The sequence below is a fragment of the Beta vulgaris genome, chromosome 7, assembly GCF_026745355.1.
Source record: "Beta vulgaris subsp. vulgaris cultivar EL10 chromosome 7, EL10.2, whole genome shotgun sequence".
NCBI classification, from domain to species: domain Eukaryota; kingdom Viridiplantae; phylum Streptophyta; class Magnoliopsida; order Caryophyllales; family Amaranthaceae; genus Beta; species Beta vulgaris.
In genome coordinates, this window is record NC_079208.1 from 4,654,195 (window position 1) to 4,719,023 (window position 64,829).

Here is a 64,829-nt window from a genome sequence, read left to right on the forward strand (position 1 = left end):
GTAGGTTCACTTCAAAAGGTTGCAACTTTTATTTATTTTAATTAGACTGGTTCCAACTTTGTAGAGTTTCAAAACGGTCATCCAACCTAATTAATCTGCTAAATTGTTAATTATAATAAATTAGACTCTTCCATTGTTCATTTATTTTAAAAAATGGTTATTAGATGAGTGTCATTTATCTCAATAAAGTTACTTAATAACTTACTTAAGCCAGACGATCATCGAAAAAAGAACACTAAAATAAAGTTAGGATAACTCTAAGATAAAGCTACTTATTTAGTACTCTAGTTTGCTGATTATGTGCTTTGTGTGTATTTGCTGATCATGGTTATGCCTTATTGATCCAGTGATGACCACTTGGTGAGCAGTCTCTAGGGATCAATAGTGCATCGTCCATTACAGGTTTGAAGGTGATGCATCATGGGTTTTGGATCGGAGAACTTGTATTGACTATATATTTAATTTGACTTTATAATTTTCATCTTTGACTTTAACTATTGTCGTTGACTTCGAATTTTGAGGTTGACTTTGACGTTTGTTGGTTTGACTGTTAGAGATGACTTTTTGGTTGACTAAGTTTTATTTATAAAGTTTATTTATTATGTTTTCTGCTGCAAAATTCTGAATAAGCCGATATGTTATTACATGGGCAATAACACTTTAATAATTCTATAAATTTTATATTAAACAGGTTTTTTGAAAAATAGGAAATTGTCACGATGTTACATTTTCACCCTTAATCTTTCATCTTTTCCTTGTTATTTAGTATCATTAAGTTCTTGTTGAGGGTTGCTAGGAGGTGAGTTTGTGGAGCACGATATTGCTCGAGGAAAAAGCTAGACCACCATCTACACTAGTCCAGTTGGCCAAGGTAACTAAAACTAGACCACCGTCTACACTACTCCTGTTGGCCAAGATAACTAATGACGTTCCTAGATCGATTAAGATTAATATATGAATTATAATGGTTTCGGTTATTTGGTTTTAAGTATCATATTTGTTGTTGTTGTTTGCGTGTAATGTGGCTATGGTTGTGGCTATGGTTGTGATGCTTTTTTGGTCTCGTTGTTGCATCGGCTTGTATGTAGTTCTTGTGGGTGGGTCGCCTTGATATTGTTCTTGCATTGTCTACTTGTTGCCGATGTTGTAGAATGAGATAGAGCCACAAGTTGTTGGCCCTAGATGTGCATTGGTCACAATATACTCAACTCCAGATAGGTTGGGCGTTACATAAATACCTTATAAGATGGTTTTAGAAGAGAGTAGCACACAATCTCAAAGATCAAACTTGATAATTCATCTTTCTTAGGCTTTTAGGAGAGAGGTTGAGTTTGTGGGAGATTTATATGTTTACCATTGTTCTCCATTGATTGAATAGTGCAAGTTTGTGGGTTTTTTTTTTCCAGATCTCGGGTTTTCCACATTAATCTTGGTGTAGTGTTCTTTACTTGTTTTCTTTCCTCTTTGCATTACTTGGTTGTTGTTTCATTTTCATGTTTATTCTTGATTGTTGTTGATTGCACAAAATAGTTAGCACTTGTTCAAAAACAACAACAATCACATGTACTAGCATTGAGTCCACATTAAATTTATTGTGAACTAAGTCCATATAAGTTTTTATACTATTTTTAGTATTAATTGACCCGAATGTAAGAATGACCTAGCTCCATTTGATTCAATAATTATTTGACATAAGCTCAGTTCAAACACCTAAATAACATGCTATAGAGAATAAATCCTATACACAAACCTGTATGATCGAACTTCACATCCAATCTTGACCCCTAATTTATCGAACGAAAACCTATAAGAATAATCGCTCAATCTGACTCAACCTACGCCAGAGTTGACCCTATCCAATTCCACCCCAAACTAAACATGAAGGCTAAGTTAACCGTATATAGGCCAACTTCAAAATAACCCGACCGAAACACATCCGAGTATTCGAATTGACACCTTATGTAGACGATAGACCGCATCAGATTTTTCAAAGTCCAACATGGTACTAGAACAAATAATACTATTACAGCTTGTTTGGTAGAAAAAATTTGGAAGGGAAAGAAAGGAAGTGAAAGGAAATTTGTTACTTTCCAATGTTTGGTTCACTAAAAAAATTAAGTGAAAGAAAACGGGAAGAATTGAAAGAAAAGATTCTTTAATAAAATTTCACTTTCCTTTCTTCCCAAAAATGAAGAAATTTGAAAGAAAAGAGAAATTTTATACCAAACATAGGAAGTTAAATTTTTTTTCATTTTCTTCCATTCTTTTCTTTTCTTTTCTTTTCTTTTCTCTTCTCTTCCCTTCATTCCTCTTCTCTTCTCTTCCTTTCCTTTACTAAAAATAAACCAATTACACTGTTACTGTCATTTTTTCCCATTCAAACTAAAGCAACCATGAACCACCCTCAAATGGAAGGCAGAAGTTGCTGTGATTGGTTGAAGAATCATGAATCATTATCTTGAACACTCTTCATTTTATTTCTGGGTCAAGTTATTTCCTTTATCATGGCAATTACAAGCTTTTCCTCTTCTTATTTATCTTGAACACTCGTCTAATCCTTTTTTTCTAATATCCCTTTTCTGCAATTAGCTGTTTAAGCAAGATTAATTTCAATTTGGGTGTTTTATTTTTGTTGGGTTAATTTGTTGCAGGTGTTAATGCCCCAATTACACAGTCATTCTTCACTTATTTTGGTTTAACTTCGATTTATGGAAGTATCATGCTCTTTAGGCGTAAGAAATTGCTGGTATCTTTGATCTTCTGAAATTTTTGATTTATATGATATTTTTTATGTTAAAGTAGCAAATTTTATATATTACTAATTTACTATTCTTAATTTTGTAACACTAATATGTTGGAACTTTTGCTGAGCTTGTTTTAAATTTGCAGGTTCCATGGTATTATTATGTCATCTTAGGAATTGTTGAAGGGAACTACTTGGTGAGTTTTAAAAATCTATGCTTGAATTTAGTAAATTTTTGCTTATAGTTTAGAATTTTCTTTTCCTCATTGTATTTTTTGCTTCTTGATTTATTCATTGCACTTAACATTTTAATCAACTAACAATTCTCTTCCCTGATGGAACAAAGAACAATGGCAATCTATTTATATGGGTGAATTGCCAATATTACATGCTGGTTCCTATTTGCTTAGCAATTTTGAGCAATTTGTTTGGTTTTTATGGTCATGGGGGGATGTTAATTGTTAAGATTGTGTGTGGATCATTTAACCCTTTGATGTACTACTATGCTTTGCAGCTTTGGATATTGCTTTTGAGTTATTCACGAAATTTCGAGTCTAAAGTGATATACCCTGCATGTTTCAATATTTTGCTCATGTATACACATTCTTGCCTGTATACTATGTTAATTGGATATTCATTTTCCCTTAAAAACGCGTGTCAGTTCCTCGAGCATCAGACATGGGTATAGATACTTTGAGTCTTTGACACTTCATGTATGTTGGTAAAGTATGTATTGTTAACAATTAAAAGTGATAAGTTGAATACAGAAAATTCTATTTTTATACTATGTAACAATTAAAAGTGATAACTTGATTTGACCTGGAGTTGCAAAATGCGGATGAAGTGGCTGTGGATGAGACCTATATATCTTGCATTTCACTGCTGATGTGATAATTAAGAAAACAACATTCTGCATGCAGGTTTACTGGCTATACTACGTTTCTTTTGCTATTGTGGCTGTGGGACTTGTCATCTATTCTAGAAGGTATATCCTGATCTCATAATCTTGAGTTTTTCAAGTGAACTTCTTTACCTATTGTCCACCTGTGATCTCAGCTATGACACCTCTTTGGTAGAGTGATATTTCGTAATCGGGTGTGTTTTATTTGTCTATTGATAGAAATTGATCATGGGAGTTGCTCTATTTCATAGCTCTTCTCTAGGTGATGATGAAGTGTTAATACGAGGTTGATGTTACGTGAAATTGAGTCTGTATATGTTGATGGACCCGTTTTCTTTGGATCTCAGTGTTCCTTTGTTAGTATAAGTGCTATATTGTCCATTTCCTTTTGATAGCATTGTTAAGGAGGAAGAGTTGTTGCATACCTCTGGAAGCAGGTGCATATTTATAAATTGCTTTCTTCTTCTCCCTAGAGAACCTCCTGATCTCAATGACATTATCTTCTGTTTCTGATGAACTGAATATAAACTCCAAATTAGTATTGGCTATGACTTTAAGATTATGGTCAATGTGTTAGGATATACTGCTTCTATAAACGTGAATCTGCTAAGACCCAAGAGTAATCTATGCAACTTAGAGCAAATAAACAGAGGTAATAGGAACAAGATAGTAAGTTGTATTGATCAATCCAGGGTAAATCAATCAAATACGACTCCTCACTCTTTCGAGAGAGATGAGGAACTCTCCCAATAAAACTTCTTTTCTCTTCTTATTAGACCTAATTTGAACTTATCTAAATTTATCACACCTAGGGAGTGTTTGGTGATTAGGCGGAAAACATTTTTCCAGAAAAGTGGTTCTTCCCATTTTCTTTTCTTTGGATTCTGAAGGATGGGAAGCTGTTCTCACTTCTTCCAAGGGTGGAAAAATATTCCTTCTTAGAGGAAGGTTTGCCACATTTTCCTCCCTGTTTTCTACTTTTCTGTTTCTTTCCTCCCATCCATCCTTCCCCTTTCACTTCCATTCGCTCTTTTCTCTATTACTTATCATGCAATCAATCGAAGGAAAATTAGACCACAATTTTGCAATTCCTTAAAAATCATTTTCCATTAAAAATGTTTTCGTCCAACTAAACGGAGCCCTAATATGAACTTATTGACCCTCATCTCTAAGTTATCAAAACTTATCTAATTGTGTACCTAATTTGGATAGCCCTTAGGGTAGCTAATTGGCCTGTAAATGTATATCTTGGCTACTTAACCTTTATTCGTACTTATTTTTCTTGAGCTTATTTTTAGAGGTGAAATCGAACAAATATTTAAATATAAGCCTCATGTTATGTGTGCTAAAGGAGATTAGGTTTGCAATTTTGCATTAGTATTCAATTCAAAGGTATATCTTCTGCTTATTACTTATAAGTTGAAGATATTTCCTTCAAGCATTATAATTCGAATATAGTACTAATGTTTTCTTACAGTGACACGAACCCCGCACCAGTAGCAACTAATGTGGACGGGCATCCGGATGTACAATATGAAGTTCTTGGTGAAGAATGCTTAGAGTCAAGAGATGTTGCAGTAACAGCGTAAATTGTGGAAGCAGCAAGGTGGGGAAAAAATTGTACATAACTTGTTCATATTTAATTACATCTGTCATGCTGATCACCGAAGTAAAAAAAATTTAGCAGTCATAGGCTGTACTTGGTGAAGAAGAAACTTTGTTCAAACGGGTAGCTGAAGGATCTCTAGTAGCTTAGTTTAGCTCTTTCATTTTCGTTCACTATAACTAGCACTTCACTCAAGTCAGCCAATCTAGCTACACACATCAACGTTTGAGAGTAGGGGTATAGAAAATCCCTACTCCCAAGCATAAGTAGGTAATGGGATTCGAACTTGTGACCTCCAAGTCACAAGGTGAATTTCCCACCACCTCCATCAAGCAAGCTTGGTTGATTCCTTATTGTTATGTTGTTGTTAGCTTATGGAACATATTTTTCCGTACCTAGTTTTTTTCGTCTATGTAATATATAGAATGTTTTTTGTATTGTCTCTGGCTCTCTGGGGTTTGCATTTCGTGAGGCTTATGCTATGAGATAATGCTCGTGGATTTCGTCATCTGGGTTGTTAATGTTCTTATTCAAGGTAATGGCTCTATTCAGGAGCGGATCTAGGATTTTGAATTTAGGGGGTTCTAAGTAAACCAAACAAATAGACAAATGATTACAATGTAAGATTTTACATAGTAAAATTGTTTTTAAGTATTTGTTTTAAAAATCTTGATTATACTTAATATGACAATAGGTATAAAGTGAAAAAAAGAAGAAGATTGGTTTAAGTTAGAGCTACAAAGATCCAAAGGAGAAAAGAAAATTGGTAAGAGAGGAAGAAGAAAAAGAAAAAAAGGAAAAAGAAAGAGAAAAAGAAAAGTTGAAATTGGCAGCTAGGGCCTAGGGATGTCGAACACGTGATATAAAAGAACCGCATTTCGTAAGTTGGTAGAGCTTTTACCACTAGAGAAAGTTATTCTATTATAAAATCTGGCTGATGTTAATAAAAATAAATAATTTATTTTTTTGGTAAAGCTTGTGTCACTCAGGACTTTTAATAGATCCGTCCCGGCTTTATTGATTTACAGCTTAGCCTCTCCTAAAACAGGGTTTGGGTGTATGCTCATAGTTGTAGATCGTTGTGAAGAATACATTTCTTCACGCAAAAACATACATTGTTTTTCTAGAAGTAAATCAAAGATTTGAGTCTTTGATTCTTTTCAGCTTCCATTGGACATTTCATCTTTGACACCATAAGGGATCATATAAGTTTTGGTCTCTATCTGATGGCGAATGGTTTAATCTTTAGTAAGCACAATAACACCCAAAAAGAAAATGTTGGATCTATATAAATCTTAAATCTTTGGAATATTAGATGGTCTTATTAAATTTTTTCATGGTACCATATACCCATTAATTGTATTCCAAAATTGTCAAAATGTTATTATCATGTCTACAAATGAAATTTTCTATAGTAAAGGGAGTTTAATACCCCATATATCGTCACACGTAGAGCGTATCATTTTCTTTTGCTCAATACATATTTTTTATTATTAGTATATTAATTGATATAAATATATGATATTTTAAAAGCATTAAATGTGACAAATCCAATAATACTACTATACTCTCTCTGTTTCAAAATATAAGTCGTTTAAGGTTTTTGCACACAGATTAAGAATTTAGTTAATTTTAGTTAGATTTGCATGGGTAACAAAAATTGACACTAAATATTGTATTGATAATACAAAATAACCTATAAGATCATCTTGATAATATAAAGTTGCATTTAATCTTACATAGGTATTGTAGAATGCCTTATATTTTGAAACAAATTCTTTTAGCTAAAATGCCTTATAATTTGAAACAGAGGGAGTATAATGTAATAAAATTTGTTTTTATACATTGGTTAAAAAAAACTACCGTTGAAGTAAAAATATGTAAATATAAAAATATTAAGGTGGTATAATCATTTTAAAATGGATGACATGTATCACATCATACTACTTTCTCGGACTTCTATTAATTTACCCACTTATTTGATCATAGAGTTTAAAGAAATACGTATGTGGGTTATTGAAAGAAATATAAAGTATTTATCATCTTATTGTATTGAAGTTAATATTATGGGCCAAGAAAAGTAGAGTGAGGTAAAAATAATAATAAATAATTTGTGAGATCATTCTAAAGATAGAAAAAATATTTTAAAAAAGTAAACTAATAAAAAACAACCCAAAAAAAAAAGTGAGTAAACTAATAAAAACATGATAGTACTTATAAAAGCGAATAAGCCCTCACTTTTTTTTTTTAAACAAAGAAAGAAAACTTAAGAAGACATTTTAACTAAGATGCCAACCTAAAACATTTTTTTTTTTTTTTTGAGGGGAAAGAGAAGTGCATTAATTAAAGGGACAAAGTGTCCATAAGTACATAAGGTGTTACAGAACTAGGACAATGATGCTCCCAACATTGTTCAACACCAAAAGGCACAACTCTAGCAAGGTTATGGGCAACAATATTCCCATCCCTTTTAACATGAGAGAAAGAAACAGAAGAAAATGCATTGCACATAGAAAGAATGTCCCCAAGTATTGCATCCAAATCTGAGAGAAAAATTGCAGCTTTCGTTAACCTCTTCGTTGCTACCAGAGAGTCGGATTCAAAAATCACATCCCCATACCCATGAGCTTTGGCCAAACGGGTTGCCATATAAATGGCCTTGCATTCAGCTACCTCGGGAGGCCAGTAGGCGCGCACACGTTTGGTTGCAGCAAAACACACCTTACCTTCTGAGTCGCGGGCTATCACTCCAAGTCCCACCCATCCTTCCTCGGCCAAACTTGCATCTGTGTTCAATTTAATAGCGCCAACTGGGGGGGCACACCATCGGCTTGGGCTCAGAGCCGCGGGGGAACGCATTCCTCCATAAATCCTCACAGCATAGTTGTTAAAGTCTTCAACTTGTCTCATAATTCTCTGGCCCACAACAGTGATAGGCTGACTTGTATGCTCAAAGACTCTCCTGTTTCTTTCAACCCAAACGTTCCATAGGATATAACAACCCTTTTGCACCACCTTTGCATCCATCTGACTCCATCTGACGAGGGTATCGCACATAGCTTCATCTTCAACCCCTGACAATAATATAGTACTACCCAGCTCTTCCCACAACTTGAGCGACATCGGGCAGCGGTAAAATAAATGCAATTGGGACTCCTCCTCTCTAGCACAACAGGGGCACTCTGCTTCGTCAATGAGGTGGCGTCTCTGAAGCACTGTCCTTACTGGGAGTGAACTGGTGCACGCACGCCACAGGAAATGACGTACTTTTGGCGACACATTTAAGCTCCATAAAATATTCCACACTCTATGAAAATCATCCAGGTTCCCCCCTTTTCCCAGCATATAAGCAGTTTTCACCGAATAAGTGCCGTCCTTAGAATATGCCCAAGTTAATTCATCCTGTAGACTTCTAGTGCTTAAGGGAATGGCCATTATACATTGTTGATCTCGTTCATTAAAATGGCGCTCAATAAGCTCCACATTCCACTCCTTCCTTTCAACATCCATTAAGTCTCCCACCACTTCTAGTCCCTCCACTCGAGCACTCTTGATAAATCTACCTTCTTCATCCCCTACCCATGGTGCACTCCATATATCAATTTCCCTACCATCTCCAACCCTCCAAATCAATCCCTCCAAAACCAAACTCTTCGCACCCCAAATACTCCGCCACGAGTAGCTATGCGAGTATCCTAGCCGTGCTTGACACACATCACCATGTGGATAATACTTTGCACTCATTACCCTACTCAAGAGGGACTCTTTATTATGTAACAATTGCCAAACTTGTTTACCCAGTAAAGCATCATTGAAAACAGCAAGATCCTTAAATCCCATGCCCCCCATACACTTGGGTTTACACATTTTCTCCCAACTTAGCCAATGCATTTTCCGTTCATCCCCTTTCCCTCCCCACCAGAATCTAGCCATAGCAGAGTGAATTTCTTGTATGACAGAAATAGGAAGCTTGTAAACTCCCATCAGGTATGTAGGCAAAGCTTGGACAACAGCCTTGATGAGAACCTCTTTCCCAGCGCGCGACAATAACTTCTCTTTCCACCCCCTTAACTTCTTCCACATTCTATCTAAGAGTTCCCAAAAAAGCACTTTCTTAGACCTCCCACAAAGAGCTGGAATACCAAGATACTTCTGGTGGCGATCAACTTGCCTCATATGGAGAAGAGTAATCAATTCTTCTTTTTTCTCACAGCTTACACCTCTACTAAAGGAAACTTCCGACTTTTCATAATTAATTTTCTGCCCGGATGCTGCTTCATATTTGTTGAGGATATCAACTATTGTCAAGCACTCCTGTCGGGTAGCCCTGGTAAAGAGAAGACTGTCATCAGCAAAAAGAAGGTGAGAGATTTCTGGACCATTCCGGCTCGCTTTCGCACCATGAATTTCTTTCGAAACCACCTTTTGTTTTACCATCTGAGAAAAAGCATCAGCAACCAAGATAAACAGGAACGGAGATAAAGGATCACCCTGGCGTAATCCTCTGGAAGGAGTCACAGAACCACATACTCGTCCATTAATAATGAAGGAGTACGAAACAGTAGCAACACAACTCATAACCAAATTAACCCATCGTCCATCAAACCCCATAGTCAATAGTAGCCCTGAGAAAACCCCACTCCACTCTATCATAGGCTTTACTCATGTCAAGTTTCATCGCCATCAATCCCTTCCTGCTATTATTCCTCTTCTTCATAGTATGAAAGATCTCCAGAGCAATAAGAGAATTATCAGAAATCAGTCTTCCAGGGACAAAAGCACTTTGATTCTCCGTTGCAATACAGGGAAGGAATTGTTTAAGCCGCAAAACAATAGCTTTAGAAGCTATTTTGTACAATACATTGCATAAACTTATAGGCCTAAACTCAGAGACAACAGTAGGGGACTTTACTTTGGGAATAAGAGCAATATTAGTACAATTGACATTCCCTGGGCACGAATAGGTATGTAAAATGCTGCTAACAAAATTAAAAACCTCATCACCAATTATATGCCAGAATCTCTGATAAAAGATAGCATGCATACCATCAGGCCCTGGGGCTTTGCAAGGGTGCATATCACTCAAAGCTGCAAAAATCTCCTCTTTTGAGTAAGGCTTCAAAAGAATGTCGTTATACTCCTGTGTCACAGACCTCTTCACATGCTGCAATACCTCCTGAAAATCATTAGAAGAAGGCTCGGAAGACGTAAATATTTCCTGAAAATAGCGTTCCACCACACACTCGATCTCCTCCCCTTCCGTTTGCCACCTCCCACCACCATCAAAAATACCATGAATAAGGTTCCGTTTCTTCCTTTGAGAAGCTTTATGATGAAAATATGAAGTATTTCTATCCCCATCCTTCACTTCCGCCACTCGCGATCTCATATACCAGTAAGCCTCATTCTTAGCATGTAATTCATCCAATTCCCTTTCCAAACTCACACATCGCTCACAGCTGTCGTTCGAAGTAGCTTCACCCTGGGCTACATGTAACTTTTTCTCCACTGCTTCAATTTTCTTTCTAAGAGACCCAAAAGCCTTTTTACTCCATCCCTGCAACTCCCTCGCAACAACCCCTAATTTTTCACAAATTCTACCACCCTCTGCTGCATTCCACGCCCCTCGCACCACCTCCTCACAAGCATCATCAAGTAGCCAAAAGGTCTCAAATCGAAACCCACCAGCCCTTCTTCGCTGTATCCCCTCATTTCCCAAACAACGTAATACAATAGCAGCATGGTCCGAACAGTAACGCACCTGATGATCAATAAAAGCCTCTAGAAATAAATGCAACCAAGATCGCGAGACAATAAAGCGATCTAACCGTTCTCTAATTCGAGATTCCGGACTCCTCCCTCTCTCCCAGGTGTGCCACTGACCCACAAACCTCAAATCTCCCAAACTACAGTCATCCATCACATTACGGAACCCCACCATTGCTCTCCGCTCCCTCGATGCACCCCCTTCCTTCTCATCATAGCTCAAAATTTCATTAAAATCACCCCCAAAGACTATAGGCCCCTCATATTCATCACACAACCCTTTTATCAAAGCCCAAGTTTTGTGTTTATTCTCCTCCTCCGGCCATCCATAAATACCCACAAACCTCCAGTGCACATCCCCACTACTCCCCACATCGCCACAAATATGATTTTGGGAGAAGGACACCATCCTAAAAGAGATCGTCTCTTCCTTCCAAAACATACATAAACCTCCAGCTCTCCCAACACACGAAACTCCAAAGGCCCCGGAAAATCCGAGACTCTCCTTTTTTTGCTCAACAATATTTTTGGTAACCTTTGTTTCCGACATAAAGAGAATGTCGGGGGTATTAGAGGCCGTAAGCCTTCTCAACTGACGAACTGTCCAAGGGTTACCCATACCCTGACAGTTCCAACACAAGATTTTCATAATGCCTGGCGGGGTTGGTTACAACCAACCTCCGCCTCAACAATATCAACATTATTGTCATTGTCCGAAAAGTCATTAGTTTATGTTTCTTGGAACTCAAGTTATCAGAATCATGAATATCATCCACAATCATATTATCAACCATCCTTCTTTTATCCCCTACCTTACCACCAGAATCAATATTGCATGGACTCACATTATTGATATCAATAAAAGCCTCCCCAGCAACTTTAGTCAAACGAGATTTTTGTTTTTGTTTTTTAAATTTTGTGGCAACCTTCCCCTCCCCAACTACAAAAGAAACAACATTGTAATTGTGGTTATTAAAATCACCTGTGAAAGGTTCAACAACATCCAAGGAGGCCGCCATGGAGGACGGAACCGACACCGGACCCACGCCATCAACAGCTTCCGTAACAGCAGCATGAAATGCAACCACAGGGGATCCCTCAACCTCGGCAGCAGCGATATTAGGTGCAACACTCATGTTCGTCGCCCCCGAAACGTGAACCTCCACCATGGCTTTCGGTAGTGGACGATCATGATCCACATTCTTCAAATTATTCAGCTTGGCCCTCCCCGTGGGTTCATTGTCCATCCGCAAAAAATTTAATGATCGAGCACCCTTCAAGAAACACTTCTCCTCCTCCTCCATCTTCTTCCTTCCTCTTCTAGGAGACGCTCGAAGCCACGCACCCCATTGGTTTTCACCCTCTCTATCCTCATCAGAAACTTCCACGCAATCACGACCGATGTGGCCTATCACACCACACAGAAAACAAAATGTAGGGAGACGTTCATACTTAATCTCCACCAATGCAGACACTCCGTTTTTCAAAGCAAAACGCTGCACACGCCGAAGCGGTTTCGTAATATCAATAAGCACACGGATACGCGCCGACTTATCCCATAATATCTCATGCGTATCCACTTCAAGAACATCGCCAAGACACCCGCCTATCATTCGAATATGCTGTTCCGACCGACATCGCATTGGCAAATTGTAAACTCGGACCCAGAATGGAGAATGCGTCATGTGGATGGATGAAGGTTGAACATCAGCATCGATTTCTTGTAGTAAAACCAAACTTTGATCAAATGACCATGGCCTTCCTGCCATAACCTTCTCTTTGTCACGCTTACAAGCAAACTGAACCACAAACAAATCATTTTCTATGATTCGAAAAATAGCCCCCTTCGAGATCGACCATACCTGGTTGAGAGTGCGTTTAAGAGCATCAAAATTAAAAGATCGAACCGTTACGACTTTGCCAATCAGAGATAGGGTAAAATCTTGATCGTATGCGGTATCGGAAATATCATCAAATGCTAAGGTTTTGTCCTCCTCCGCCGTTAATTTCATCGCCGAAACTTTGAGAATAATCTCGTCAGCCATAATGACTGACCCCAATCCCAAGATGGGATCACACAGACCGAAAAATCGAGTAAAACTAATGGAAAACCAGGACTGGAACTCAAACCCTAGACAGACGCCAGAGAGAGACTTTTTTCTCTAGTTTCTTTACGGTATTCGCATTACATTTTTGCCAACCTAAAACATCCTTACTGCCTTACGGATAAAAAAGCCCTCATGGAATACGGCATTGTCAAGAATAAGCTAATTCAAGAAAGGCATGTGGTCCTAAATCATAATATAAACACATGATAAATTGATAATTGAAGAATCCATATTCCATAGAAGGTGGGTGTTAGGTAATTTCCCGAAAAACAAAATTATAATAAGAGTAAATCATATCCATAAGAATATTAACACACATAGCTGTCAATGAGTCATTGGATACAGTTGTATAAATACCCTTCGTTCTCTTCCAATGAGGTGTATAAGTGTATTTGTACCTGTTGTCCTGTTAGTTGTCACATTCACATATCAAAAGGAGAAATTACCGAGGCAGGATTATATACTAACCATCTTTCTAATTAAACTTCTTCCAATTTTTCATACAAAATACTTAATTGTATATCTAAGTTGTTGGATTAAAACAGGGCCGTTCCTGATAACTTTTGGGCCTTAGGCGGACCTAAAAATAAAGGCCCCTATATGAGTCGATCCTAATATTTTATAGGTCATATAATTAAAACTTTCGTACCCAAAACTATAATCTATATTTTGTTAATGATACCAATAAAAAATAAGCACATAATATTATAAAAAATTGCACATATTTCACTAAATATTCAAAAAGTATATCAATTTTTATTTAACTGGTCATAGTTAATTTCTTTTTGGGGCCCCACACGGTCGTGGGCCCTTGGCGGTGGCACTCCTTGCCTACCCTCAGAACCGGCCCTGGATTAAAACAAAACTTTCTGAATTTCTTCACTTTCTTTTTCTTCACAAAGTTGGCAACTTTTTGTTTTTTTTTGGGTCTAAATCATCTTTGATGGGGACGATTGAGGAGTCTGTGATGTCTGATTCTCACTTTGGAGAAAGTATCTCAAATGGCATAGTTTATGATTCTTCTTTTAAGCGTGAAAAGCTCATTATTGATACTGATCCTGGAATTGGTAAATTTTTCTATCTCATACTTTATTTGATTCTTCTAATTTTTTTGGGTTTTCACTTGAAAATTCAAGCAATTGATATCAAATAATTGATGGGTATTTTTCCTTGAATAGAATTATTTATGGGTTTTTGATTTTTTTTTTTGTTTATGTGAAAGTTTGTGATAACTTGGTCAACACTAGGTTCTGCTAATAATTGTAGTAATGTTATGGTCAGAAGTATAGAGCTATAGTTTATTTTATATCAGTAGATGAAATTTAATTTTGGATTATGCCAAAATTGGTTTAATTTTGCTTTGTGTTTGTGAATTCTTCAAAAGATGAACATAAAAGGTTGTTGCTTGATTAGTTAAAGTTTGTTGCTTAAAGTTATAATACAATTCACAAGAAATTTGATTTGTTTTAATGTTGCTTTTACTTGAATTGGTTACTAACAATGGAGAAAGGATTGAATATGTAATTGATATATTGAGGAAATATGATTCATACCACAACATGGAATCTAGACCTTCAATTGAATTCCTATTTCATTTTTTCTGTTAGCTGTTAAAAGAAAAAGAGATATAAACAGAAAAGACGGGCGAGCGAAAATTTGTTAACTTGACAATAGATATGTGACTCCTTTCATCCTTATCAGCTCATCAGCTCAATGTCTGCAGAATTTTCTTCCCACAGTTGCCATTGTAAGTGAGCAAGTTGCTAATTCGTGAGTTCGGGGGAATCATATGTATGAGTTGAACTCACAATTGCAAAGTGATGTACAGGCTTAGGCAGGTTTAAATTATAGGACCAATAAATATATTAGTTTGTTTAGTTTTTCTGAGGATTAATGTTTTAGTACTAACAATGACACAAAACCTTAATAATCGAGTGTAAGGTTTCTGCGTCTTGTGAATTGTCTAGTTCTTTTGAAGCTTTAAGAATTGTCAAGGATTGTTTTTAATAGGTAACTAGTGTTTAGGCTCGGGCTATGCCCCGGGTAAGGAAAATTTTCATTTATTAATATTATAATTTAAGGTGATAACACTAAATATTATTTGGTCTAGTGGTTAAGACTTTAGTGTATGTTCTTGAGGTTTCGGGATCAAATCTTACACTATGAAATTTCTAATGTTTTTTTATTGTTGTGGATTACATGGAGTAAAACTCCCTTAGGGAGAGCGCCACGTGGCACCGTTTCTGGCTTAGACACGCCTTTTAATATATTAGTATAGATAAAGTATGACATCATTGAGATGTGGAGTACGCCTTTTCACCTCTACTCTCTTTCAACTTATGATTTTACTTCGTGATAAATGAGTGCACCAAATTAATGAGTTTGGTTGTGGTATCTATGGCTTTGTGGTATATCTGATTTTATATCTTAGATAAACAAGTTGTGTGACATTCTTTTGGAGACTTGAGAGATAATTTTCATGTGATGCTAATTTTGAATTGCTACCTCTCAAAAGGGTATCATTTTGTCTTCTCCTGAGTTTGCATCCTGCAGCCGTTCCTTTTGGTTTCGAACTATAACTTTGGTCATGTGCTTATACATGCATGTATTTTTCTTATCATATGTCCTACATATTATGTTTATATAAAAGTATTTTGTAGATGATAGCATGACCATCCTAATGGCCTTCCAAACTCAAGAGGTGGATATCATTGGGTTGACTACAGTATTTGGTAATGTCACAACGGAGGATGCCACTAAGAATGCCTTGCTCCTGGTATGCGGTTGCTTTCTCTGATTTATAATTTTGAGATTACAGATTCTTTCAAATTTTATGCTATTCAGACATCTGTCAGATTCTTGAACACTCACTGTTTTTAATGTGCAAAAGGATAGTGTGAAATCGCTGGACGTCCAGATGTTCCAGTTGCAGAGGGCAGTCTGGGGCCGTTGAAGGTATCTCTTCTAAATTAGTTCGAATGCTGGTGTAATTCTCATTGTCTGGAAGAAAAGAATTTAATTCACCCTGAAAATTTCCCTAAGAAGCTCAGTGAGCCAATGAATATGAGCTCAGCTATATTTTTGACAATTGCTTTTGGGTAAACTTGAGAAATCTCAGCAGGTTATTGGTGCTGAGCTACATGAATTTCTGAATTGGAACTTGAAATTTTGGATTACAAGAGTCGCATACTGTACTATATTTACCAGACTAGGTTTCAAGAAGTTTTTTATCGATGCTTACATATCCTCATGTAGCGTATGATATCAAGCATTTATTGTGCCAGTGATCTCCCAGTTAACGGCCTAAGTGAAAATTGCCTGCATATAGTACCATCTGTTCATATGAGCCTATGGAAAACTCCTTTTACACTCCTCATGTTATCAATCAGATAGCAAAATGCAGCTTGTTTACTGATCTTTCTTCATATAGAAACCTTTTTTATGCAGGGGAGTGGGGGGTCTGAAACGAAGTTAAAGATAGTTAAGAATGTCCACAATTACCTGAAATTCTCCTTCTGAAAACGCCCAGTTGAACATTATCTTCAGCCCCAAGAGATTTCTTTAATCAATAGCTTAAAGTTCCAAATTATCCACCAAAGAAACCAAAACCATGCTGCTTCAGTATGGACTTAATACCATTGTAATACCTTCCCGTATCATTTTACTAATGAAGGGCGCCTGTGCATGAGCTACAATATTAAATTATCGATAATATTGGATGACCTGGTCTACATTGCTTTTTTTTGGGAAAAAAGAACTTATTTGTGGTCCTGATCTATGAGTGTGTGGAATCTCTATTTGTTGAAGTGTTATAGTTCATGGAATCAGCCAGACGTACGCTATCCAATATAACAATGCTTAGTTTATGTTTCTGTTATGCATGACAATGTCATTTATGCCCTGGCTGTAGTCAATTAGATGTACTCTTATTTAGAATATTCATTTATTGATTCTTCTAGAGATATGTAAGCTCTAGGTCCTTCCTGTTTGAACCACCCTATGAACTAATCATGTACTTGTTGCTTGGCTTTTTTTGCTTTTCATATTTTCGTCCAGCTGATGATAGCTAGCTCACACACATGCAACTTGCTTTTGTTCCCATAATAATTTTCAACAGGAGTAGCATTCCTTGAGATTGATCTGGGTGTTTTGGCAAATTAATGCAATAATATATGGAGATTTTCTTACCATGAAACGTTGATATCGGTTGTGCCAAATTTTAAAAAACAATGACATTCAATATAAAAACAATGCTCTCTAATCCCTGCCATTAATGACATTAGGTCTCTTGAGAATATACTGCCCTTGTATGTCAATTGTATTACCACCTATCACATATGCTTGTGTCTTTTGAACAGGGCGGCATTCCACGTGTTGCTGATTTTGTTCATGGTTCTGACGGATTAGGCAACATATATCTACCACCTCCTAAAGCGAAAAAGATTGAGAAAAGTGCTGCACAATTTTTAGTGGATAAGGTTTCTGAATTTCCGGGTGAAGTATCTATACTTGCCCTAGGGCCATTAACAAATGTAGCTCTGGTGGGTCTGCTTTTTCTTCGTTATTCTTTAAGTTTACAAAATATAGCTATTTTCATGACAATTTCATTTTCTGCAGGCGATCAAGAGGGACTTGTCCTTTGCAAGCAAAGTGAAAAAAATTGTGGTTCTTGGGGGCGCTTTTTTTGCTCTTGGAAATGTTAATCCTGCTGCTGAAGCAAATGTAATTATTCCGTAGATGTATTTCAATTTATTTTTATCTAACCCCAACTTCATGATTCATTATTGACCTACATTGTTTGTTGCTTGTGCTTGAATTCAGATCTATGGGGACCCAGAGGCAGCTGATGTAGTTTTTACTTCCGGGGCAAATATTACAGTTGTTGGCATCAACATCACAACCCAAGTCAAATTTACAGGTGCAGTTCATATCTCAATGCATGTTAATACATCATGATAGTCCCTATTTGTGGTTATTGACATGAACTACTACTTTTTACCATCCTGGCAACAGATAGTGATCTAAATGGGCTCAGGGAATCAAAAGGAAGACATACTCGAGTACTCACTGATATGTGCAAATTTTACAAAGATTGGCATGTGAAATCAGATGGTTTACATGGTAACTTTTTCTTGTACATTTGCTAAAATGTTTGGAAACATCTACCTTCCTTACACCTAATATTTATAGAGTGCTCCACTATAGTCATTCGAAAAGTGTCCAATTCTTTAAACTATGCATGCAGGTATATTCCTTCATGATCCCGTTAGCTTCGTAGCGCTTGTGAGGCCTGATCTTTTTACATACAAGAAAGGGGTTGTGAGGGTCGAGACACAGGGAATTTGCGTTGGACATACACTAATGGATCAAGGGCTTAAAAAGTAAGTTGAAATGTTGTCTTTTATTTCCTCTCTATGTTACCTGGACTCTTCATTTTATTTTAGAATCCTATGTCGGATCCTCAACACTCCGACATATGTAAGACACTTCGACACTTCACTTTAGGCCAAAACCATGGAAAGCTCACCTGTACCTAACACGAGTACTTTGAGTCCGAGTAACATATTTTCCTTCAACCTCTATCTGAATCGTTATTCTTCTAGCTGATAACGATGTCTGACAGTGATTATGTGATGCAGGTGGAATACGGAAAACCCATGGACAGGATATTCCCCTATATCAGTGGCATGGACAGTTAACATTGAAGAAGTTATAATGTACATAAAAAACCAATTGATGCAAGTTTGAAGAGCATGGGATGTCTGGAACTGATATTATTCCTCCATAGTTCCATCTCTGTTACCTATAATCCAGGGTTTGGGTTGTCTCATTGTCAGTCCTGTTAATATTGTAACTCTCCCTGTTCACCCATATTCTGGGTTGTAGGGCTGATTAATATGCAAACTTTCTGCCCACAATTGTTCATTCAAACATATTTTCTTCTTTGCTAATCATGTTCTTGCATCAAGTATTAGCTTCTATTTAGATTATTGTTCATTCCACCTTTTGTTTTGGCTTTTCTTTTACTGGTGGTTGAGGCCGGTGTTAAGGTATTCAATTTATTCATGAAGTATGTTTAGGAGTTTTGATCATTAAAATTTAGGAAAAATTGATATAGAGTTCTCAACTTTGGGTGATAATTTTTAAAAGGTCTGAACTATTGATTAACATGTGTAGGTCCCAACTTTAGGGGGTATTAATTTTTAGCGAGCCTTAGTGACTTGAAACTGGCTTAATAGGTTATAACTTGTAAGACTTGGGTCACATCAGAAGGGTTAATTAAGGGAGGGAAGTAGGAACTAGGTGAGATTTTTAAAAAAATTGTCAGTTTTAAGTCACCGAGGCTCGCTAAAAGTTAAGACCCCCTAAAGTTGGGACCTACACAGGTTAATCAATAGTTCAAACCTTTTAAAAATTATCGTCCAAAGTTCAGACCTTTATTGTCAATTTTTTCCTAAAATTTATTATGATAAAGATTTCCAACATAGAAACTTTGTCATCCTAGAGATAAATGATTGAAATATTTAATACATAATGCAATACAGAATATAATATCTATACAAATATATTAAAAGGCGTGCGTAACAACGTTGATGCGCCATGTGGCACCCTCCTCCTGCCCCCAAAATTTTGCCACGTGTCTGTTAACTAACAAAATCAAGTGGTTATTATTTAAAAAATAAATATGTTGAAGCCTGGGCTCGAACCCCTGACCTTATGTAAGGATTTTCAAAGAATCACCATCTGATCTAACATCTCTTAGTGATCCATGTTTCCACAAAATTACAAATATGTGTTGTAATTAGTTAATGTTATTAAACATATCTCTTACATTCTTAAAAATAAATAAATTTGCATGTTCATTAAAATTAATTATGTATGCATGATGCCATTTGAAGAGCAGTGTTGACAACTACAGTACTACCCTTATATTTACAGTAATACTATAAACAAAATTTGATCATAAGTCTGTATTAAATATGGGCCTAGGCCGCATCCACGTCTAATATATTGAGAAGCGTTCCTTAGAACGTATATATGTCATGCGTCACCATCCCTTATTGAGTAACATTCTATCCACGTCTTTTTCATATAGTAAAAAAAAAAAGCATACGTGAACATTCGAACCCACAACCTCAAGTATGAAAGAAAGAGATACAACCATCACTCCACTATACTATTAACGCTTATTTAATCAAAATTAATGATGATGTATGAAAAGAAAACTTTCGAAATTCATATAATCAATGACATAACTTTTTAAATGAGTATGAGATGACTTATTTAACTACTACTAAATTATAGCACAGAAAAATCCCGAGGCATCGCTCGGGCCTAAACACTAGTTTAAGTATAAACTTTGTCTATGAAGAAGTTTCCTTGAGGATTATCTATTTTGTATGTTCGACTTATGTTAACTTATTTCAAAAACAATAAAATAACAAGTTATCTAATAAGTGTCTGATAAATTTAGATTAGATCCAATAAATTTGAACCATCAAATATTCAAATTGTATGTAAGTGATAAAAAGTGGTTGGATTGCAAGAGGACTATAAAACATGTACCTTCAATGTCTTAGTACTTGGAAAGAGTTCTTATTTTTCTTTGTGTATTTGAAGGTTTTTCTTTTTGTAAAAAAATAATTTCTCAATTAACTTGTATCTATGTGTTGCACTCGTCCTGTTTCTTTAAGGCATGATGACAGAGTACCCATTTCAAAGACCAGATCCCTCTTAGGATTGTTTCTCGTCTCAAAGTTGCTAATATCATACTTCTAAATCAACAAGGGTGGGATATGCACAAGATCAATAATCTGTTTGTTTCTTCCCGTGCTCGAAGCATTAAAGGGCTTCGATCATGGGACTACACTACAAAGTTGGGGTATCAACTTTTACTCTGACCACAGCAAAACGAAATCAGTAGCATGACAACACCAAGAGATGAAAAAAGAATTCGCACTCTTTGAGTTTTGAACATCATACCTAAATGGAAGATCTTCTTATGGAAGCTTTGGCACAACGGCTTAGCAACCACACAAAACCTCTTCAAACGCCAACTTAGTCCAACAAACAATTGTCCTATCTGCCTTGATGGGCCTGAGGATCGCCAACACCTCTTCAGGTTTTGTTCGCTGGCAAGTGAATCATGGGCAACTAAGCCAACTTAGTATTCAGCCCTACGAATCCCCATAGCCTCCTGTTTCTTAGTTGGCTCGTCCATTGGATACTCAAGTACTACACTAAAGATGGCAATAATGGACCGGGATCACCTTTGTTGTTTGGCATGTTATGTGCCATTGGGAAAACCCGCAATCAGCAAGTCTTCCACCAAGTTCGCGCTAACATCCAAGTCCTAACTAACTACATCCACAATAGTACTAGCCAATATATGTCGTTTGAACAAGGCCATCCGAATTATTTTACTCGTCCTCCAGAGAGCCTGCTAGACCTCCTGGGTTTTACATAGCAAAACTTGGTCAACAACTTAATGGAAGCTCTTCGATTATCCTTTTATTGGATGGATCTTGGGACAAAATCACACATAAAGGAGGCACACCTTGGGTTTGTTCTTTTACAACAACGCAACCCAACATTTCTCAAGGAATTTTGTTTTATCCTAACTCGATTGTGGCAACGGAAGCAATGACATGTCTTCGAGCTCCCAGTGGGCGAGGGATATGGGTTTTAGGTCTACCACAACTATACACCGATTCAACGTTACTAGTGCAACTGTTAGTTTCACGACGTTGTTTAGATATCAACTAGCCTTTTGTGCACGCGATGCGTGCGATGATATTTTTAGGCCTAATACTAAGTAGTAAACAAACTGAAAATGCAAGTTAGTATTTAAGTTCACCTCCATTTTGTGAATAAGATTCTTTCATGTTATTTTTATGCTGTTATTCATTTTTGTGATTTTGAATAGTTTTTTGTTTCTCAAGTCTTATATGCACATGTTCTTTTATAATCAGTATGATGTTCTTTACTAAATATCGTCATGTTCTTTTATTGGTTTTATTCATTTGTGTAATTTAATATAGTTTTTGATATGAATTTCAGTAATTTCTCTATGATCCCAAAATTGCAACCGAAAAGTATAAGACTATTTCAGTTTTTTTCTTGTCTAACTTCTAAATTCTGATTTCACAAATTGATATTTAAAAATTTTCATCATTTTAAATGTTCACACTTTGAGTTTCAATTATATTTGAAAATTTTAAAATTTTCATAAACAATCTGATTTTGCATGAAATGGTCATTTTAATTTTTCTTCTTTTCTAAATTTTAACACTTTGAGTTTCGATTATATTTGAAATGAAATTTTTAGTTTTTCATACACAATCTGATTTCGCATAAAATGGTCATTTTTTATTTTTCTCCTTTTCTAAATTTTAACACTTTGAGTTTCAATTATAGGCGAAATGATATTTAAAATTTTTCATACACAATATGATTTCACAACTTAATGTAATTTTTTTTTCTTTTCTGAAAATGGATTTTTGCAAAAGTTGTTCGCAAAAAGGTTTGATATTGTTTTGTTTTTCAAAATTTATTTCTGAACATGGATATTTTGCAAAAGTTTTGGGCAAAAATTTATATTGGAATTTATAAAAAAGAACTAAATTTGTAACTTTTTCATCAGTGTCGTAAATGAAACAAATTTCATACACATCTTGATTTCAGATTTTATATGAAAATGAATCAAATTTAAGTCTAATTATATAAAAGCCCTTTTCAACTAATTTCTATTATCTCCATTTTTTCAACTACATAACAGTCGACTAATGTATGAAATAACTTTGAAGATTAAAAGAATAATTATGTACCTGTTTGAAAGTTCGCAAATCGCTGATGGACGAATGTGATATCACTGCCAAAATCTTATGTTTTTCTCAGAATTGTGTTTATAGGTAATTTTTGTGAGTATGTAATTGTGAATGGTTATTGAGAACAATGATTTATAAGTGAATTTTGTGAATGTTTTTGTATGTATTGACGTCCTAGTATATTAGTTTTAGTTAGTAAGTTAATTTTTAGTTTTTATAAAGTTTCTGATCATTTGAATGATTTGCGTGATTTTTACGGCGTGACTTTCTCAATTCAATGAGTGATTGTAAAGCTTCCTCATATAAGTATTTCTAAGTGGTGGTTGAAATTAATTTCCGATGACTTTGTTTAACCCCATTTTGGTATTGAGTTTCATTTGTAATTTAGAAAGGAAAGGGGGGTAAAATAGTCAGTTCAAAAGAGGACACCGTTGCTCTCCCCTTCTCTTATGTAATAGAGATATTAGCCACACTATTGCTCGCATCCGCTCCATGGCTCGAGCATTTGTGTGGTGTAGGCTGCAGAAGGTGCATAAGCTTTAAGTCCCTCCAGCTCACCACCTGGCACGTTGGTGTAGGTCAAATATGATGTATTATATTTAAATTACGCATTTTCACTTTCAATTGTACGTTTTCTTGATGTGATAAAAAGACTTCTTGTTGTGAATTGTGAGTTGTGATCAACAATGATTTTGCAGATTATTGATTGTCTTAGCTTGAGTCTATACCGAGAGGCTTACATATCTATTTACAAGAGAGAGTGTAGGCATAAAAGTGAGGGAACATGTTTGTTTAGAAGTTGGCCTTCGTTATAATTGCAAATGAAGAGTAAAGAGTAAAAATGAAAGAAGTAGAGTATTATGGAGTGAAACGACTTTATAAAACGCTAAAGTCCCAAAAATAAAGGAAAAATTATTTTAAATAAGTCAATTTTTGCACGGTATTCATTAAAATAAGTCAAACTTTGGATCATTCTTGATTGAATTAAGCTTGTAAGACCATTTTCTTCTATTGAATTTTGGGACCTGTTTAGCAGGTCACATGTGCTACGTGTTAAAATATAATTGATTTGCTTTTTTTTTAAGTTCCTTTTTTTAGGAAAGTTTTTCAAGTTCCTTACTTTTAAATATTGATTATGATTTTTACATTGAAAGAAAAAAAAAACTCACTTTCTTTCTCCGTTATCGTCCTCCTTTCATCTTTCTTTCTCCTCCCCCTCCAGACCGCTAAACCCCACCAGTAGTCGCGCCAACTCTAAACCTAGTAGCGCTCATCAAATCATCTATTTCTCCTTCATTTCCAATCATCATCATCATCTCCCATTCTGCCAAAAGATCTCTTGAGCACGATTCTCCTCAAATTCGATATAATCTCCAGTTGCCAAATTCTTTGATGACCTGCGCGATCTTTGTCAATCGTCGACCCATTCTGCGTTTTTCGGGCCAATATATTACCTCGAACCTTCTCTCTAATGAAAATTATGGTGTTGTGAACAACTGCTATCACTGAAATGGTTGCTAAAATTGGGAGTATTCTGAATAATTATGTTTGGGCTATTTTTGGGGTGTATGTGGTGATTTTGAGTGTGGGTGAGGTTTAGTGGTGGAAGGGTGGTTTTGGGTTGATGAAGCGTGGTGCTTAATTGGCTTTGGTGGTGGCTGAGGGTTTTGGTGGTGATTTTTAGTGGGTGGTTGGGTTATGTTTTGGTGGTATTGATGAATTAAGGTGTTCATGGGTCTTTTTAATTTGATGGTGGGTTTAGGGTTGGTTGTAGCAAGAATGATAGGGAAGTAGCGAGAGAGAAGCATAGGTGGGGGTGGCTGGTGGATGGACTCAACGACACTATGACAGTGTAGGAGACAAGGGGAATGGCGGTAAGATAGGTGTACAGGGATGTGGTGGTCGTGCGTATAAGGTCTGAAGAGAAGAGAGAATGGAGCTAGGGTGAGAGTTCCCGGGGAAGAAAGCGGGGTAGATGGATTGGCTGCTGGACGGTGGTCTAGTGGTATTGTCAGCATCACTCACCAGAGGGATGTGGTGGTAGTTAAAAGGGAGAGCAGGGTGGTCGATATGGTGGTCGTTTGGGGATCGAAACATAGAATGAAATTAGAAAATTCTTAGCTTATTTTGATTGGATAAAATCTGAATTTTGGTTGTGGGTTTAGGGTTGGTTGTGACTTGTGGGTTTAGGGTTCGGTGGTGGAATGGGTGTATGGATGTAGTTATAGGCCAGTGGGTGACTGTTTTAAACTTGGGTGGTGGTGTGGTGGCCTGGTGGGTGAAAAGTAAAAAGAAAAATAGAAGTAAAAGAATAAAAATTATATTAAAATGTAAAAAAAAAACATGTTAGGTTGTTAGTATTTTGAATCACTAGAAAAGAATAGCCCTACAAACCTAACTCAATCAAGAATAATTAAAAGGTAGATATAAAATGGGAATATCGTATTTTCCAAAAACAAATGAAAGAGAAAAGTTATTGTAAAGTTAAAGAAAAATATTAGAAAGTGAAAAGACTTCTAAAACTTTGAATCTTCTTTTTAACTTATTCTGAACTTATTTAGTTTTTATTAGACCTTATCTGAACTTATTTTGTGAGTGTATCAGACCTTATTTTTACTAAACTGGAATGAATGAACTTATCTGAAATTATTAGACTTTATTAGTCATTACCAAACTTTATCTCAACTTAAATTTTCTTATAAGCAGCGAAAATAACTTGAACAGAATAGATTATAGTTGAAAAATGAAACGAGAGAGAAGAATTCTTATAAATGAATAAAGAAAGCATAGGGTTTACTTTTAAGCTTTCCTTTGTTACTTATAAATATTAGAGTCACTTTTAAGCCTGCCACCCCCAAACCTCCCTCCCATGCAACCCCGAACACTCCTTTGCTTTCCCTTGTATCATCATCTGAACCTATAGTTTTTGTTTGTGTTCTTCATGTTAGAACAGACAGTTCGCAATGACAGAAGAGATAGGATTTCAAGACTGTGTCGTGGTAGGAAACCACTGACTTGAAAGCAATTACGGCCCGACAACGGTGGTAATCGATCTTGGCCGGAACGCCCCCCAAGGTTAACACAGTAGCCTAGAATGCCACCACTAGCAGAGTAAGCTTTGGAGAAAAGCACGAAACCCAGGAAAAGAAAGAAGAAGAAGAGAAGAGAAGGAAGAGAGTGTTTGTTTTTGTGTGTCTTAAACTGATCAGAAGACACTGATTTTATAGGAGAAAATCAGAAGACATTAATTAGGCGGATAATGAGGGATTGCCATCAATCTTGTAACGGCCAAAAACGAAAGACATTAATTGGGCAGATAATGAGGGATTGCCATCAATCCCGGAACGGTCAAACCGTTACAAATCTCCAACAACAGTTACAACATCGCCACACACGCGCACGCTCAGTCCCAGGTCCAAAACTTTAGTTAAGTTAAGTTTATTTCCCAAAGCCCAAAGCCCAAGGCCTTGACCCGATCCAGGCGGGCGGCGCACGTGTGATAGCAAGCCCAAACCAAACATGACATCCAACCACAAAAACATCTCAAGTACCAACTCAATAGTAGGAAGGAGGGAGGGAATATATAAACAAGGAGGCATTCCCTCCCACAAACAATGTGGGACAAGCAATAAAAGAAGCCAAGGCTTTTCCAAGCCTTAACTCCAACACTTCATAAACCACAAATTCAATTGAAAAAGAAAAAAGTTCCTCTAAAAAAGACAAATACACCACAATTATATATGATATATATATATAACAGGAATCACGAAGCATTTTAATCAAGATAACAATGCAAATTTAGGTGAGATAAAAAAATTCAAATATCATAGAGAAAATAGAGATTGAAAATACTTCGCACCTAATTTTTAAAAAATACTAAGAAAAAAGATAAAAGAATACGAATTGATCAAATTAAAAAAAGAAAAAGCAAATGAAAATGCAAAAAATCCATGAAGCAGCAAACAAGAGCATTTAATGACGTTACAGTATCAATTCTACAAAAAAATTAAAAAAAAAAAAAACAAAAATCACGAGTTAGGAAGGAAAATCGTACTGAAATTGTGGCGGTATCGTGGAGAAAATAATCGGTGAAGACCCTAAAAATAGGAAGTTTGTCTGGTAAGAAACCCCCTACTTTTAAATTAAAATTAGTCAATGGTAAGCCCAATATTAAAAAGAGATTTAGCTTAATAGTGACTAGGTTAATTTCTTTTGATGACTAGTTTAATCCATTTAGTGACTAGGTCTACTTTTATATCAAAATCAGATCGTCTCTTTTAATAATTTTTGAAAAATAAGTTGAAAGTGAAGGAAAGAGATTATAGTTTCCAAAAATGGAGAAAAATGGTGGCGGTGAGTGGTAGGCAAGAGAGAGGCCAGGGTGGTGGAGTGAGTGGTTGGCATGGGAAGGGGTTTCGGGGATGTGGGTGGGGGGATTTCGGGGGTGTGGGGGGAGGCGAGAGAGGTGATTTCGAGGGGGTAGGGAGGAGGGTTTTGGAGGTAGGGAGGGCTTGACTGCTGGTGGTAAAGGAAGGGAAAGAGAAGGAGGAGGGTGACAGTTTGGCAGAGGAGGGGGTAGGGGAGGAAAGAGAAAGGAGAAAGGAAAAAAACAAATTTAAAACATGTTGGGACCTCTTTTGTAAAACACGAATCAAAGTTGAGACTGCTCAATATCAAATTGAAATTGGGACTGTTGTTGTCAGGGGCGAATAGTTGGAACTGTGTTTTTTAATGTCTCATGATAGTTATGATTCTCCGATAGTTATGATTTGGGTTAAAAGTTTTGCTATTTGGATTCATAGGGAAGGTTCCCTATTAGTTATTTTTTGGGGGTAAAAGTGAATATTTTATGCAAAAAAAATTGAAAAGATTAGCGTGGGATTGATTTCCCAGGGTGCGCGTGTATGTGTCACATTTTGGATCTTATAACATATGTTTGAACCTCGTCTGACAGGTAACTGAGATGTGAAACAGTCTAACTAAAGATATACTCAAAATTATCGAAGTTATTTTAAAAGTCCTTCACTCAAAATTTTAAAATTTTGAGATCCTTAATTCGAACTTTTATTAAAGTTTAGGTACTAGTTTTATTCCAAACTCCCCAATGCATTATACATCTAGTGTATCCAACTATCCAAGTTTTTTTTTTGTTTGTTTACGTTCTTAATTATTGGGATAAGTATCCAACGACTTTTTCGTATTTCATAACAAGACGTGGACCAGGACAATCACACACATGATTTGTATTATTGTGAATTTGTGATGTCTACAATCATTCCCTTAAATGTTAGATTAAGTAATTACAAACTATTTGTCCCCATTCTTCCCACTACCCTTGAGTTACAAAATTAACCAATCAGCTACAACATGTTATGTTGACCCTTTCATTTAACAAAAACAATTTAACCAACTTTTCCATTCGTTATCTATTCATCATGCGTTATTTCAAAAAAAAAAAAAAAAATTAATACTTTTTCCGTTTCTAAATAAGTGCAACATTTACATAGTATTTACTGTTCACAGTTTAAACTTTAATCAGCTTTGGTGAATTGCATTTTAGGAAAAACATAGTCATGTGAGATCTTGTTAGATTCGTCTGAATGTGATTTTTTTTAATATCAACTTTTTATAATTTTTACTTATTGATAATTGAAGATATTAATGGTTAGAATAATGCATTGACAAACGTAAAAACAAGAAATGTTGCACTTATTTAGAAACGAAACAATAAATATGGTGTTATATCAGGACAATGTATGTGTAGAATCAATTTTCTTTGAGGAAATGGTTTTATTTGCAGCAACTTTTTAGGAAGCTTGTATAGGTTTGACCTAATTAAAAGTTTACTAATTAAAAAGGTGTCATTTGATGAAATAGTGTTTATCTTTGGTATAGTGTTTAAAATTATCCACAAAAAATCAGTTTTTTTTTTTTTTTGCAACATAGGTAAACAACTTACTTATGCGGTCAACCACTAATTATTAATTTTTTTTTGGACAATTAAACTTTAACAATCAATAAGTCGTAAAATAACAAACCATTAATACATCAACTTAAACTATCACAACAACTACTTTTAGTGGCGGATTTAGGATTTTTATATAGGGTGGGCCGAACTTATTGATTAATTTCTTTGAAAAAAACCAAAAACAAATGTCCTTAGAATCGAACTCGTGACTTGATGCCTAGGGCATGTTCGGCCACAATAGCTGTGGTGATAGCTTTTAGCTGTGAGAGTAGATGTTAGCTGTGCTGGTAGCTATTAGTGGTTGGTGTGTAGCTGTTAGCTGTCCAGGTAGCGATGTAAAATATTGATGTTCGGTATTGATGTTCGGTAAAAGAAGCTGTGAAAGTAGCTATTTAAGAATAACTAGTTAAAAATTCAAATAAAACTTTAACATATAATTTATACACCACTAAAAGCTACCCAAAAGCTACAAATTGTAGCTTTTGACAAACACTACTAAAACACTATTTGTACCACTAAAAGCTACTTACACCACTACCTTGCCAAACACTCTTATTTTTTCTAATTAGTGTTTTGACATAGTAAAGACACTAAAAGCTACTTAAAAAGCTTGTGCCGAACACGCCCCTAGTATAGGCGCGCTCCAACCACCTGCTCCACCATACCTATTTGCATTACCATCTCAAATAGGTTACTTATAGATATTTTGGATCATGGGGTAGGCTGAGGCCTGGGTAGGCCACCCCCTAGATCCTCCCATGACTATTTTTGCCAACTAATCCTTTAACTAGAGGCTGATAAATTAATAAGTGAAATTAACAAACTTATTGATATCGAACACATAATATATCCTAGTCTTATTGATATTCTTATAACAAAAATATTTTAGAATTATACCCTTTCTCTAATAGTTATCATTCATAGAGGCTTAGATAGTACAAGAATATCTTGGTGTTGATTTCATATAAAGAAAATTAAAACAAGTAACCAACCACAACGAAAAACTTCCAACCTCCTTTAGGTCTCAAAGAGAAGGCAAACGACCCACTACCAACAAACTTTACGTGCAAAATTTATTTTAAAGGCTCTTTTTCATATTCTGAAAAGTAGTTGAATTGATCCTTTCAAACATATTACGTAACATTACATTATTGTTACAAGAAACTTCCCATGATAACACGTCCTATAAAGAATATTCAACGTTAAAAGCCACCAGCAGCCATATTAGAAGCATAATGATTAATTCCCACCACTTAATCACTTATATCATTTCAACCTAAGTTTCAACATAACAAATAAATATCATGCCATTTCAAAATACATAATACATCAACAACACTAAGCATGGCCAAAAAACTCTTGGTGTTGTTCTTGGCTTTTGTTTTGGCCATCAGCTTTTGTGAGAACATCCGAGGCGAGGCGGCGGCGGTGGCGGCGATGGAGGTGGAGAAGTGGCGATTAGTCACAGAAGATATGATCAAGCAGCCTTGTGATGAAATTTATGTGGTAAGAGAAGGAGAATCACTTCATTCTATTAGTGAAAAATGTGGGGATCCTTATATTATTGAAGAGAATCCACATATTAGTGACTCGGATGATGTTTTTCCGGGTCTTATTATCAAGATTACTCCTTTTACAAATAGGTAAAAGAATGTTACTGTAATCCATCTGCTTTATTTCTTTCTTTTTTTTCATTTTCTTTTTCTAATTTTAGTTCTTCTAGTTAATTTTGTTGTAAAAAAATACAAGCAATACTTCAAAGTGTTTAAGTAATGTATATATTACTTGAAATTTCTATGGTTTCACTTTGATTCCTGAATACACTCGATTTTTATTTTATTTTTTAATTCGGAAATTAACTGGCCAAGTAGGCTCAACCTTCATGAGTAACAGGGGGATCCCAATCTATAAGGAAACTTTCAGAAACAGGAAAGTGGGGATTTATACCCACAAGCAAATATCCACCCAAACACCCCAAATTTGAGGTTAATGAGAGTCAAACTTCCGATCATGATACTGGGAGGTGGGAGCTCACTTGATTTTCTTCTATAGACTTTGTGCAAAAATAAATATCCCAATGACAATAAAAATTTAATAATAATATTTTTATAATTATTATTGTTGTGCAGTATTTTTATTAGGGTTCATGGTTGTTTTTCATGTAATTATTGTTGCTATTATTGAGCACCACCTCATAGAACCAAATTAATGATAATACCTTAATTATTGTCATGCAATAGCTTTTATCATTAACATTATTAAGAAATGATGACATGTATGAGTAAATTAATAATTTATAAATTGATATTGTAAGAAAGACAAGGATGTAGTTTCCAGAGGTTTGTTGTTCGACGTATCTTATGGAGTCATGGACAAATTAGAGGTGGCGGCAACAACTACAAGTGGGTCGGACCCGGGTGGGTATAAAGCATGGCAAATACTCATATAAAACAAGGACTTTCGATAGCAATGTTAGCCACTTAGCCTTATATGAATATGACAATATTACATTAATTGTAATATTACCTCATTATTTGATAACGTGTTCTCTACTCATCACATACGTAAATAGGTTCTTAACTTATCTATCTCTTCTTTGACTTAAAAATTGTGTGCTCCTAGTCCTACCATATGTTGCAGTGTACAATGTACATGAAATGGAAAAAGTGTATCTTAAAAATAATAGATTAGTTGACTTAGATCAAAATGGGTTATATATAGGGTTGGTGGGTTAGAAGCTTTACCCACAACCCACCACTAGATGAACCCATTCAAATCAAATATTCGAAACTCAAGATCGGATGTGAAATAACAGGGTATTCTGATCTGATTACGAGATAGGTAGAATTTGGATGGCACATCGTGCGCTAGCGAACAACAAAGCCAAGAGTCTCACTTACCCTCCTTGTTTAATCATGGTTAGGATGATTTTCTTTTGTTGACTTTTATTATATTGGATTCACGTATCTTTTTTCAAGTATGTTGTAAACATGAGTATGATTGTATGAACATCCTTAATTCTTGGAACTTCTTGGTGTAATTTCTTTACTCACGTATGAAATTTTTATCGCCAAAATAACTATTTTAAGGAAAAAAATTATACGTCAAAAATTGTCAAAGAATGTGTATATCTATCTTAAAACTATGTTTTTGACATCCATAATTTTCTTTGTACATTCAAAACTAAAGTTTGTACATTCAATACATCCAAAAATTTATGTTTGCACATCCATAATTTCTTTTATACATCCAAAACTAGTTTTGTACATCCAATGCATCCAAAAACAATACACATCCATATTATATTTTGTATCTTACAAATCTAAAAGCTATTTTTGCGCATTTAAAATCTATTTTGTACCTCCATCATTATTTCTTTGGTACATCCAAAAAATATATTTGCATATCGAGCTAGTTGGTCTCGAGCTAACAGGTGTATCGGGTCGAGTTCGAGTCGAGCTATTTCTTATCGAACTTGAAATTCTCTCGCTCAACTCCAAGCAAATATATTTGACCAGTTCCCTCAAAAAATTCACAATAAAGTATCCTTAGAAATATATGTAACCCAATTGTGGTAACTATGGTACACATTAGCTGGGACAGCAAAGTCTAACCAGTCCTTTGTACACCAACGAACCATCAACCATGTACTATCTAGTCTTTTTCTATAACTATCGAGTATCGGCTATGATGAGATTACTGTGAATTGTTTACTTCCAAGTTCCAATAACTATGGTAGTCGAATTGGCGCGTTGGTGCCCTTTCTCTCTCTATGCTACTTATTATATTTTTTTTTCTTTTTTTCTTGCTTGTGTTTTGTGGGAGTGAAAAACTGGAAAGAAATTTGGGTGTGTAATTTTTATGTAATTTTTTTAATAAGGGTACAACCACACAAGGAACAAGGATTAGGGAGTTTTTCACTCAAGGAAATGCCCGAATTACAACTTCTCATAGAGAATAATTAGAAATGTCCATAGTCAAAATTGTATATTGGAGGGTCGTGCTCGTGCCAACTACGAGCCACATTACCCTCCTGCGGGCCTAAACATATGCAAATTCAGCCGTGGTGAAATTTATTGGTAATAAAATATTTTTGCGTTATCAATTTGTAATTTGAAATAATTTACAATATCTTTTCAGCTTTCACTTACAAAAGTGTTACTTTTTGCCATACTTTTGCAGTACCTAGTCACACAACTTATAGAAATGGTGATCCATTTACGTGCCTAACATGCCAAGCCCATGGAGCAACTAACGAGACAAAAGGTGAGCCGCATGCGGACTCATGCCAAAAAATCATGTTTTATGTTGCACACGTCTATAACCTGCTCAGCGTTCCTCATGACGGGCTAGATTCCTCGTGGGATCTTGTCGTGCTATGCCATATTTTTGTTTAGTTTTGACACTTTGACTTGATTTTTTTTTGGAAGGGGGGGGGAGTAATAGAGTTATATTACTCAAGCGACAAAGCATCCATCATAACATAAGGAGCAACATCTAGGGGACAATGATTCACCCAAGTTTGTTGGACTCCAAAAGGGACAATCCTATCAAGATGGTGAGCTACAAAGTTACCATCTCACTTCACTTCACATGAGAAAAACTTATCAAAGCAAAACTAGAACAAAAAATTCAATTACATCACCTAAAATTGCATCCAAATCCGAAAAGAATATAGCAGACGATGACAAATGAGATATAATGACTTATGAGTCGGAATCTATAATTATTTCCTCCAAGCCATGATTTTTTACCCAACGGATAGCCATGAGAATTGCCTTGCACTCCGCCGCGTCGGGAGGTCACCAAGCTCTCACGCGTCTGACTCCCAAGAACAAAATTCGCCCAGTATGGTCGCGAGCAACCGCTCTCAGGCCTGCCCATCCCTCCTCGCATAGTGACGAATCAGGGTTCACCTAACAATGCTTGCAGGGGGAGCTATCCATTGATTTGGGCTGCACTTGACAACAACTTTGTTGCCTAGGTAGATTTGCTTAGAGTACAAGTCATGATCTTCGGATTGTCTGCTTACTCTTTGCGCCACAACTTCAAGTGGAGAGCTCTTGCCTTCGAACACATAGTTATTACGCTTGACCACATATTCCAGGCCAACCAACGTCCCCTTTGCACCATCTTTTGATCCAAGTCCATCCACCTCAGAATTGTCTCGCACATACTATCATCATGAACAACATTCATCATGTATGCGCAGCCAAAATCATCCCCACAAACTTTGTATCCTACCACAAGTGAATAACGCATGAGCGAGAGTTTCTTCTTCATTCGAGCACCAAGGGCACACCCCATTGCCAATGATATGACGCGCCTTCAGCACATCACGCATGGAGAGAGAACAAGTGCACATCCTCCACAAAAATTGTCGAACCTTTGGTGAAACATCGAGCTTCCAAAGTTCAACCATGCTCGATGAAAGTCATCTATATTACCTCCTTTGCTTATCATGTATGCCGTTTCAACTGTATATGAACCATCTTTGGAGTAGGCCCATACAAGAACATCACACCCCACACGTAAGCTTAGAGGAATGGCTAAAATGCAATTCATATCCCGTTCATTGAAATTTCGCTCTATAAACTCTGATCTCCACTCCATTGTTTCAAAATTCACGAGGTCTCTCACCATCTCCACCCCATCAATCCTCTCACTCTCAATGAACTTCCCCTTCTCATCTCCAACCCACGACTCACTCCAAATATTAATATTGCACCCTTTTCCACTCTCCAAATTAACCCTTCTGAAACTAGACTTTTGGCACTCCAAATACTTCTCCAGAAAAAGCAATTAGAATACCCCAATCGAGATTCAAGAATGCTTACATGGGGATAATATTTTGCTTGCATTACTCGGCTAAGAAGTGGGTTCTTGTGATGTATTAGGCGCCAAACTTCCCTAACCAATGAATCATTGAAAACCGCAAGGTCCTTAAAACCCATTCCCCCCATACACTTGAGCTTACACATCTTCTCCAAGCCAACCCATTTCATTTTCCTCTCCTCTCCTTTCTTCCCCACAAAACCGAGCCATAGCCGAATGGAACTCTTGAATGATCGCAACAGGTAACTTATAAACACCCATGAGATACGTAGGAAGAGCTTGTATAACAGCTTTAATTAACACCTCTTTTCCTGCTCTCGACAAAAGTTTCTCCTTCCAATCTCTTAACTTCTTCCACATTCTATCCATAAGGCTCCGAAATATCATTTTCTTCGATTTACCACAAATAGTAGGGATACCAAGATACTTGTCATGTTTATGAACCTGTCGCATATGGATAAGATCAATCAAATCTGCTTTCTCCTCCCTGCTAACTTTGTTACTAATAGATACTTCCGAATTTTCATAGTTAATTTTATGCCCAGATGCCAATTTGTATTTGTTGAGAATACAACTACTGTAGGCATTCTTGTCGAGTAACTCTAGTGACGAGAAGACTAACATCTGCAAAAAGAAGATGAGATATCTCTGGTCCATTCCAACTTGCTTTTTTCCCATGAATTTCACCCCTGTCAACTCTATGCTGTAACATATGAGAAAAAGCATCAGCTACCGCCTACCTGTATAAATAGGAAGGGAGAAAGAGGATCACTCTGCCTAAACCCCCTCGAGGGGCTCACCATTCCACATACTCTTCCATTAATAACGAAAAAATAAGTGACAATATTAACACATTTCATTACAAAATTTACCCATCTGCCATCAAAACCCATAGTATTGATTATTCCCAATTCAATAGTCAAACTTTGGAAATTTGGACTGTAAAAAAGTTTCTCATATGATAATATTTAGTATTTGTATTAGTGAAATAAAATCTGGTAGCATCTCATATGTATTAGTGAGAAACTTTTTACAGTCCAAGTTTTCCAAGGTTTGACTATTAAAATCAAACCAGGTGAAATAAAAAGGATATAAGGCCTAATATATAAGAAATATAATCAATACAAATATATTAAAAAGCGTGCGTGATAATGTATACATGCCACGTGGCACCTCTGTTACTCCACTAGAATTGTCCAATGTGTACATAAGCCACGTCAATTAACAAAAGTAAAATAACTTGCAACAAGATTTGTACATGTGACCTTTCGCTATTATACATGACACAATTACCATCTCAACCAATTTTTAATCATGCTTTAAGTGTCCACATTATAATATTTGTACCTTTTAAGTGTTGAGTTTTCCTTAATATATATTTTAGTGGGAATGTAGCAAAATGCATATCAAGTCGGAAACACAATACCAACCCGAGTCAACACCCGGGCCCAAATAGTAATTATACTATAAATGGAAGTTTAGCATTATTAGCATAATAATGTATTTCTATTGTTCACTTGCATTACAACATTTATTGGGTTATCATTGAAAATCAAATTCCAATCCTATTATAAATACTTTTTCATTTATAGGAAGATCTCATTGATACCTTAGTGTGTTTGGTTTCTATAAGCTGTGTCCAAACATAAATCTGATTTTCATTGGTAATCCTGTGATATTATTCCTAATTTCTCCTGAATTAAATGAGTTATTTAGTTAAAACAGTTAAAATGATTATTGACTTACTAAAACAAAAGATTATTTTTTATATTTCTTAAAATTCCCAATACCGTCTCATGAGTCTCACCCAAAAACCCCAGCATCCCCTCCTTCAGCCTCCTTCTGGCCTACCTCCCTTAATGCATCACCAATGGCTTGGTTGGTCTTGGTTGGTCTTGGAGCTTTTTTCTTTCTCTCTCCTTCCCTCCTTCTTACACCTCACATCCCACTAAAACTCCAACCAACTCATCTTTTTTTTGTCACAATGGCTTGGTTGGTCTTACTTGGTTTTTCTATTTCTCTTTCTTACTTTTACCAAACCCCACCCTATACTCTCTCTCTATACTTTTACCAAACCCCACCATATTCAATGTTTAACTTTTTAAATATGAAATAAATGATTTAAATTAATAAAAGCTTATTAGACTACGTTAAATTAATTACGAGCTAATTAGCTTATGTTAAATTAATTACGATAAATTAAATTTCGTTACAAGCTAATTAGCTAATTAGCTTACGTTAAATTAAATTAGCATTAACTTGAGATTATAGTAAATATGTGTTAATTAGCTTACTTTAAATTAAATTACGTTAACTTGACATTATAAATTAAAAAAAAAACGAACACATTACATAAGATAGATAATTAAAAAAACACAAATACATGAAATTTTGGGAGTAATTAGGATTATTTGAATCCATAATATTGACTTACTCTAAGTAATATTAGGTAGAGAGCTAATTAGATAAAAAATATATTAGGAAGAGGTATGGTAAAATATATGAAATTTGGGCTCAATTTATAGATAAAAATATTTTAAAGTCGTTATTGTAATTTTTTTTTTTTAATTTTAACGTCATTTTTTTTTTACCGTTACAATATTTGTAATGTTACAAATTAGTGTTTTATGGGCTAAGCAAAAAAGGCTGGCAGAATACAACACTCGGCAGCAACAGATTTGCTGCTCAGTGGCATCTGACGCGCGTCAGAGCCACTGACAGCTCATCTGTTGCTTTGGCCCACACGCAAGATGAAACGCTACACCTATCCTGCTTTCTTCCGCCTTTTTCACCCAAAACCCAGCGTTTAACCCATTTTTTCGCCAGTTTTTTCCGCCACGTGGCTGCTCTTTATTAGGTGTGTGCACGCCATCCGAGGGGCTGTTGGTATGGAATTCTAGACCAACCAACTCCAAGGACCAAGTGTCCCAATGGTTAGACCAATTAAAACTAGTTTTACTTTTTGTTAGACCAAGTAAAACTACCCCATTGTTAGGACCCTAGTCCCCTTTCTCGTGTCCTTCTTTAGCCTCATGCCCTCATCACTCGTAGTGCTATCTATCTCCTCACGTTGTACGTAGAGGTGGCAAACATGTCATATGGTTCGGGTCATAATCGGGTTAACTTTGTTTCTGTTCGGGTCGCGTTCGTCTCATGTCCGTGAGATTTCGAGTCATATCGGATCGGGTTAGACCGGGTCGAGCCAATCTCGCAAATGAATAAAACACATATAAGACTAATGACAGTAAGTTAAATAATTAGTGGAGGGTGGCTAAATCATATATAGTATTTCATGATAATTTTTCCTTAAATTTGTTTTAAAAGTAACTAATTTGACAACTTTTCGGGTCGGGTTCGGATCATCATTATTGGGTCAATTTCGGTTCGGGTCACTTCCGGGTTCGGATCATATTCGGGTGTATTTTACGATCGGGTTGTTTGGAGTCATTATTTTCTGGCGAAAAACGGGTCTCGTGTTGGTTGTTTCGGGTCGGGTCAACGGGTAGGGTCTATTTTGTCGGCTATAGTCGCACGTCGCTGCTTCCTTTATCTATTACTAGTCTTAATAATAAAAAATCAACAAAGGCATAAAAGTATAGCCGGCAAAATAGACCTGTATTCGTGACCCAACCCGAGATCCGTTTTCCACTCGAATAGAACCGAACTAGAAATAAATCGGCCCGATTCAAACCCGACCCGAAAGTAATATAGACCCGAATGTGAATCTATCTGACGCGGAAGTGACCCGGCCCGTAATTGACCCGATAAAATTATTACGAAATACCATATATGATTTAGCTAATGTTCATTAATTATTTAACTTACTCTCATTAGTCTTATATGTGTTCTATTTACTTGCGAAATTGAAAAACTTGATTAACCCGACCCGAGATGACCCAAAGTATCATGGACATGTATTCGACCCGACCCGAACGTAACCCGAACACAAAATTGACCCGATTATGGCCCTACCAGTTTGCCACCTTTACGTAAAAGAGTAGAAAATCTTTTTTAAATGAATGAAAATGCACTTTGCAATTTATGTTTAGTATATAGTTAGCTTCTACTCCCTCCGTTTCATTTTAATCTACACACTTACACTTTTCACGCATGTCAATGCAAACCTTTGAGGACATATATCTTTAGTTTTGCATTTGTAAAAATTATAAAAAGTACATATTAATAAAATACATGTTATGATGAATCTAACAAGATCGCACATGATTAAATTTCATCCATGTATAAATCACAAATGATGGTCAAAGTGAAATTTGTGAATAGTGTAAAATATCGAAGTGTAACAATTAAAATGAAACGGAGGGAGTACTAGTTAATAACCAAGCAATGCTCTAGCTTTTTCTTAATTAACATATATGAATAAGTAATAAGATCTTTTTAACTTGTAAGTCATAAAAGAAAATCAAACTTACAGAAGTTGTTTATAACTTGTAAAGATATATGCATATAAAATTTAGAGTTTTTTCAAATTGTTAATATAAAATTGTTATTTAATAAAGATAAAAGAAGAGTTCAAATCAAAGTGCTCTTATAAACTAAAGTACTAGTTCTACATATGAAACTAGTTTTTTGTCCCGATCATGCCCTAGGTTATTAACATTTTTATTTTTTAAAAAAATATCATCTAATGGTGTATAGCTTATTGGTTAGAACTTTAGTATCTTAAATTGAGGTCACGTGGTCGATCTTATACGGACCATATTTCTAAATTTTTAATATATCTTAATGGCGTGGAATGAACAATTAACGGGAGAGTGCCGCATAACGCATAGAATTGCTTAAAAACACTTTTAAATATATTAGTATAGATGTTTTCAATTCAATACTTTGCTATATATTATTTATTAATAATAAACATAAATTCATCAGTATATAATTTAACCTTATGAAATTGCCAATATCTAAATGAAAAAGAGATTTGCAAGATAGCGACTTAGTAGACATATTATGCCAGTGAAAGTGGAAACTACCTACTGAGTACTACACTAGGCCCACAACATATTTATAAATGAACTAGACCCTAGGGAAACCACTGGACTAAGCTTCAATTCACGATTAGTAAGGCACATGCTTCATTATATCCTAAAGCTTTCTAATTTTTGGGCTCTTTTTAAGTTTGGGTAGTGGGCGGTTGTCCTTTTCGCGCGCCATCCCTCATAGATAAGCTTGAGTCTTATATGCACGCAATGTGTGCAAAAGTAAAGTGGAAAACAATATTATATTATTAAATCTCATAACCTAAAATAATAGATAAGAAACATTGTTCATAGAGATTTGACAAATTTTCCGTTTAGCAAACATTATATATATAGATGAGTTTGTCTTGTAAGAGACCGCCTACTTTAAAATTAAAATTAGATAATGGTAAGACCAATATTAAAAAGAGAATTAGCCCAATAGTAACTAGGTTAATTTCTTTCAAGGACTAGTTTAATCCATATAGTGACTAGGTTTACTTTTATATTAAAATTAGACCGCTTTTTTTAATAATTTTTGTATGTAATAACGTGCATATGGAGTGAAATTCATTGCTTATATATGTTTGTATCATTTGTTAAAGTTATTATAATTATATTATTATGTGAGTGAAAGTATATTAGTCTTTTGACGTGGACACCAAACTTTTCAACAGTTCGTCTTATATAATGGTGTATAAAGGGTTTGTAAATTGTGTGTTGCACACATTGCACACTAGTGAAAGAGCATTTATGCCCTTTGAATCTAATCTTAAAATAACAAAGTAAAAGTAAATCATAATTTGGGCAAATCTCTTAAAATCCGTTATAAACTAGCAAGATTAGAGTCTATACAATTTCTGTTAGAACAGAATCTCTGTTTAAAACTTTTAACTTCCTATAAATAAAACCCATTTCCCCAAAATCAGCTATACCATACCATTTGTACTGTAAATTTCTTCTGTAATCCATCTTTTTTAATCTTCTTGCATCAATCAAAATATTCTAAAACACACCAAAAAAACAAAAAGAGAGATAGAATTTCACCAAAAGAGAGAAAAAAAAAACAACAAAACAAACACAAAGATGGAGAAAATGGAGATTGTTCTGACTCCACAATTGGCACCAAAAGTTCATGGAGGAACAGGAGGTACGTACTATGCATGGTGTGACTCTGAACTTCCCATGCTACGTCAAGGTAACATTGGTGCCTCGAAACTCGCGCTTCAAAAAAATGGCTTCTCTCTTCCTGCTTATTCTGATTCCTCCAAAGTTGCCTATGTTCTTCAGGGTATGTCTTCTTTTTGTTCCGGTTTTTCGAGATTAACTTTGATGGGTTTCTTTCTAATTTATGTAATAATTACCCATAAGTATTTGTTGATGATGATATATATACTAATAACTAATAGGTGTGTTCTATAAATTTTTTCAAGATTAAGTTTGATAGGTTTCTTTCTGATCGACTGTTTGTGTTTCTTTCTTCTTTCTTGATTATGTTGAAGATGGATGAATTTGGTTGTTTCATTCATGATTATTTCATCAGATGAGTAATATTATATTGCCTGGAATTCATGTTTTTTCTGGTAATGTTTCAAAATCATGTTCACTATATTCTAAATCATGTCATTTTGAAAGCTGCTATAATTTTAACAGAATACCCACATAATGTTGGCATTGATTTCATCTGGAAAATAATTATTATTGATTTGGATCAAGATTATGTTGTGTTGCCAAGAAATATTAAGCTATGTATTGACTATTGAGTTGCTCTAGATTGAATTCAGACAAACTTATTTGGAATAGTATATTATGATGTACGAACCAGAGTATCTGAATGAGCAATGAGCGAAAAATTAGCATTAATGTAGTTACACCCACTTCTTTATGAAGTTTCATGTCTAACAATGCCTGGATGAATAAGATAAGGTCTATATTACGTATCAATTATGTATATCAATTGTAAAGTTGATCAATTGTTAATTGATTACCATCGATTACAAAGATAGATTGTTGCATCTTGCTTAGACAACTTAGGGTGCGTTCTCTTTAACTTATTGGCCCTGAACTTATTGGACCTTAATAACTCATTGGATGCTGTAATGTTTGCACTCTGACTCTCTCTGTTATTATCATATATCAGGCAGTGGTAGTTGTGGGATTGTCCTTCCAGAAAAGGAAGAGAAAGTAATACCAATCAAGAAAGGCGATGCAATAGCCCTCCCTTTCGGTGTAGTAAACTGGTGGTACAACAAAGAAGACACAGAACTAGTCATTCTCTTCCTAGGTGACACCTCGAAAGCCCACACAGCTGGTCGCTTCACAGACTTTTTCTTAACAGGATCAAATGGCATCTTCACTGGTTTCAGTACAGAATTTGTAAGCCGAGCATGGGATTTAGATGAAAAAACAGTGAATGCTCTTGTAGGGAATCAACCTGGGAGTGGAATAGTCCAGGTTGATGCATCAGCCAAAATGCCTGAACCCAAGAATGAGAACAGGAAGGGCATGGTATTGAACTGTGAGGAAGCTCCTTTAGATGTGGATATCAAGAATGGTGGGAGAGTAGTAGTTTTGAACACCAAGAACTTGCCCTTGGTTGGCGAGGTTGGCCTTGGGGCTGACCTTGTGAGGCTCGATGGCAGTGCAATGTGCTCTCCTGGATTTTCGTGTGACTCTGCACTGCAGGTCACATACATTGTTCGAGGGAGTGGCCGTGTTCAAGTTGTGGGCATCGATGGAAGAAGGATGTTGGAAACTACAGTGAAGGCAGGACAACTGTTTATTGTTCCAAGGTTCTGTGTTGTCTCCAAGATTGCTGATCCTTCTGGGATGGAGTGGTTCTCTATCATCACTACACCTAAGTAAGTCTCCTATCTCATACTTTGCTGAAGAATTTGTAACACATGATTCTAAAGACATGATGGAATTCACAAGGTTGCTTGAATGAAAACTAAATCACTTCTTCTTACAATTAGTTTAAGGTTAAATTTTTTCTATATGACTCAGTAATGAATGATTTGTGATGATTTTGCAGCCCAATATTCACCCATTTAGCAGGAAAGACTTCAGCATGGAAGGCTCTATCCCCTGAAGTCCTGCAGGCAGCTTTCAATGTGAGCGCGGACATAGAGAATAAATTCCGATCAAAGAGGACTTCGGATGCCATCTTTTTCCCACCTTCTAACTGAGAGGATAAATCTTTCCCTTACATAACTTCAAGTTGTCTCATAACCAGTATATGACCTCAAATTTTGTCACTTCTAGCATTATCTTCTTGTATTAGCTAGTGTATCTCCATACATTCTTCACCTTTGTTTGTGCTATTGAAACACAATTACTGCTAGGTTTTCTAGTAGACGTCGGCTTTTGTTGCTATAGAGTGAGGGTACTGGAAATAAATACTAGCTTTCAAACTCGTGCTCATCTTATACACAGCTTTTGTGATAATACATCTTTCTATAATAATGTTGCACTTTCTTTTTTCTACGGGCTGTAGCTCTATTTTCATGTCTTTCTGTTTCGTTCCGAAACAATAATGAAGAGTAGAAAGGATTCAGAGGAGATGAACAGTGGAAGAGAATCATTAAACTTTGCTGAAAAAGTGCTAGAACACAATTTCTTTTCCCAGCTTTTGCACATAGAACACCCTGAGGCTTGAATTGTGTTTGGTATATAACACAAATTTTTCCAATACATTGATTAATTCTTAGGGATACAAGATATTATAGCCAAAAAGATTCAGAACAACTGAAAAAATTCATTGCACATTGCAGTAAATGACGCTTCAAGCGGGAGAAATTACATACATTTCCTAAAACAATATGGCCAACAAATTTCCATGTGTAGTAGTTATGGGGCCATGTAGGAGCTCCAATAGCAGAAAATCCCTCACATTGCGAAACTCGATCCTAAAGACAACAGCAACAAGCATAGTTCCAGCACGAGCCCAACCCCGTTGCTTACCAATTACCATTGATAGATTTTATGGTACCAATTGGAAAAGTTTTAGAATACCAATATCCAATCATCCATGTACAAGGACTCGATGTTAAGGAGTTTAGGACATCATTTCTTTATATAGTTCTCCTTCCATTTCTTGTTCAAACATTCCCTTCTTTATTTTAAATGTACATATTGAACTATGCCTTGAATTATTTAGCTCTGGGATTAACCAATAAGCACATGGGTCTCGCTGCCTGGTTAGCGAGTCGGGGTCTAGGAATGAAACACCATGGTGGAGGCATGGGAGGCACGTGAACCACGTTAAATTCTTGTATTGATTGTTCTTCAATTCTTTATTAATTTATTGAATTCGTTACAAGTTACAACAGTACATGTTGTTGGGTTAAAGATGTAGTACTATGTATAGTTGGGCTATATACCTATATCTTATATTCTTTATATTAGCTTGGGCTTATTGTCTTAAGGCCTGTCCTTTTGTTAGGTTGTATACAACCAGAATGTTCCACTTATAATGTAACAATGAAACAAACTTTGTTTGTTCATTATAGATTACCCTTATCAGCGAAATAATAAGGGGTGAAGTCAGATTTGATTAAGAAGGAGGCCCAAGCTCAATAAAAATTTCTAACATCAATAAAAATAACTATAAAACTTAAGTATAAAAAATAACCAAATTAAGAGAAAAGTCAGTTAACTTCACATTGCATATTAAGTTTGCACGTTCCTAACAAAAAGAGGATAGAACAAATCTTCACAACCCTTTTCACAAATTTTATGAGAGGAATTTGGATCTTTACCCACTTGATTTAAGAAAAGACATCTCTTCCCACCTTTAACTTTTTTACAATTCCAAAATTCATCAATTGTGAAGGCCCTCTGTCCTGAATGGCCATTCAGCTTATTAAAAAGAAAACAGGTAAGACAAAACGCTGCATCAAAGTCAAGTGAGTACTCTAACAAAAATCGATATAAGTCAAACCATGAAGATATTCGAAAACAGTTTTGGGAAAAAGAATTTTCGAAATAATAAAGGAGTATGAGATAAAAAGAAAATTCATTGGTTATCAAAGATATAAATAAATATTGATTTAGAATAAAAAACTTATCTTTTTAGAATTGGAGATAAAGATGAAAAGGATAAAGTTTATTTTTTAAAAAGAAATGGTTTTATCCCTTAAATTAATGAGTAAAAGCTAAATATTTTTTGAAGGATTTTCGACCAGTCCATGTACTATAAAAGGGATTATATATAATTCCATTTTATAACTCACGTTTTCAGAGAGAAAATATCGGAGATATTAAGACCTGAAAACAGTTTCCTAAGGCATAGAATATAGCACTGTTCTAGTCAGATTGAGTAATTGTTCGAAGTTTGCAATTGACTTCTATTTGCTTGAATAAGAAGCACGCTTTTGAAGAATCATTTTTTTTTTGTAATTTCAATATTATAGAGAGTGGCAACACTTAGAGTTAAGTGTTGGGCAGCACTACTAGGGTTAGTACTGGAGGAATCTTATTGTATCAAGGGTTTGATATTTTAGGATTCAAAATAATAAAGAGTTTGCTTTGTGTGGACGTAGAACTCAGAGGTAAGTTTGAACCACGTTATATCTTGTGTTTAAGTGTTGATTTCATATTGTTCTAAGTTTTAGTTTTCGCAAAAACTCAAATCAGAAATTTACGAGCGAATCGGACAGTGCCTGGCACAGTGCCATAACCAAGTTTTTACGAAAATCAATTAGATTTAGTCACTCAATTCAACCCTCCCTTTTTTTAGTGTCACCTTGTGTTCCAACAAGTAGTGGTATTAGAGCAGGCTATTCTCATAAGATTAATCTCTAGAGAATAGGAATCATGAACATGCAAGATGACTCTCGAGATAGACACTCCAAGTCTCCAGTTTTCGATGGAAAAGACTATGGATGGTGGAAGGGTAGGATGAGGATTTACGTCCAATGATTGGACTATGAATGGTGGAAAATCATAAGGAAAGAAGCGATCCTTATCCAAACCAAAGATGCTGAAGGAGAGATGGTCGACAAAGATGAAGATGACTACAACTCAGTTGACTATGCAAAAGCCGAAAAAAACTTCAAAGCTATGAGTATTCTCCAATATGGAATTGGACCTAATGAATACTCAAGGATCTCGGCTTGTACTACAGCAAAAGAAATATGGGATACGCTGGAATTGGCCCACAAAGGTACGAATGAGGTAAAACAATCTAGAATAAATTTGCTTGTCCAACAATATGAATTGTTTACTATGAATAAAGACGAATCTATTAAAGAGATGTTCACTAGATCTACACTAATCACTAATGAATTACATTCTCTAGGCAAAACCTATACTTCTGAATATTTAGTGAGAAAGGTATTAAGAAGTTTAACAAATCGATGGCTCCCAAAAATAACCGCTATTCAAGAAGCTAAAGATTTGACTAAACTTTCACTAGAACAAATTATTGGATCATTAATGACTCAAGAACTTGTCTTAATTTCTAGAACTAATAACCAAAAAGTAAAGGTATAGCCTTGAGAACTGAATTGGAAATTGAAAATAGTGATAGTGATGATGATATTAATTTTCTTACAAGGAGATTTAAAGATTTTCTCAAACAACAAAAACAACAATCCTAGAAAAGATGAAAATTTCAAAGGTAAGAGCATTACCTCTAACTTTAAGAAAAGTGTTACTAATTCCGGTTATTTTAAGTGTGGTGATTACGATCACAAGATAAAGGAATTTCTCTTATGGCATGATGAGAAGCCTAAAGAAAGAAGGGAGCAATCCAAGAAAGAACTTAAAAAGGCTATGATAGCTGCCGTTTGGGGAGATTCGGATTCTGATGAAGAACAATCAGAGGCACAGTGCCATGAATCAAAATTATGTATGAATGTTGTACGGACATCACAGAGATCGAAGGGCACAGTGCCAAGACGACTCGAGCTTGTGTTTGATGGCGAAAAGTTCGAACTCCCAAGATGAAACTGAAGATAGTGAGGTAAGTCTTCTTTCTCTAAAACCTTCAATACATCTTTTATCAAATAACCAACTTGTTACTTTGCTTGAAAATATCTTGATGATTCTCAAGAAATGAATGATGATTTTTCAATCATGAAAAAAGAAGTGAAAATTTTACTAAGCAAAAGATTGGGTTAAAAGACCATAAGATACTGCTGAAAAAGAATGATGAACTTGAAGAAACTGTTAAAGAGAAAGATGTTGAGTTAAACGCACTAAGATACAAAAAGTCTCTCGCTAAAGAAATTATTAACCACACAGTGCCATACACTGTGCTAGAAGCTGAAAATTCGAGTCTTGAAAAACAAATTAAATCGCTAAATCATGAATTATTCAAGTTAAAAGAATCAAGACAAAGATCTAGAATTGTTCCACTCATGCTGCCTCATGATGCTATCTTGATAAAGTGAAAAGAGAATTAGAAATTTCGAGAAAAAGAAATAGTGATCTAAATACTTCTGTAGAATTATTGGAATCACAATTGACTATTGCTCGAAAAATGTATGAAAATTGGTCATATGGTCTAAAAGCTCTCGATTATTTGTCTAGTACAACCAACAGTGGAAACAAAACTGGTTTAGGATATACAGGTCAGCGACAAAGTGTACGACACAGTGCCAGAAATTTCGAAAGAGACTTTCGTAAAAGAAAATATATTGATCTACCTGAATATCTGATTTGCAACTTTTGTGGAAAAAATGGACACCTTATGGATAATTGTAATATCAAGAAAAGGAGTTTTGCAAAAAATGTAAAGAACGTAAATCAAATATGGGTTAGAAAAGACTTGTTAGAAGCTCAACGAAAGACAAAGGGAGCCAAGCAGATATGGGTTCCTAAAACTAACAAGTGATCTTTTTGCAGGCAAATGTGAGAGGAAGCAGCCTATGATATCTTGACAACGTCTGCTCAAGACATATGACTACTGATAAATCTCAATTCCTCTCACTAGTAGCCTACCATGGAGGGTGTATTACATTTGGCGATAACAAAAAGGGATAAATAATTGGTATTTGAAACTTCGGCAAATCCCTAACACACTCCATTAGGAATGTCATGTTGGTAAGTGGTTTGAAAAATAATTTGCTAAGCATACCACAATTGTGTGATCAAGGTAATTATGTTGAATTTCATGCATGAATGTTTTACAAGATAACTCGTGGCTTTGGGATGAATTTTTGGAAATTAGTTGAGTATTATGCATGTTGTCCTCCTTTAAATATATTAATTAGAGTGTTGATGTATGTCTTGGTGAAGCTTTGTGAGTAAAGGTCCACTTGATATAAAAAGGACTCGTAATGGTCTAATGATGTTGTCCTAATGTCATGATCCTAAGTTGCCGAACTAATGAGCTATATGATCCTAAGTTGCGGAATTTTTGAGCTATGAAGTGCAAATTCTATTTTTCCTATAGCAAGCTTGATCTTTATCCCAATATTCTGATTTTCTATTTATGAGTTTGACATTTTTGCCTCATAATTTCTTTCTTTCATATGTCCCACCTTATCCTCATTTCCCTATTATTATCCTTCTTTTCTTCACACATTGATCCAAAGTTCAACAAGTGCTTTTAATCTTGATTCATGGTATATGGAGCAAAGTCATATTGATAAGATAGTGAAAGAAGAAGATGCATCATCAGTTAAGGGGGAACATGAAAAGGTTGGGAGAAACACTAATGTGGGAAAGAATGAAAGTACTGCTTCACACTGTGCAAGGCACAGTGCCAAGAGATTATCTAGAAGAAAATGAGGTTCGAATTAACTTATTTCACCTTTGAATATGCATTTGTACATCAAAAAAATTATTTCAACAAATAAATATCAGAATTTCCTAGTAATGCATCTTCTTTTCTTTCTCCTCCATCACCAAAATCTCCCATTGCATTAGAAGAAATAACATTATTAATTGAAATTCCATCATTTCCACTTATATCCCTCATTTTACAAATTTAGTACATAAAACATGCAAAGTTTTAAAAATGTAAAACAGAAAATAAAATCAAATATCAACTTTTGGAATTTATGATAGAAATGAATGAAAATCAGGGAGAAATAAATGAAGAACAAAATAAATGAGAGAGAGAATTGAAATGGTTTCTGAAAAATAAATGAGAGAAAAAGAGAGTAAATGAGTGGGTGATGTAAGAAACAAAGTACAAAGGTTTGAAATGGAGGAACTAATAACTCACTTTCAAAAGGACTGCTCCAGTCAAATATTTGGCTCTCCTAAAACATGAAACGACGTCACTTCGAGGAAGGTGTAAGATGTTCATCCTATTCCCTTCTCCAGGATCTAATTTGCGTGAGACAAGGCGCAAATTAGATCCTACACCGAGGTGTAGGATGAGCATCCTACACCTTGCCCATCTGGCTGGCTTTTGGCAGTATTTTTGAAAGTGGGCCAACTCATTCTCTCTCATCACTTGAAACAATTTTTTTAATGTACAAATGCATATGATTTGGTGTACAATAATACACGAGAGTACATTTGGGGATTTTCAGTGATCAAAGCAATGACCATCAGTGTACATTGTGATTTTATTGAATTTTGGTATGAGACTGTAATTGTACATATTGAATTTCATTAGTGAACAAACATTAAACACACTAGTGTACAAAGATTGAGAATTACTCACTTGACATATTTCGGTATGAGAGTGTAATTGTACATATTGAATTTCATTAGTGAACAAACATCAACACACCCAGTGTACAAAGATTGCAAATTACTCACTTGACATCTGGTTCAGGATTTGGGTTACTTTCAGCTGGGGGTTGTCATTGTATATTTTGATTTTATTAATGAACAACCACGAAGCCAAGAATGTATAAGGAGGTTGAGTGTGGAAAAGAGAGAAAGTGGTGAATTTCGGTATGAGACTGTAATTGTACATATTGAATTTCATTAGTGAACAAACATCAACACACCTAGTGTACAAAAATTGCAAATTACTCACTTGACATCAGCTTCAGGAATTGGGTTACTTTCAGCTGGGTTGTCATTGTACATTTTGATTTTGTTAATGAACAACCACGAAGGCAAGAATGTACAAGGAGGTTGACTGTGGAAAAGAGAGAAGTGGTGAACAGTATATAGGGAAAATGATGGCGGTTGACATCAAATCAGTTATTAAATGGTGAACAGTAACTAGAGATGGCAGTGGGTAATGGATCCGGGTAGGATCTGGATCCTCCTTGAAAAAACGGATCTGGACCGGGTCCTAAACAATTACCCGGATCCAGATCCGTTTACCCGTTTTCATAATATTTTTATAATTTAATATTATATTTTGATAATATTAGTTATTACATGTAAAAGGAATTTTACTTGAATTTCAGATTATTGTTCTAATTAATGTGTGATTTTTGTGCGAATTTACTGGATAATTAAGTTCGAAAATTGGGTTGATAACTAATCTACCGTTTGATAATTGAATAGTTGTAAGTAGTTGCAATGGTTATTTTTCAAAAATTAAATGTATTTTTTGGTTGATATTAGATGACTTCATTGTTTAAAATCTTTAATTATTGTGAAAATTAGAATAGTTTGAAGAAAATAGGCAAGGATCCATTTTGGATCCGTTTAGGACCCGGATCCGTAGGATCCATACGGATTTGGATCTGGATCCTCATTCTTATTACCCAGTGGATCCGGGTAGGATATGGATCCTTGCCTAAAAAACGGATCTGGATCCGGATCCTAGAGGACCCTGTCCAGATCCTACCCATTGTCATCTCTAACAGTAACTGTCAAATCAGTTACTTTTTGAATTTTCGACATGTACACTGGATGTAATGGGGATGTACATTAGCTGTCAAATCAATTACTTTTTTGCATATTGAATGATGTGTTTCATTCTTCTTACCTTGTGTTTTGGAGCTGGTGTAGGATGCTCATCCTACACCTTGGTCCAAGATCTACTAATTGGAGACAAGGAGGGTTGAAACTGAAGATCGTGCATACATTTTGTTTGTTTTTTTTTTACGTGAAAATGTGTGCATCCTAAAAGCTACTCCACTACCTAATTATATAATATAGAATCGAGATCTAAGCTGCTTATAAATTAAACCCAGTCGTTTACTAAGAACTCTGAAGTCATTCTTTTTATAATAAACTGTAGAAGTTGATCTTTTTAATCAACGATTTAACATTATAAATCTAATCTGAATTCAGAGTTCCAACCAGCAGTTTAATTACTTTTAAGTCAACCTTCTTTCTTTAATATTTCTTTAGGGAGCTGGTAAGTGGTAAGGGATACTGTATTACAGCGAGGATGCATGGTTAAAAAAAAGAAATCCACTTTTAGCCTTTTAGGTGTAAACATACACTGATTACTGGTAAACAATGAATAATAGTACCATTTTTTTTTTTAAATTGGAGCTAATTACATACTCCACTTATTTATCTTAAACAATTTGGAGTTTATCTTAAACAATAGGATCGAAAAGACTTTAAAGAGTATCTTTTCAGTTAGCAAGTCTACCATACATATTCATCTTTTGCAAGAAAAAAAAAAGTGTACATATTCATCAGTAACTTTACAGAGTATTTCATCGTTAATTGGTCTTCTACAACCTCAAATTCAAACATCTGTCCATTATAATGTTGGTCTCTGCAACAGGTAATCCTACCATTTTTACTTCTTAAATTGAGAGCTTCTCTAGCCTTTTGTAATCTTTCTTTCTTTTGATAATGATATTGTTCATTGAATCATTGTATTGATTTAACTAATAAGATTAGCCCGTGGGATGCATAGGTTGTATGATGTTTGCAATTTTTATGCTTATTAGAAATTAGAATATAGAAGATATATTGTTAGTACCATTTCCGTTGTTTATACATTACATTGTTCTGTTAGTACTTAGTATTTCACATTATTCAGGTATTAGAATTAGTCATGCATGAGAATGTTAACATATTAAGTGTGTTACAAAATGAGAAAGATTAATAATGGAGCATAGAGGGTTATGATTATTGTAGCCAAAAAATCTGGGCATTATATCAAAGTAATGAAGAAGTATGAAAACGAGAAACTAGGACTGTTTTAAGAAGAAAAAGAGTTATATAATAGAAAGAGTTTTTTGTCAGAAACAATCTTTTAAAAGTGTCATTTTGTGAGAAACAATCTTATAATTTTTTTTTTTTGAAAAACAATCTTTAAACTCTTATTTTTTTTTTTTTGAGATCAGACCACGAGCCTATTTTCCGACATTGATTTCAGTTTTCAGGCATTGACTTCAGTTTTCCGGCCTTGACTTTTTTTTACCCTCTTCCTCTCTTTTGTTTTTCTGGGAATTTACTTTCCCTCCAATTTCCTTCTTATAAACCCACCTTATATAACCACTTCTTCCCTCTTCCACACTTAACCCCTTCTTCTCACTCTTCCACATTAAACCCAAATTAGAAAATTCCCCAAAGAAATCCCTAAATCTTCTTTGTTGTATTTTAGGGTTCTTCAATTGGTAAGTTTAGGATTTTTCACTTGATTTTGTTGTATTACACTTGATTTTCTGCATGGGTTATCATGATTCCATGTTGTCCTTGTTGCAACTGGAAATCCACAATCACATTTTCACCATATTACTACAACAAAGAAACAACATATTAAGTTCAAAGGAATGTCCTAATTCAATGATAAGATAAGCCCTAATTCAATTGAAAAGATAAACCCTAAATGTTATGAACAAGAAGAAATAAATTGAGATGAAAAATCCTAAATTTACCAACTGAAGAACCCTCAAAAACAGCAAAGAAGATTTAGGAATTTTCGAATTTGGATTCAATGTGGAAGAGAGAGAAGAAGTGGTTAAGTGTGAAAGAGAGAAAAAGTGGTTATATAAGGTGGGTTTATAAGAAGGAAATTGGAGGGAAAATAAATTTCAAGAAAAATATAAGAGAGGGAGGGGGTAAAAAAGGTCAAGGCCGGAAAACTGAAGTCAATGCCAGAAATTAGGCTTGTGGTCTAATCTCACAAAAAATTGAGTTTAAAGGTTGTTTTTCACAAAAAAAAATTACAAAGTTGTTTCTCATAAAATAACACTTTTAAAAGATTGTTTCTGACAAAAAAACTCTAATAGGAATATCAAAATCACATGACCATTGACCATTATAAATCCAAAAGTATATGCCTCAATATAGGTAGCTTAAATGAGTTAAATATATCATCCTTATTTATTAAATTTTTTTTTCGTAAAACTGTCTTTTATAACATAGTTTTTTTTTTTAAAAAAACTACCCTTTTATTTTCTTTATAAAACTGTCTTTTCAAAAAATTCCAACTTAACGATTTTAGATAAGTATGATAGTTAAAATGAGATTTGACCATTACATGCTACTCACTTGAGCACGTTAACATAATTTTCCTTCCCTTCTGAATGACTCAGGATATCGTCGGAGTACAACTTTCCTCCCCTCTGGATAAGCCGAGGCCTCGTCGTATACTCGTATTATCCCAACTACAATCAGTTTGAGTTTGGTAACGTGCTAACGTGAATAGCATGTGATTATCAAATTTTCTTTTAATAGTACTCAAGCATAACTAAAATCATAAAATGGTAGTGTTTTGAAAGGATTTTATTATGAATGGTAGTTTTATGAAAATAAATATTAAATGATAGTTTGTTATAAAAGATAAAGTTTTTGAAATTTTCCTTATTTATTTCCCACCTTGCTTACTTCAGAAGCTTATAATAATAATATAACTATGTATCTTTGAAGTCATAATTGATTTTCCTTGACATCTAACATGATGTGAGAAAGTTCTTTGCAATAAACTATTGGATAACCCCAAATCATTAGTAAAAGCTTTTACTATATATTTCCTGTTTTTTTATTGTGCGTGGATTATATGAAGTTAGACACTCTAAGGGAAAGCGCCACGTGACATCATTCCTAAACCTTCTAATATTAGTTATTAGTGTAGATAATTAGTTTCTCCCGGATACTTATATTTTTCATCTATAAATAATTTAATTTTAAAATAATTACACCATATATCACTTGGTGTAGCGGTAAATGTATCTTAATGCTTATTAATAGGTCATGCGGTCGATTCAAGATATCATTATATTTTTCCAAAAAATATGATGACCAATCTACCGTTGGTTCATTGCATCCGCGATAAAATTCTAGTGCAAGAGTAAAGGTTCCACATGGCACATAAAATCATACCTGAAATAAATTTATACGCAATCAAGAAATTTGTGCTATGATTAACAATTTCATTGTCCTCCTTTATGGAAGTTGTCCTCTGACCTTTAAACTCCATCTCTTGATTTGTATTCTCGAACAACAACAATAAGATTTGATTAGCATCAAGAATTATTTGTAAAACACTAAAACTACCCCATTAGTTCCGAAGTAGAGGACTCTCACATTCATGGTGAATTTCGAAAAGGGGAGATGGAGTAAGGGGATGACTGCAAAAAAAAAAACAAATAAGAAAAATAAACTTTATTGCTAGAAGTCAGAATTTATTGTCACATTACTAATTACAATACATATCTATAATTTTTTGAAAATATGAATCACTAAAAGATGTTAGATGAGATAGTGAGTCTTTGGAAATCCTTACTTGAGGCCAGGGATTCGAGCCAAAGCTTTAGCATATATATATATTTTTAAATAATAATCACCTGGCTTATTGTTGACTAGCTTTTTCTGCATGCTATGCGTGCTGTGACATTTTAGGGATAACTATTACTCGGTATTAAAAGAAATGAAAAATAAAATTATGAAAATATGTATCTACGTTCATTGTCATTTGGCGAGTAAGAAGTATTTAAATACTTACAAATAGTATCTAAAAATATTTTTTAAAGTAACTATCAGTGACAAAATTGCATATCCGAGTAATGAAAAAACATAATTTTTTTTGGAGTTTGTATTTGTGATTAATTTTGTATATGGAGTTGTCTTTGTAATGAGAATGTCATATTTTTTTTATTGTATGTGGTATTAATTTCTGGTAAGTTTTTTATTACAAAGTTTTTTAGTTGATTGGATCTAAATTTAATTTGATTTAATCTTTTTTATTGACAAGTTTATGTGATTGACAATTATATGAGTTGATTGAGTTTAATAGAGGTTTGGTTGGATTTTTTTTTGTAAGTTTATGTGTGAAATGGTTTTATACTTTGGAGGGGTGAATATGTAAATTCAAAGGGGGACACTATTGCTCCTCCTTGACTTATATAATAGAGATTAATAGGCACGTGACAAAATTCTAGTGGTAGAAGGAGGGTGCCAACTGCCACGTGATACATAGACACTACTATACACACCTTTTAATATATTTATATAGATGGAATAATCGGGATACGTAGGTTAATTATAGTACGGTGTTGTGTTTAAGTGTTGATATAATATTATGCAGTTATGACGCAAGTGATTATGTATGGATCATACACGATGTGGTTGATGATGCCATACTTAACCGATGTATGGGATATGAGCATCATACAGGCAGCTGCAGTTATCAACATATTTGATGGAGTAGTTGCCATTCTTCCACTCGGGTTGAGATTTATTATCGATTCACTTGGTAATCCCATGATGGCTGATTATTGGATGCTTTTGTGGTCTGGGATCTCTGGTATTTTAGTAAGTTGCTCTACTTTTCTTACCACATACTTCAATTTCCATTACAGAATAAGATACTAAGGGTTTCTTTCCTTCAACCTAATTTTTTCTGAAGAACTACATGAATATTTTTAATTACTTATTATTGGCACAAGTATTTAGGAAAAATTTATAGGTATAGTAGGGCCATTTATAGAAAAATGACAAATATTTGGGAGTTATAGTTAGGAAGATGACAAAAACAGAATGGTATATTTATACTTTTCGTAGATCATGGTTATCAAACAATGGAGCAATGATATTCCCATACCGGGTATGTGCCAATACCATGGCATTTATGTAATTTTGATGACAAAAGTAATATCAAAAAATTATAAATTTTTTGTTTTTCTTATTTTTTTTGTGGGGGCTTGTTAGTTAAAATCTTATATCATATCCTAACAATATCTTATCATATCAGTTAACTATTAAATCATATATAAGCTACATCTAATCATATCAAGTATCTGGTATGGAAAAGTTTCCCCGTACCGGATATGGGAGTATACTTTCTCTCAAACCATGAGATGTACCAAGTAAAAAGTGACATTCTTTCTCATATCTTGTTTATTACTTATTTGCCACTATATTGATCGTTAATTTATTATTGATATGGCCTAGCTAGCATACCATTTCTGCATTTCAAAAGAAAAAACATGTACGCGTTTTATATTAAATAATGAGTGATGATTAGCGGTTTAATATTAGGGGGTGTTTGGTATGATTAAAGGAAACGGAATGAAAAGGATTTGGATAAGGAGTGGAAATGAAAATAATAATTGTTACCTTTAATAGTTGTTTGGTATTCTAGTGGAATGGAAACAATTGAGAGGTTTATGATTGAGAAAGAAAACGTGATTTGTTTCCACTAGTTTGATAAGGGTAGCACATGAGGGGATTGTGTTTCTCTCTGAAAACGTATGAGATTTATATTTATATTTGATGTTAAATAATAAAGAGAGTTAGTTAAGGTGGTTATTATATAAGCTTCCTTTCTCTCTCTTTTACAATTACTTTTGTAATAACAATCTTTCTGTTACAAAGATATATCGATCTCTTCCATTTTTTAAAATCTTTATCATTTTCATCCGGTATTTTCAATTCTCCATTAATGAATCCTTCTTGATTCTTTGGGATTAATGCTCTCCTTACATTTCTGCTCCATCTCATGAAATTGTTTCCAGAAAATATAGCAGTAACTAAAGATGCAGTAGGATTATCAGAATTAGTTACATAAAGTGGATCAATATTACCTCCAGTTTCATTGTTCACACTTTTAGTTGTAGGAATTTCAGAATCAGCCATTGAATAATCTTCAATTGATCAGCAAAGTTGCAAGATATAGAATATCGCAAACAATCGCTAAGATCAAATTTTACGAAATGCAAAAAGATTGTGATGAGATGAACACAATCGCAATTTTACAATTTCAACGTAAATCTCATGAAAGAGATTAAGCTCTGATACCATGAAGAAGTTGATATTATATCAACATTAAAGATCAATCATGGAGGTTTAGAGAGAGAAGCAGAAGAGATTGATATATCTTTGTAACAAAAAGGTTGTTATTACAAAAGTAATTGTAAAAGAGAGAGAAAGGAAGCTTATATACTAACCACCTTAAGTAACTCTCTTTATTATTTAACATCAAATATAAATATAAATCTCATAAAATGCTATTTGTTACTTAACACTCATACCAAACAATTAGAAATGGAAACGTTTATTTGAATCTGTTTCCTACATCAAGTTTTTCTATACCAAACACCCTCTGAGTGTCAACCACTTTAGCATTTATCTCCCCAAATCGATAAATAGTCGTCCAGTGTCTTCACACACACACGCGAGCACACTGCACACATACTCCATATAGAAAATTTTTGTTTACCTTGACTATATCGACATCGCAGGGTTTGTTGCTTGTAACGATGTCCACACCACCGATGCTTTCAAAGGCTACCGGAACATGTAGCGAATACGAACCCAAGTGTATAGGTAATACACAAGTAACACTTTTCTATACTGGTTTAGTTCTATTAGTCACAGCCATGGCTACTTGCATTACATCACAAAGGTCATACATATTTGAGCGAGGGAAAAGAATGGGCCTCAAGAAACCGCGAGATATATGGAATGTAAGGCAAGCACTCGTGCAAAAGGGTGGCGAAGAAACACTCTTACGAGTACTACAAGAAGCGAAATCATCTACTGATCCAAAGGTTTTGAAGAATAGAGCATATCATTGGCCTAGTGAGTTTTGGCTATATCGTTGCAATGGGGTTTATACTATTGTTCTTATAGTCTTAGTATGTTGGGTAATGCCTTGGTCCTTAAGGCTTGGAATTCCTGTCCTAATCTTGTTGTTGTCGACCTTGTTGTTTGTTGCCAAGCCATGGTACCATATTACTGGAGTGGAAGAAGTGTCATCAATCGAACCTTTTGTGATCTCATTAATGATCAAAACTATTGCAAAATTTCTAATATGCAAGTTTCCTATTTGGTCTACCTTTGTGGTCGGGGGCCTTGTGTCTTCCGTTGGGAACACTTATTTCACGGAGCAAGCGGAACAAATGGATCCAAAGCTCGGACATTGGGAAGTCCCCACTGCCTTTTTCATGTTATTCTATAGACTTGTAAACTATGTGACTACTAAAATATGTAAACGACTAATCTCATCCAACTGGAAAAAATCTAGATGGGTTATTACCGTGTGTACACTAGGTGTCTCAGTCGTATGTTGTATGTCTGCTGCATTGGTCGAGAAAAGAAGGTTAGATGTGGTGAAGAGTCATGGCTTGATCGATAAGTCTGAGGGGTCAGTTCCCCTGAGTATGTTTCTTATGCTACCACAATTTTTCTTTTTGGGAGTTCTCGATGGCACTTACAATTGTTGTGTTTTCAATTTCTTTCAAGAACAAACGCCGAGGTCTTTAAAGAAGTACTTGAACAGCTTCCTACATTTTGTACTTGGATTAGGGATATTTTGCAATGTGCTCTCGGTATATATAGTAGGAAAAGTTAGTGGCAGAGGAGGAAGGCAAACTTGGTTTCAGCCCAACCTTAACAAAAGTCGTCTCGACTACTATTATTGGATGCTAACATTGTTGAGTGCAATAAATTTTGCTATCTATTTATTGGTAGCTTTATATTATTCCAAATTTAGAGAATCTGAATTGCCTGAACCTCTGCCTGACTCAGAAATTGAGGAAGTTCAAGCAGCAGAGTTAAGGGGTTTGGATTGGTTTGATATGGTGCCATTACGTCAGTAATCATATCATTCATGAGTGTGTTGTAAAACATTTATTGTTTACGGCAACATGTTGTAAAACATCAAAGATGGTATTTTCTTAAGGGTTATGCTATATGCAACCCTTAGGGCTGCATATAAGACATAAATACATTGCTTAAAATGGAATTTAGTTGTAAATTTATGACAAAAGTTTGCATTAATCTATGTAATAAATTATCAGTTAATGCTTGTTAATTCCATTTTTAGCTTCTTATATGCAATCCTTAGGGCTGCATTTAGCTTTTTCCTTTTCTTGATTGAGAAATTTGTGACTTACGTGAATTTTTTGAACGCGATTCGTGCTTGAATTTTTTTCGAAACAGATGCTCGATTTTCTTCGGCATATATAAGAGTCAAAATTTGAACATTATACATACGAAATATAATTGTTTTTAGTTGCAAAATTTGATTGGTTTAGTTTATGTCACTTAAATCTCTCACCATTCTTTTCTTTTTTTTTTTACTTTTCAAAGTTAAATTCTATTAACAAAATAGAAATTTTATTGAATTTATTTATGATTTCTAATATTGTAAATTTTTTAGTTGATCTTTGAATTAAGTACAGTGCTTCATAAATTGTAATGAAAGTGGACACTTTGATTTCAAGTCAATTTTTTCATAGTTGTAGTTTGTAAGTGAATTTTTAAGTTTTTGTAAAGTTTTCTCATTTTAGTGATTTGCATAACATAAATTATGCAATTTTATGATTTTAGTTGACATGTGAGTGATTGTTATAATTATATTTTTTGTATTTTTGTTTGAAGCCCTCTTTGATTTGTAAGTGAATTTGTAATTTAGAATGGGAAGGGGATAAACTAATAACATTCCTTTTGTATTTTAGAAAGGGAAGGGGGGCAAAATAGGCATTTCAAAAGAGGACACCATTGCTCCCCCCCTTCCCTTATGTAATAGATATATATATATATATGTATATATATATATATATATATAATATATATATATATATATATATATATATATATATATATATATATATATATAATAGTTTTGTATGCACACGATATAATATCCCGAAAATTTTAAACTTGCTTAAATTAAATAATAATAATTAGTGGTTAAATTTTTCGTTTAATCATAAGCTGTGATCGAAATTTTGTTTCCAAAAAATGATAATTAAATCGTTAATTATATATATATATATTATGTAGGGCAAGGAGTTGCAAATAATAACAAATTAATTACTACACAAAATTGTTGGTAAGTAAAAAGGAAAAGAAAAGAGAAAAGAAAAGGAAAAAGGAATAAAGAGTAATGAAGATAAAATAAAAGAAAAATAAAATTAAAATAAAAATGAAAATGGAAACAATAAGTTTCCTTCCTTCTCCCTTGCTCCATCTCGGTTGTTTTCATACAAAAAAATAAAAACCCACCCATGGATTTCTAACTCTAAAACGAATTATTCTTGCTCAATCAAACTCATATTCATATAAAATTCATTAATCAAACCAAATCACCCAATAACCCATTTATTCTCATTCAATTCCATCAATCCAATTGGACAACATTTGAAGCTCAACCATGGCTATAAATACCCATATTTGCTCCACAATTCATCACTAACAAACTCCCCGGAATCTCCCCTACCTTCTGTCGGAAATCACCATCCAAGGAAACCCCCAAAGCTTCAAACTTTTACTCTCTTTCTCTCACTCCTCTGTTTTCGAACCAACACCATCTCATCACCACCTTCTAGGCTGCCACCACCCTACGCCGACGACCACCTTGCGCCAACCACCACCGCCGTCGCCTACCCAGCCGCACTTCTCCGTCGCCCGCATCCCCTCTCCCTCGTCCTCAGCTCTCTCTCGCTCAGCTCCTCTCTTCCTCGCCCATTCATTCTCTCTCCCTCCTCTGCTTGGTCTGCGGTACCCGCGCGCACCGTCCCAACAACACCTGAGCACCGTCGCGAGCCGCCCACACGCGACTTTCTGCCTCGTCGCGCCTTCCGTCGCCGGAAGCTCAGACCCCGTTCGCTGCAGCTCCCTTGTCGTGCTTCATCAGTGGAAGCAGTATGTAAGTCCTGATAACTTAAGTATGTTGTATGCTTTGTTGGGCTTTGAGAATTATCTCAAATTGAGATAATGGTTGGGTAAATTAACTACTTGGGCTGATTTAATTAAATCAGTAAATTAGTGAACTATTTGAGATGGTTAGTCAATTATGTCCATGTTCTAATTTAGTTAATAACACACACATAATAAAAGACTCACTATATATTATATTAGTCTTACATGCACGCAATGCGTGTGATAATGTGTGATGACAAATGAAGTAGAAAATAAAAAAATTAATTGGGTAGAAAAGCTGTTTTTACATTTTGTTTTATCAAAAAACTGATGTTACATTTAAATATCCTACTTTCTCTCTTTTTTCATTCAAATGAATCAGTTGGTTACCCTCTAATTTTTTTTCTTTTATTCCTTTTTTTATTTTTTTTGGTGTCCCCATGTATTGCCTTATATAATAGAGATAATACTTGTGATTCATAAATGATTAAATAAGAATAATACTTAATAATATGTTTCATGTAACTTTAACTAAAGAACAATGAAAGTTAAGGATAGATTACTTGTCAGATTTACGCAGGCACTTACAGATATTACACAAATAAAATAGTTATATCACGAGGTCTATAGTTACAAGTTATTAAGCTGGATTCATGAATCATGAAATTAATGACTATTGTTTCGATTAAATAACGAATATGTTTAAAGGGACCCTATGACTAATAGAATGAAGTATTGATTTAAAGGTTAACAAAACTATAACGTTCTAAAATTATAAAATACGAAATGGTTATGGTAAGACGTCGTCTATAAATAATAAATTACGACTTTCCATAAACCACCAAAGTCCTAAATATATATAACTCCTAAAATGGACACATGATGGAAATGGATCAGTAAACTCAGAATTCCGAATAAAATATTAATAAATCTTTTATTAATTCCTGAACTGATTATTAGATTAAAAAGGAAGAGATATTACAAGCCTTCCCCTACGATCAAGGTTGTTAAGCAGGATTCCAGGTAACGTCTACTGCTAACACCCGCACTCCCCTTCCAACTACGTTTTATGGTGCTTTTTTATTATGTTTTATGCTATGTTTTATGTGGTGTGTGGGATATGAAATGTTTGGCTTTGCAAATGATTTGATGACGTTCTGAAATGACTTTACTATGATTTCTGAAAAAAATTACTGAAAGGAAACGAAACATGATAAATGAAAGTGAAATATGGTGAATGGCAGTACTACGTTCTCTAGGCCGTGCGCGTGTCATTCTGTTATCTGGCGGCAACGCCACCTTCTGATGGGGGACATCGTCCTCGGTGGCACCGCATTATGGCATTATATGCCACCTTCTGATGGGGGACAATGTCCTCGGTGGCTGTGCCTGGCATTATATGCCACTTTCTGATGGGGGATGAGTATCCTCGGTGGCTTTGCCTTCTGTTATGATGTCTGGCATTATATGCCACCTTCTGATGGGGGATGAATATCCTCGGTGGCTATGCCTTCTGTTATGATGTCTGGCATTATATGCCACCTTCTGATGGGGGATGAATATCTTCGGTGGCTTTGCCTTCTGTTATGATGTCTGGCATTATATGCCACCTTCTGATGGGGAATGAATATCCTCGGTGGCTTTGCCTTCTGTTATGATCTATGACGTTATATGTCACCTTCTGATGTGGGATGAATATCCTCGATGGTTATGCCTTCTCTGTACTTGCCAAGTAACCAAAGAAAGTTTTTTGATAATGAAATGTGATAATGGAGATAATATGAACGGAAATGACTTTTAAATTCCTGATTCGAAGTTATATTTACGAAATGATTTTACTATATTCTCTTCTCCCTGTTTGCAAATAAAATGAATTGAAATGAAGTTACGTTGTTAGAGTAGTATGTTACTGAGCCTCGGCTCATGACATTTTGTTTTTCTGTTTTAGGTATGCATATGAAGATGGGATGACGTAGCAGTGAGGATTAAATTACGTTAATTCACGCGACTATATATGATGGTTATGTAATCCAAGTTTATGACCACTAAATTACGTAACATTAGCTATGCTTAAGCTATTTATTTATATGTTTCTAGAATGACTATAACTATTATAGAGGTCTAATTATATGAAAGAATGTTGCCTTGTACTTTCCTGTGTGGAGAGTACGGCAGTGACGCACCGACTAAGCTAGGAAGGTCTTCTGCTGCTAATCTTTGTAATTAATTAACCTAATAGTGATGCTTAAAAGTCGGGGCGTTACACACGATGCGTGCGAAAACAAACAAAAGGTAAATTACATAATAATATATACGAAAAATTGTTTATAAAGTTTATTGTATATTTTTTCTTTTGCTTTTTGAAAACCAATAAATCAAGGATGACGTAAATATTTTGTTAATTGAGGGTATTATGGTAAAAAATGGTGAATTTGTATTTTATTACTTAAGGGTATAAAAGAGTTTACCATTTTGGTGTCCCCCTCCGCTTCCCTTATAATATATATATATATATATATATTATATATATATATATTATATATATATATATAGGGGAAAGATCACATGAGAATGTTCTTTACATGGGAAATGAGAATGAATCTAAACCACACGATTGGATTAGAGTTACAACATTTGTTCATTAGAGTTATACCCCTAAAAAATTTTGAGCCCAAAAAAAAATTTGAGACTTTTTTTCTAATATTCTTTTTTTGGGGTTACATCATTTATTCATAAGAGTTATAACACGTAAAATTCGTTCCCATTTCTCATGTAAGTATGCGTTCTCATATGAACTCACTTATATATATATATATATATATATATATATATATATATATATATATATATATATATAATATATATATATATATATATATATATATATAAGTTTTTAATTTTGTTGATAGGATTCATATAGACGTTTAATTTACTAGTGCTAGAAAAATGACACCTTAAATGATAAATCAACGGAAGAGAAGTAGAGAGGTAGACAAAGAAAAAGGAGGCAATTTTGCTCGAGATTGGAGGAACTTTTTGGGTATATGAGGGATTTAAAGATCGATCAATTCTCCTTGATATGATATAGCGTATTTATACTCCATTGTTATTTTTTTATATCAAAAAAATTGCATTGATAAAAACTTTATTTACAATTAATCTAGAGTAAACTGACACTCCATAACTACATTATCATGAACATGATTAGCTACCAAAACATGTGGTGGCGGGGTATAAGATTTCTTCCAGCAAGGGTAGCAAACGTCCTCGGTAAAGATGGACTTTTCTTGAAGCCACCACACACCTGCAAAATCAAGGGTTAGAAAAGGAGGGACTTCTACACTTCACCATATCATGTTGTCGTTTGAATCTGGAGGGAGACCGAAAAGGAAACGTCATCTTTTTGGTAGAACAATTGGGGACCCGTAAAGTAGACTTTGGTGGCGAGCAAAAGTAGGCACTTGCAGTTACACAAAGGGGGGGATAAGACGACTTATAGGAATCCATACTTGTAGCCCGAATGCCCGATCTTTCGGGGCCAAACTTGGAGCTTATTGCTCGCACTTATCATACCCTTCAAAGGGGGAATGTCTCGTCTCTATTGGGGTATGGTAATATGTAGTCGTATAACAATCCATATTATGTGATGGATTGAGAATTCATATGCTAATCATATGCTTTCAAGAAGATTCAAAGTTCTCCCTGCTGAAATCGCCATGTACATTGAGGAGGCGAGATGCAAATAAGTACCTTGCGATTTTCGATTTAAAAAGAAAACTTTGATAGTTTTTTTTTCCTGAATTGAACTCCAAGACTGAACTAGTATCTTTAATGTTGTGCTTTATTGCTACAACATTCATTGCCACCTTCTTAGTTAAGGTGTGATTCTCCTCTACTTTAGTATTTACCATATTTGTATCTTGGTAGGAGTTTCTTTTTCTTACCTTTCTCCTTTTCTCCTTTTCTCCTTTTCTCCTTCTCTCCAATATGTGAAATAATTCTTCAACACTTTATACTCTCAGACTACTTCAATAGCAGTATCAACAATACTTGAAGATCATCCTAACAATAACATTATATGATAGGATACATGGTAGGATGCTTATACAAAATTGTAGCAAAACTATTGGCTCGTCGACTCCAAAGAGTAATGCATCATCTTATCAGCCCATTCCAG

The 64,829-nt window shown here is 34.9% G+C and overlaps 4 protein-coding genes and 1 pseudogene across 4 annotated transcripts; 4 read left to right on the forward strand and 1 right to left on the reverse strand.

The window, feature by feature from the left end:
* The first annotated feature begins 2,286 nt into the window (after positions 1-2,286).
* On the forward strand, positions 2,287-5,687 carry LOC130592180 (uncharacterized; annotated as a pseudogene).
* Positions 5,688-13,534: 7,847 nt separating this feature from the next.
* LOC104898389 (uridine nucleosidase 1) lies at positions 13,535-19,075 on the forward strand. The gene is made up of 10 exons (XM_010685466.4): positions 13,535-13,656; positions 13,975-14,191; positions 15,785-15,900; positions 16,020-16,079; positions 17,483-17,665; positions 17,742-17,846; positions 17,946-18,042; positions 18,138-18,245; positions 18,370-18,505; positions 18,764-19,075. Exons 2-10 carry the CDS (start codon positions 14,068-14,070, stop codon positions 18,870-18,872), a joined length of 1,038 nt encoding a protein of 345 aa, XP_010683768.2. The 5' UTR covers positions 13,535-13,656; positions 13,975-14,067; the 3' UTR covers positions 18,873-19,075.
* A 15,817-nt stretch (positions 19,076-34,892) lies between these two features.
* On the reverse strand, positions 34,893-35,574 carry LOC104898455 (uncharacterized). The gene is made up of 2 exons (XM_010685540.2): positions 35,555-35,574; positions 34,893-35,457 (listed from the first exon to the last, which is right to left on the reverse strand). Exons 1-2 carry the CDS (start codon positions 35,572-35,574, stop codon positions 34,893-34,895), a joined length of 585 nt encoding a protein of 194 aa, XP_010683842.2.
* Positions 35,575-37,943: 2,369 nt separating this feature from the next.
* LOC104898390 (glutelin type-D 1) lies at positions 37,944-43,176 on the forward strand. Its single transcript, XM_010685467.4, has 3 exons — positions 37,944-41,018; positions 41,868-42,588; positions 42,762-43,176. Exons 1-3 carry the CDS (start codon positions 40,814-40,816, stop codon positions 42,913-42,915), a joined length of 1,080 nt encoding a protein of 359 aa, XP_010683769.1. The 5' UTR covers positions 37,944-40,813; the 3' UTR covers positions 42,916-43,176.
* Positions 43,177-51,099: 7,923 nt separating this feature from the next.
* On the forward strand, positions 51,100-58,737 carry LOC104898456 (protein NRT1/ PTR FAMILY 5.5). The gene is made up of 3 exons (XM_048633717.2): positions 51,100-51,338; positions 55,092-55,318; positions 57,247-58,737. The coding sequence occupies exons 1-3, from the start codon at positions 51,320-51,322 to the stop codon at positions 58,603-58,605; spliced, it is 1,605 nt and encodes a 534-aa protein (XP_048489674.1). The 5' UTR covers positions 51,100-51,319; the 3' UTR covers positions 58,606-58,737.
* The last annotated feature ends 6,092 nt before the right edge of the window (positions 58,738-64,829 follow it).

Bases quoted from the DNA above. Each gene is read 5' to 3' on its own strand.
- LOC104898389 (XM_010685466.4), top strand. From the start codon at position 14,068: ATGGGGACGATTGAGGAGTCTGTGATGTCTGATTCTCACTTTGGAGAA. The intron at 15,901-16,019 runs GTATGCGGTTGC...GCAAAAGGATAG, and splicing joins CTAAGAATGCCTTGCTCCTG to TGTGAAATCGCTGGACGTCC. The intron at 16,080-17,482 runs GTATCTCTTCTA...TCTTTTGAACAG, and splicing joins GCAGTCTGGGGCCGTTGAAG to GGCGGCATTCCACGTGTTGC.
- LOC104898455 (XM_010685540.2), bottom strand. From the start codon at position 35,574: ATGGAAGAGTATGTGGAATG. The intron at 35,458-35,554 runs GTGAGCCCCTCG...CATATGTTACAG, and splicing joins ATGGAAGAGTATGTGGAATG to CATAGAGTTGACAGGGGTGA.
- LOC104898390 (XM_010685467.4), top strand. From the start codon at position 40,814: ATGGAGAAAATGGAGATTGTTCTGACTCCACAATTGGCACCAAAAGTT. The intron at 41,019-41,867 runs GTATGTCTTCTT...ATCATATATCAG, and splicing joins AGTTGCCTATGTTCTTCAGG to GCAGTGGTAGTTGTGGGATT. The intron at 42,589-42,761 runs GTAAGTCTCCTA...ATGATTTTGCAG, and splicing joins TCTATCATCACTACACCTAA to CCCAATATTCACCCATTTAG.
- LOC104898456 (XM_048633717.2), top strand. The intron at 55,319-57,246 runs GTAAGTTGCTCT...TCGACATCGCAG, and splicing joins CTGGGATCTCTGGTATTTTA to GGTTTGTTGCTTGTAACGAT.